The sequence below is a fragment of the Poromitra crassiceps genome, assembly GCF_964638095.1.
Source record: "Poromitra crassiceps genome assembly, chromosome: 6".
Classification (NCBI taxonomy): domain Eukaryota; kingdom Metazoa; phylum Chordata; class Actinopteri; order Beryciformes; family Melamphaidae; genus Poromitra; species Poromitra crassiceps.
In genome coordinates this window covers 43,608,714-43,680,802 of record NC_139627.1, presented here as the reverse complement: position 1 = coordinate 43,680,802, position 72,089 = coordinate 43,608,714, and the positions used below count along the sequence as shown (strand labels likewise).

The following is a 72,089-nucleotide window of genomic DNA, read 5'->3' as shown; positions in this document are numbered from 1 at the left end:
TATTCTCGTATTTCAGTTATGCTGCCTACACACTAGAGGATTTTCAAATCTTAACCGATTTTAAAAACATGAGAGACCACAGACATAAGGACAATTTCATCAGATTTTAACATTAAAATCACCTGAACGCACACACTAGACAATTCGGCCAGACTGCGAGACCACACACCAGCCGTTTGAACTACCAACTCACAGCGATTCCACATTCCAGCAACTAGACTAGGCTGTTTATATCCCACAAAACCGCAATTTTTTCCCACAGACAACAGCAGATGGCTCTCCAAACATGCACCGAGCGGCGGGTCCACTTCAAGCAGGCGGACACCCTCGCAAAATGAGCTAAAACAACGTCCTGTCTGAGAGCTCATATTACAGCATATCCGCTCCCTTGAAGCAAACAAACCGCTCGGCACATGTTTGGAGAGCCATCCGTCGCTGTCTGCGGGAAAAAACTGCGGTCCACCCTGTTTTAAGCGGCTGTGAGGATGCTGGGGAGAGAGGAGCTACATGGCACTGCTGTTGCCACAACCCGTTTGTTGTGAGCGCTGCATTAACATCCGGGTATGACGCGTCGACGCGTCCCGGTCTGCCCGCTCTCATTGGCTATTGCGGGTTCCATCGGGAGACAGCCATCGTAAATATCAAACATGTTTGATATGCCCGATTCGAGATCGGGCCGGCTCCGATTCAATCAATAATTTATTGACACCAGACACTTGACAATTATTTTGATTGGAATATTTTGATTGGAATTTGGAAACCCTCATTAGTGTTTTGCTTGCACCTGTGTTTATTCTGCCTTTTCGACACAAAATGGCCCCCGTGAAAAGGGTCCATTGAAAGCTTTCAGACCTATCAGCATACAATACAGTAGTTGGTAAACCCATACAATTAAACGCTTGTAGCTCTTTACTGTCTAATAGCCGATGCTATTTGGTTTTGCGACTTGAAGCAATGAAGCTCGAACGCACATAGGTCGGACATGACGTGTTTGCCACTTGCCACTTCCGGCCATACCCAAAAGAGTCTCTCCGTGATTGTTTGCTTGTTACCACACACCTGTAGTTCACCCCCCTAGCCATGTCTGCCTATGGAGACGAGACACCTTGCAAATAAACAGTCTGGATCCAGTTTACACTGACGGTTGAAATTATTTTTCGGGATGGTTCCAGGGCAGCGCTGTCATTCTGCTACTGCTGTTATTTTGGTGAAAGTAATGCAAAAGTAGTGTAATAAGTAACAAGTTACTCTACACAGACAGTAATATTGTAAAGTAATATGTAGTATATTGCATTTTGATAACTTGTGGCAAGTTACTTGCCCAACACTGACGGAGACAGTGCAAACAAACAGTGACAGTGGAAATCTGTCTGGATCCAGTTCACCTAGTCATGTCTGCCTACGGCGACACAGTGATCCAGTTCACCTAGCCATGTCTGCCTACGGAGACACAGTGCAAACAAACAGTGCTTCTTGAGCACTCTATTTCCCTTGTGTGTGCTGACACAAAAGCCTCTCCATTCGCTTGTCAAAAGAGGAACCATAGCCTCCAGGAATCAATGTTTAATTAATTGTGGCCAATCCATGACAGATGAGTATTCAAATTAGAGGTTCTTATGCCAACATACCTGTAAGCCGCCAAAAATATGCAAATGCTGCTAGACGTCTCACATTCTTTGCCTTAATGGATCTTTGAAGACATTGCAGTGGTATTGAAAGCTCCTCCACCATAGCAGGCTATTTTCTGCTAGTGTACCACTCAGCTCTGTGTGTGTGTGTGTGTGTGTGTGTGTGTGTGTGTGTGTGTGTGTGTGTGTGTGTGTGTGTGTGTGTGTGTGTGTGTGTGTGTGTGTGTGTGCGTGCGTGCGTGCGTGTGCGTGTGTGCGTGCGTGCGTGCGTGCGTGTGTGTGTGTGTGTGTGTGTGTGTGAGAGAGACGAATACAATAACAACAGAGTTAGAGACAGACTAGGTCTTGTTGAGTAACCGTGGTTTATGTTAATTCTGGGGATTGATGAGCTTGTGGAGGTGAACTACAGATAATCCTACCTAATAGCTAAATGAATACCTACCCTTCAGGGATGGAAGCTGGACATATATACCAGTGGTTCTCAAATGGGGGTCCGGGGACCCCCAGGGGTCTGTGGCACTTTGCCAGGGGGTCCGCGAAAAGTTTTCAGGGGGAAAAAAAAATCAAGCAAGCGGACCACTTCCGGGTAGGACAAATGATTGTAAAATAAACAACAGGTATAAACTCTCTTTGCAGCACATCAGTGTCTTGCTCTATATTGGAACTATGAAACATTGCATTGCCGCTACCAAATAAAATTCTAATAATAAATGTAGGCGTGTCTGCTGCCGGCCGTTCTCGCCGGCCTCTGAACCAGATTTGGAACAGTAAATTCCCAAACGTTTGGTGGTTAGGTGGCGCTGTTGGCGCCGCTCACCAAACGTCTGGAAACCGAGACTAAGTCATTGGGGCCATTGTACGGCATGCAGGAACCCCCCTGTGGACGCTTCAGTCAGCCATTATATAAGGAATACCTTTCATCTAGGGAAAACCATGGTTCATTCATCCATTGTGAGTGCCACCTCCTCCCTTTGGTTATGACTGTTACAGTCGGCTTTGAATTTATGTCTTACTATTATCATTAATTTCATCTGACATCGCCATTGTCTAGGGTTTTAACACACACTTCACGCCAACACCGTAATGTTATAGCGAAGGCTATCTCTACCTGGATGGCTGTGGCATCATTTGGGCTGACCCACGTTGTCGTGTCCCCCTCCCCCCTTCCAGGGGTTGTGGATCTCTCTGCATGCATGTCCACATGTTTCTATACTCTTAGGGGTCATTGCAGATTGTCATGGGATGAGTAATGGGTCGGTGCTGTGCAACAAATCTATTTCCATATGCTCTCAAACATGCAGATCACTGGGGGCACTCTATAAGCATTGCTCCAACATTGGGCAAATCATTGCAAAATAAGGTCAAGAACCTATCGCTCATCTGAATATTTTCTGTACATAATTGTATTCTCTTAGGGGCCGTGTCCTCAGGAACGTTTTTTTTTTTTTTTTTTTTTTGTAAAGACACACGAGGAGGTATAGGAGCACTCCTCTTTCCAGCACTGTGCTTGCCTTGGTGTTTCAGCGCTCTCGGCGGCTCAAGCACAAAACATTTTTAAGTTTTGGAGAAGAGTGCTGCTCATCAATGTCACTTTTCTTTCGACCAACCAATCAAAATAAGCATCCATAGACATAAAAACAAAGGGAGACAGATGGACAGACAGACAGATGCACACGTCTCCTAAAATCTAGCTAGGCCCGATACAACTCATGAGAAACTTTGCACTTACAGAGCAGATCACTGCTCATCAGCCCATCGCAGTGGTTCTCAAACTCCTTTGCCTTCAGTATCCCCTTTCCCTGATTTCTGAATCCAAGTACAGCCTTTACCCGACTACATTTTGCTTAGAAAATGGCAAGAGAAAACTATAGCATAATGATGCAATGAATGAATGATAACCCACCTTTTGAAGAATATAACATTACAAAATAAGAAACAGAGTGAAAGAGTTGCAATTAGTGCCTCCTGAGCAGATTTATTTTAATGTTTTATTCATTTTCATGATCTACATTTTTCTATTTTCTCCTTTGTCTCAAGTACCCCCTGTAGCAGCTTCACGTACCCCTACGGGTACGCATACCCCAGTTTGGGGAACCACTGGCCTATCAGAACACTTTGAGCTTGTTGAAGCAACAGATACCCACTAATGATGGTAGGGACAAATCCGTAGTGGAGTATGTTTGATTTTTCAAACACTGCTGGTATCACTGTTGCAAATGAGTATTGTATCAGTTTCAAACTTTTAGTATTGATCAATATCAAAATTTTTGACAACGTTAATGTGAAAGGACTCAAAAATAAAGTCTAACATGTCTGGTTATTGCAAGGGACCTGGAGGCACGGTGAAGCGAATCCAGCCATCGCCTGAGTGATTTGACCGGGAAAAAGTTAATTGCACTCCTGACAGACGGGCTTTTCCCCACGGCCCTCTGTGAGGTCTGGGTCTGGGTCTATTATTCCTTGCTTGTGTATTACTGACCCACTCCATTAAGCCTACCGCAGGAGACCGGGAGCCAATTGAATACATTTTGAATACTTCAATACATGAGCGATAGGTTCTTGATCTTATGTTGCAATGATTTGCCCAATGTTGGAGCAATGCTTATAGAGTGCCCCCAGTGATCTGCATGTTTGAGAGCATATGGAAATAGATTTGTTGCACAGCACCGACACATTACTCATCCCATGACAATCTGCAATGACCTCTAAGAACTCAATCCTGCTGTTTTGTGCTGTGGAATATCTCGCTACTTTACTAAGCTTTTCACTTTGTGTGGGCGGGCTGCAGATGTAGGCAGGATCATGTGTGCGACCGTGTGTGTGTGTGTGTGTGTGCGCGAGCGTGTGTGTGTGTGTGAGCGTGTGTGTGTGTGTGTGTGTGTGTGTGCGCGAGCGTGTGTGTGTGAGCGTGTGTGTGTGTGTGAGCGTGTGTGTGTGTGTGTGTGTGAGCGTGTGTGTGTGTGTATGCGAGCGTGTGTGTGTGAGTGTGTGTGTGTGTGTGTGTGTATGTGTGTTTGTGTGTGTGAGCGTGTGTGAGCATGTGTGTGAGTGTGTGTGTGTGAGCGTGTGTGTGAGCGTGTGTGTGTGTGTGTGTGTGTGTGTGTGTGTGTATATGCGCTTGTGCATGTGTGTGCGAGCGTGTGTGTGTGTGAGCGTGTGTGTGTGTGTGTGTGTGTGTGTGTGTGTGTGTGTGTGTGTGAGCATGTGTGTGTGTGTGTGCGCTTGTGCGTGTGTGTTTGAGACATGGAGGAATGGGAGAGAAAAGATACGATAGATGCAGCCATCTTCCGGCATGCTGTGGTGTCCTTGAGAGAGGCGTCTATCTCTTGTTTTCTGCTAAAGGGACAGAGTAGACAGTTTCACGGCTGCATCGTATATCTGATATCGACTTGTTTTCCATAGCTAGTCCCAAGCTCACTGATATATCCTCGTTCTGATCTCAATGTGACAGTGGACAGACAAGCGGCCAGGAGCAAACCCATTGGGATGCAGTTCTGGTCGGGTCTGGCATTCAGGCAAGACACTATTGAATTTAAACATAGTAGAGGTTTCCATTCCAAATTAGTAAAGTAAGAATCCACAATTAACACCCCCCCCAAGACAAACAAACAAACAAACAAAAAACAAAAACAACAAAAACAAACAAACAAACAAACAAAAACACACACAAAAAAATACAAGATCTCTTCTTCCATGGAGCCTGGTCAAGATGGCAACATACGTTTCACATAATAAATAAACAAATAAATAAATAAACAAATAAATGAATAAATAAATCGAACACATACAATACAAGGCTGCACGCAAAAGGAAAAGAAGCGTATTAGGCCTACCATCCATATCCATACCATTCATTCCCATTTCTGCCTTCAAAGACCATTTCTGCCAGACACTCTCACTGATACCTGCAACTGTGTCACTCTCCACCATGTAATATCCCCATAACACTTCTCTCTGTCCCTAGGTCTCGTTTGTTCATTGTTATTATTGTTGCATTTTGTGCTTTTACCTTGTTTTTATTTTCTAGACCACTTCCCCTTCCCTCAAGTGGCTCTTGTTGCTTTCCAGGCCGCCATTGTTCTTAATGGCTTGCCTGGTGAAATAAAATTTAAAAAATATCATCGGTATTTGTAATACAGTTCAGGCAACATTTTTCCTTCAGAGCAGTTCAGTTCATGAAAGACTTTGAAAGAGAATCAGAGAAGGTAGAGGTATTTTGCAGCTCATGCATGTTCAAGGTGCATAAAAGGAGCAAGTGGTTCTACCAATGAAGCTCTGAGTGAGTGCACTCTGGGGACATTTAGTGCTATAATTGCTGGTATAATAGGATAAAAGGCTGGATATATAAGGAGGTCGTTTTCCTAACAGTGACTCTTGAAAGTAAGATATGAATGTTTCTCCTCTGAGAGAGGACCAGCCTAAGGCTTCATATAAAATGCAATGGTGAGTGTGTGAGCTTGCACTTGTTACAAAACATAATGCAGCATGATATTCGCAGAATGCAGTTTTTTGAGTAACTGTATGTCCACACCAGAGGGCCAATTATACTCTACGTTAAAGACGGAGACGGAGACGGACAGAGCCCTCTTTCTGTACTCTGCGTCATTTCGTGCGTTTTCTGTCTGTCCTCTGAAAGCTTACGGATACGCATGAAATGCAGCAGAACCACATACACACTCACACATTTGACTCTCTACTGCCCACTGTTGGATGTATTGCTTAACATGATACCAACGTGAAAGACGCATGGAAGTATGTGTATGAAAATGGAGTATAAATCAGCCTTAAGGCGAAAGGAACGCTTCACTTGTGCAAATTAGTCAGTTGAGTTGAAAAAATTCAACTTGAGCGAACGGGCGATGAAAGAATCTGCATCTCTCGCCTCATTCGCGCCACACGGGACGAAATCTCATCTACTCGCGCGTTTGCATTGACTTTGTATGTGATCTCGTCACGCGGATAGATACTGTATCTGAAAATGGCCCCGGTGTGAACACACAGTTAGGATGAAGTTGCATGCATGTACAGTATGTAAATCACATCACCATAGTCTAAAACAGTGAGAAAAGTACATTGCAGAATTTTCTTTCGGGCTTCAATAGGATAACCTTTTTTTTTTAATGGAGGAAAAAGCCCAGTTTAGGTCTAAGCTTTTTCAACAGATTATCAACATGCACATTGAAAACCAACCTTTCATTCAAGCCACATACATGCCTAGGTATTTGTAAGAGGTGACTCTAATGCAAGATAGTGGAATTTAAGAGTGATTGAAAAGCATCCCATTTTGCTATTGATATAACACAATAGATTGAAATAACACGATATATTGCTATAACACAAGTTAAAGAAACCATTTGCTGTTCTAAAAACCTGCTGTCTGTATTGCCTGACACATTGCTATTGAAAAAAATGTGGGATGACCAAATGTGGTCTGAACCATTTGGGGGGCTCTTGCAAACATGCATGGATTGAACCACTGAATCTGAGAGATAAATTGATTACAGGCCTTATAATCTCTTGAGACAGACTTTCCACTTGCAACCTCCGTGAAGAACCGAATAACAACGCCCGTAGGGGGCAGGCTCGCATGCTGCGCTTTACGCGATCAAATTGTAGTTTCGACTGCAAATGGTAAATAAACTGACTCACTTTTCAGCGTGTAGCAAGTTGCTACTTGCTACTAGCAACGAGCTAGTGTTGTTGTTGTTGTTTCATAGCGACGGAGGGATTTGAGAGCGACACGCAGGGACTGGAAAGGAAATCCATAAATGGTCAGAGCCGGTGGGTCAGAGCAAATGGCAGAGCTTGCAGGGAGTGGAAAAGGATTTTCTTCCGTTGCCGACCGGAGTGCCTTGAGTTCCGGTTATTCATGCATTTAAACGAGACTGCCCCAAGAGGTTAGAGGGAAAAAAAAACATATTTAAATAATAATAATAATTAGCCATTGGTTCCCAGATTGCAGGCCTTATGGTTTAAGAGTTATTGGCCAAAATGGAAAGTTGCATCTCCTGGTGTCACTGATGGGGGTTTACATTTTGCTCCCTCAGTAGTGAAGGAGATCAGCCTGGTAAACCAGCCGGTCACGTGAACTCACATTTCATTTCATGTGAGTTCACGTGACTGACCGGCTGGTTTCCCAGGCTACAGTAGGAGAAGTGAAACCTATTTAATGTGATTGCTCGAAAATGAGACATTTAGGAATTATGTTTGTGCATCTTAGTCATGGATTTTATGCATGTATCAATGCCAAACAGTTATGCAGCTCAATCATGCTGTGTCAATTTAGTCATCTTTGTAGGAGAGATAAAAAAAGGGGGCTGGCGCGAAGTGCTATGTGCTGTGGCGCTATGGTCCAAATGTTGTCTGTCACACTTTCGGAAGGACTTTGAGGTCCATCCAAAATAGCCTACCGGTATGTATCTCAAGTGTTTAGGAATTATACCTCAATTCCTTTCTTGTACATCCACTGTCAATTTAATTTATGTTTGGATTTTCAAAACTCTGGGTAATAGCTGTAATCTAGGAAGTCCATATAAACCTATGCGCTGTGCAAAGCTTCAGTAAGCATAAAATTCTAAATACATGGTACCTGGTACTGTTTTCAGTACCACCTCCGAGGCTCCAATGGCTCAGTCATTTCCATTACACCGCATGCTACTGCATAGTATAGGGTAGTAGTGTGGTATCAACTCGTACTTGAAGTATCTGATTATACTCGCCCACAACTGGTCGTCATAGCAACACCACAACGCTGCATGAAACTGCCGAGATGCCTGTTTTTTTTTGTTGATTTTTTTTACCAAAACAAAAAAATAAAACGGATGAAAAAGTCAACGTTGCTTGTTATTTTTATTTTGTTTCAGTCCGAGTGTCTTTCCTGATTATAAATATAGTTAAATCGCTTGGTTTGACCAAGCAGAACTCATTTTGTAATCAATCAATCAATCAATCAATCAATCAATCAATCAATCAATCAATCAATCAATTAGAAGACCAGGCTCTTTATTTCAGACCCAACAATTTAAACAATCTTCACATGCACTGGTGATTATACTGCGAGGTCATTTGTCAATTGAAATAATTACCCAACAAGAGCAGCACTTGGCGATGGCGGCAAGGAAAATACCCCTTTAACAAGTAAAAGACCTTTAACGGTGAAGAAAAACTTGAGCAGACCTGGCTCTTGGTGGGCGTTCATCTGCCATGAGCAGTTGGGTTGAGAGAGAGAGAGAGAGAGAGAGAGAGAGAGTGAGTCTAGGAGTCAGGTTGAGGGTTAAGATTAGATGAAGAAATCATCTTAGAGGCCATTTACACCTGACATTTACACCTTACACCTGACTTTTTTGACATTTCGACTTTATTCTCAACATTTCGTCTTTATTCTCGTTACAGTATTTCAACTTTATTCACGGAATCTTGACTTTAATCTCAACATTTCGATTTTATTCTTGAAATGAAAGAAGAAGAAAAACTTCCTCCTTTGATTTATTTTTTCTTCTGCCTGGTGCTTAATACTGATATTTTGACTTTTTTCACGAAATTTCGACTTTTTTCTCTAAATGGAAACTATTCCCCCCCCCTCCTGTAGCCTAATTTTTATTTTTCGTCATGCATGGGCCTAATACTCCATCGTAGAACTCCAGCTCACTACAATTCACCTTATGTTCAGACCTTACAGTGGGCCAAATTCTTCCGGGTCCTTTTAACACTTCCCGGCGGTCACGGCGCAAAATAAGAGAGTTGTTTTTGGAGCGGACAGGGGGTAAAATAAAGAATGTAGCCTACTACTTTGAGCCGGTACACAGCAAGCAAGCGAGTATCCACTGTTAGCCAGGTCAGATAACGTTATCGTCGACAATGACGAGCACTTTCTTGTAAAACATACCTGGACTCCAACAAAGAAAGCTTCAGATAGTTTTCTCTCCTCCGAGTTGCGCTCGAGCCACTATAATGTCAATAAGACCCGCAGAAGTTAACGTAATTCCCTGGAATGTGAGACTTAACGAGCCAGTTACATGGCGTTGCATTCTTAGACATTGCCGTTTGCTTTAATTTGGTATTACATACAATTGGCTAAATTATTAGTTAATTCAGAGTTAGATTATATTGGCGCAGCCAGCCATTTTATTTTTAGCCGGAAGTTTTGATACGGCCACACAACCGGGTCAAATGGGCGTGGCTACATAAGGTGAATAGGACAGGACTGACAGGACTGCTAGGACAGGACTGACAATTTCGTAAAAACCGTCTATATACATTACAGAGCTGTGGCAGAGATGCTAGCAAAAAATAGGGCTTTCAGGGGACATTATCATACTCCATACTAATTATTATTATTATTATTATCGGAACTGTAGCCTGGAAAGACCATCCTGATCACATGACTGACATGTATCAGTCTGTACTTCCAGTCGGCCACATTGATTTCAGTGGGTGGAGTTCTCGCCTTGACAGACAACTCCTTCAGCCAATCAGTGTAACAAAATGTGACGCCGTTATTAAGGTGCGCTGTTCAGTCAAGTCAAGCTTATTTGTATACTAGCCCTAATTCACAAGCATGTGTCAGAGGGCTTTACAGAGAATATGTCTAGCTAAATCTGGCTAAGAACTATCAATAAACATGAATGAACAATCTTTTATTAGAGAGAGAGGGGGGGGGGGAGGAGCGAGAGAGGGGGAGGGGGAGAAGGGAGAGAGGGGGAGAACAGGGGGGGGGGGGGAGAGAGAGAAGAACAAACAGGGTATACTGGAGCTGGGCAATACGGTTGAAATCTTTATCACGATAAGCAGGGGTCATTCTTGATACCATATGGTTCATGTAAGCAAAGTCACGTTTAGTAATCCAATTATCATATTATCATATATTATCATTACATGGCAATGATCATATCATCACGATATGATAGCAGGATACATAAAGACGGTAACTTTAGCAAGGATTAAACAAGCTATGTCTTCTAGAGAAGTGAACGATTTTTGCCGTATTTGCAAAGAGAACACTTGAATAAAGCAACATGATTATGTGAACGGCAATTGGCCTGCATTTATATAGCGCTTTTATCCAAAGCGCTTTACAATCACTAGGTACATCACCCATTCACATAGACATTCATACACCAATGGCAGCAAGCTACCACGCCACCATCGGGAGCAATTCGGGGTTCAGTATCTTGCCTAAGGACACTTCGACATGCAGACTGCAGGAGCCGGGGATCGAACCACCGACCTCTTTTATCCAAAGCGATTAGTGGACTACCTGCTCTCTACCTCCTGAGCTACAGCCGCCCCGTGAAATGACCACAACCTCTTAACAGCGCATTCCATGGTGGTGTGACGTGAAACGCACCTCCAAGGCAAACACAATGAGGTGAGGAATGACTTCAGAGCTCCAGCCTGTGCAGATCGCTTCACTCACTCCGGTTTGTATTGAAACCTACAGTATATTACCTCTATATTGCCTTCTCTTCATTGAGCTGTCTGTATGTGCTAGCAGAATAGCCATCCCTGCGTGGCACCCGTTACAGCACATAACACACTCACTGGCCATTTAGTCAGGCCTCGCTCACAGAGTTGACATGCAGCCTCTCCTCTCTCTCCCCAGAGTGCCTTCATGGTCCACTTCCCTGGCTGAGCATCAGTAGTTAACGAATGGAGCTCTCTCTCCCCAGAGTGCCTACAATACATGGTCCACTTCCCTGGCTGAGCATCAGTAGTTAACAAATGGAGCTCTCCATGGTGCTGAACTTGTTTTGACACATTTTTGGCCACTAATTAGCCATTTTTGCCCATTTGACCGTCCCTAATTACCTAATTCAAAAGTCCGGCTCCGTTAGGTCACCCGCAGGGGTGCTCCTTACACTTACTTTTTTCCAACATTGTATTTATTGTTTTTCATTTATCACATTTATACAAATTACAATACAAACATCCCATACATATCCCACCTCCCTCCCCTCCCCCCGATAGCACAACAGAAAGATAAACAAACATACAAAACAAAAACAAAAACACACCGACATACAGACCATGATTCTTCTGGGGGCTGATTAATTTAGCTTACATTTTTCAGTTACATCTTGACTCATGTACAGGTATTTAGAATGGAATACAGAGAGCCAATGGAATGAAGGAGCAAAAAACAAAATTCAAATAAAAACAGAAACAGTCAGTCAAACAGTCCCAGGCGCTTCCATCATGCCGGCCACATCTGTCCTCTCTAGATAACAAATAAAAGGGCCCCAAATGTTGTCAAACAGTTCCTGTTTGCCCCTGATGATATATGTGATTTTTTCTAAGGGCAGCGTTGTTGTTAATTCAGAAATCCATCTCCCGATCCCCGGCCTACCAACCTGTTTCCAAGTTACGGCAATAACTCTTTTGGCCAAAAGTAAACCTATATCCAGAAACCTTTTCTCTCTCCTTCTGATGTTAAAATTAAGTGGGTATAATCCTAAAATAAAAAGCTTTGGCTCTAAAGGTATTTGTATGGACAAAATATCTTGAATACATTTTCTTACTGCATCCCAAAATGTTTTGATTTGGTTGCACTGCCATAGACAGTGGAAAAGTGTACCTTTTTCTTTTTGGCACTTGAAGCATAAATCAGGAATGGCACCATTGTATTTATTGATCTTTTCTGGCGTTACATAGACTCTCATCAACCAGTTATACTGCAGCAATTTAAGACGTGAGTTGAACGTTTGGGATTGTGCTTTATCACATGCCTCCTCCCAGTCCCCTTCAGTAATGTCTTCATCATCTAAGTCCTCTCTCCATGCCTCCAGTCTCTCCATGGAAGACTCTGCAGACTGTCCTACCAGATGATTATATATCCTAGAAATGATGCCTCTTCCTATACAGTTCATCAACATTACCTCTTCTATTGCAGACATAGTGGGAATAGTTAAAGATTGATTTTGCTGTTTTCTGATGAAATCTCTCACTTGTAAATAGCCAAAGAATTGTTTGCGATTTATGTTGTATTTATCTATTATTTCCTCAAATGACATCATCTGATCCCCATCTGGTTCATATAAATCTCCTATTTTTTGTAAGCCTTTTTCAGCCCAGTCTTTAAACCACCCAGACCTCCCTATGGGGAAAAGATCGTTCCTCCATATTGGACTGAAAAGTGAAAGAGACTCTGTTTCTCCCAAAAATTGTTTGACTTGCCGCAACACCTCAATCATGTTTTTAACTATAGGATTTTCAGTGCTTTTCTTGAGTTTTTTAACTTTAGCCGAGTATAGGTAGCTTGGAAGAGGTAGACTCAACCGATGGCCCTCCATCTCCCTCCATAAGGGAGCCTCTGTTTCTGTAAAATAAAACATAATCGTTCTCAGCTGAGCTGCCCAGTAATACCAGAGTGGGTTGGGACACTTAAGCCCTCCTCTATCATAGGGTAAATACAGTAACGACAGTCGCAACCTGGAGCGTCTATTATTCCATAAAAATCTGATAAACAGTTTCTTTAGCTGAGAGAACAAATTGCTCGGAGGTGGCAATGGTAAATTTTGAAACAAATACAACAGCTTGGGAAGTACATTCATCTTGAGGACATTTATTCTCCCTATTAATGACATTGGAATCGAAGACCACCTATCTACTGATTTTGAAATATCCGACAGCAATGGTCCGTAGTTCACATCTACAATTTTCCCCAGAGATGGAACTATTTGAATGCCTAAATAAGTGAAACATTCCACCACTTTAAACTGAGCGGCTTCTTCTGGCGGATTTCTCATTTCCGCCTGGTTTAGTAGCATAATTGCAGTTTTAGTTGTGTTTATCTTATAGCCTGAGATCTTTCCAAATGCTTTAATTAAATCCATCAAGGCCGGGATAGATTTTCTTATATCCTTGAGGAAAATAATGACATCGTCTGCATATAAGGCCAGACGATGCTCCTGTTGTCCCATAGTTATTCCTGAGATGTTCCTATGAATTCTTACTGCCAGCGCTAGTGGTTCAATTGCCAAAATAAATAATAATGGAGACACCGGATCCCCCTGCCTACAGCCACGTTTTATCTTGATAGTATTTGAGATGGTTCCATTGGTCAATATTTCAGCATATGGCTCCGTATAAAGTAATTTTATCCATTTGCAAAATTTATCCCCTAGGCCAAAACGGTTCAGAATTTCAAAAAGATATGGCCATTCTACCCTGTCAAAGGCCTTTTCGGCGTCCAATGACAATAAAGCAGTGTCTGGCTCCCCCTTGTGGTAATGGAGAATATTCAGAATTCTTCTGACATTATGAAAGCCTTGCCTGCCACGAATAAAACCGTTCTGATCTTTTCCTATTATTTTTGGTATTATCCCTTCAATCCTTCTAGCTAAAATTTTACATAACACTTTCAGATCCGCATTTAAAAGACTAATTGGCCTCAGGTTCTCACATTTGTTGTTTGGTTTACCCGGTTTTGGCAATAACGTGATCAATGCTCCTCTTAAGGAGCGTGGCAGGATCCCATTTTCAAAGGATTCAATAAACATTTCTAAAAGGGGTGTCTGTAATCTAATTTTGAACTTCTTATAAATTTCAATTGGTAATCCGTCGGGCCCCGGTGTTTTTCCTGATTGTATACTATCAATTGCTATAGCTATTTCCTCTAATGTTATGTCTTTATCTATATCTGCTCTAAACTCTTCTGGTACTGAGTGTATATCAGTTCCCTCTAAGAAGGTGTTCAATTCCGATTCGTCGTAGCTTATTTCTGAGCTATAAAGCTCTTCATAATATTTTCTGAAAGCTTCATTTATTCCAATTGGATCTACAATAGTCTCTCCTAGGTTATTTTGTAAAGAAATGATGGCCCTCTCATTCTCTAACTGTTTGATGCGCCACGCCAGCACCTTCCCAGACGCCTCTCCCTGCTCATAAAATGTTTGTCTAAGTCTTAAAAGACTGGCCATTGCTTTTGATGCCGATTGTTCATTATATTGTGACCGTATCAGGAGTAATCTTTGGTGAACTCCAGGGGAACCTGATTGAAAGTATTCTTTTTCCAATGTCTTAATTTCTATTTCCAATGCCTTTGTCTTCTGATACGTCTGCTTAGCTTTAGAACTAGTTATGTTGATTATTTGGCCCCTAATAAAAGCTTTAAAAGCCTCCCATCTATAACTTGCCGATGTTTCTGTTGTATTTGTTTCAAAATAAAATTGTATTTGTTCCTCCAAAAATGTGACAAAGCCAGGATCCGCCAACCATTTTTGCTTAAAGCGCCACCTAGGGACATCTCTCACTAAATTGGGGTCTTGATACACTAATGAATTTGGTGCATGATCCGATATTAGTATGGCGTCATATAAGCAATCTTTGATTCTATGTTTTAAACCTGCTGATATCAGGAAAAAATCAATACGTGAGTAAGACTGATGTGTACCAGAGTAACACGAAAAAGTTTTGTCATTTGGATTATTTTCCCTCCAAATATCTATCAGGTTCATTTCTTTCATGAAGTGGTGTATTACCTCCCTAGATCGAGTATGAGATTGATCAACTCCCGAGCTCCTGTCCATCTCTGGCTTCAAGGTGCAATTGAAGTCACCTGCAATCACACAACTACCAGGAATAGTAGATAGAGTAAGAAACAGGTTTTGGAAAAACATCGGGTCATCATTGTTTGGCCCATAAATATTTGCCAAAATCAATTGCTCATTCAGAATCATCCCCTGTATAATAAGATATCGACCCCTCTTATCCTTAATTATCTTATTCACCTGTAGTGGAATTGACTCATGAATCAAAATCATTACACCTCTTGCCTGTGAAGTAAACGGAGCTGAGAAGACTTTGCCTCTCCACCTTCTCTTCACCTTCAACTCATCTTTATGCATCAAATGCGTCTCCTTACACTTACTGACTCACTCACACATGCATGCACGTACGCACACACACACACAGGTTTGTCCCCTTGAGATCAATTATATCGCTAAGCGAGCTTGTGACCGGAAGGTCGTCGGTTCAATCCCCAGGACCGGCAGGATAAATCTGGGTGGGGAAAATAAAAAGGCAGCGCTTGCCCCTCCCGAATTACCCCCACTGACGTGCCCTTGAGCAAGGCCCATAACCCCAACCGCTCCAGTGGAGCTGCTCAGTGGCCAGCAGACCAGACTGGTTGTACTGGGCAGCTACCAGGTGTGAATGTGTGTGTGAATGTGAACAGGGCACTCCTGAAAAAGAGAGCATTGCTCTCAGTGAGACTCCCCTGTATAAATAAAGGTAAACAAAAATATTTTACAAGGGAGACCTGGCCAAGAATAGCAGCAACACAAAGTTTCTACAAAAAAGACATAGAAAACGCATAGATTTGAATAACATTAAAATCATCAGATAAAACATTTACACACAAACAACCTGTTGCTTTCAAAGTGTTCATGGCTACTACTATGAAGTCTAATAGAGAGCCGCAGGAACGAGTCTGGAAATCATCGATGCTAACACTCCTGGTTCTTCACTGTTTTCGCCTATGGGAGTTTTGAATGGGTTTTTGGCGCGATGCTTCTAATAATCTCTCTGGGCAACGCTGGCTTAATCAAACGCGAACCAGTGTTTAGTAATATCATCTTCACACACAAGGACCACTTTTATGAGTTTTGAAGCTTTTACGTGCCGTTAAAAGGGTGGCTAGCTAACAAACGGCTAAATGAGACTACACTGTTGAGTCGATGGGGATATATACGTCAATAACGTCACCACTTCAAAGGACGAACACGGAAACTATCTTTCCCTCACCTCGTTCAGCCCGGGGTAATCAGTGCACACATCCAACAACAGTCCAGGTTGAGTGCTGACGTGATGTGGAAGCCTATGCGACAGTGTGTAGTTCTGGATTAGCTTAGCTCAAGCTTTTTACTTCTAGGCAGGCGCGGACTGCATAATCGGGCACGTCGGGCAAATGCCCGGTGGCCTGGCCTGAATTTTTTTTTTTTTTTTTTTGGTGCTCGCAGTCAGGCCACTCACTGAACAGCAGGCCAGGCGCCGCCTACTGGTTTACTAGTGGTTTTATTACTTTATTCAGGGTTAAAGTGGGTGCATCTCATTGTAAAATTGGACTCGGCCCAAATTGGGCTTCAAACGGCCCAAATCTGGCTACAAATGACCCAAATTGGGCTTCAAACGGCCCAAATCTGGCTTCAAATTGCCCAAATTGGGCTTCAAACGGCCCAAATTGGGCTTCAAACGGCCCAAATTTTTTAGATGGCAGTAGATACCAAGCAGGTGCTTGGCATTCGGTTGGGGGGGGGGGGGGGGGGGGTGAACCCTAGCCTAAAGTCACAGCTCAAAAAGTTTGAGAACCACCGACATGACATTAGTCATGCTGGAATGCCGGGGGTGGGGGGGGGGGAGGAGCTCAAGAGAGTCACAGTCCCTGTACTGGCAAATGCCAAATGACAGCGCATGTGCGAGTAACGTCTCAGGCTGGGGAGGGGAGCGCCATCTTTTAAACCTCAGGTTTGACAGACAACTGAGAGCTTCTATAAGATTACTTTTTACGACGGAATAAGGTTGTAAAAATAATGAGCACTAAGTACCACCCACTTCAATCCCAGCCTCAACAAACAGTAAAAACAGGGAAATGGCAACGTTTAGGTTTTGGGTTGAAACTAATGTCTACAACTTTTTGATGCTTACAATTAGGCACATAAGACCCTAAATTACATAGTTGGAAGGTTTCGGTGCCTTTTCCTTGCCAGGGTCTTTAATTTCCTACCCTGCTCAGAGGACAGCAAGTCTTAATCCACTGCCTGTCAAAACCAGCTGCCCAGATCAGATCCACTGGCATGAGAAAATAGGAAAATTGGCCTCACTAATGCGATTTATTAATAGTCAAAATAATGACTATTCCCAGAGAAAACAACAAGCGCACAGTACAGCAGCTCTGCTGTGGCTCAGTTTGTGTGACAGGCACACTGGCAGACTGACCAACCTCTCATCTGAACTCAGTGAGACAGTCAGCTTTCAGCTGAATATGTTTCCCCCACCATTATAGGCACACTATTATTAAAACACCCGCATAATGCTGAAAAACGTTAATTTAAAATGCATTATTTGTGCTTTGCTGAATATGGTATTCAGCTTAACATTTTTCAACAATAGGCTATTTCAGCTGGACAGAAAACAATACATGTGATGTATGTGAACAGCTGTTCATGAATGTTTGCTACATTACAGTATGAGCGGAGATTGTCAACGAAACTTCCGTGAGTCACATTTAACGTTTTTGTTATTTAAGCCTAAGCTAAACTATAACCCTGACTAGTTGTTTTACTTGTTTAAACAAAACCAAGTGTTTTACCAAATTTGTTAGTTGTTTTATTTGCTTTTAACGTTGGAGATGCTGCAAGGTTTTCAAATTAACCGCCCTTTTGTTTCAAATTTATTTGTTTTCAGATGGTTTGCAGAAACGTAAAATGCCACGTTTTAGAAAAGTATTTTCCAGGTCGTTTTGCTTCACATGTACGTTGACATTCTACATATCCCTGCTCTCCTCTCAGGCTATCTTGTTATATTGAAGCTATTATTGAATATTACTATAGCTATTATAATTTACTATGATTCAAAAAGAATGTTGGCCATTCATCTGTATAATCTGTAGCATATATATAAGTAGTATAACTAGAAATATCACGGACTCCACACGCTCATTTCTAAGGTGCATCGCATGCTTTGTGTGCTCATGCACGCCTGCTCAACTGCACATGCCTGAAGCTGCGCAGCGCCGAGCGGAGCGCCCGCCTGCCTAATCACAGTGGTGAGATATCTCAATTCTAAATTGCTGCAGTTTCTGTGGTTCCACTCAAACACTTGAACCAGGCAAGACAAATTGCTGAACTGTGCATGAAGAAAAGCATGAAAAAGGTTCAAGGTCTTAGCACAGAAATGGACTAAAAAGAGTCATAATATCGCACCACAATGCAGTTAAAGAGCATGCTGCATTCAGCTCCAATGGGAAATATGGTACAAGCTGTTCACATCACCTTAACCACTAGAAAATACTGTCAATGTCAGCTTCAGATGGTGAATACCAATGAGTAGAGAATAGTGCTCAGCTCAGCTTTCATCTGGTAAATACTACTAGAAAGTGTAGATTAAAATGTCACCATTGCCATTGAAGTAATTTTCCCAAACCGAGCACGGAAATCAAATTTAAAACCTTTGCAAACCAGAAAGCAGCTGCTTTCTACACGAGGCCGAATAGGATCCCCGACCGACCAGTAGCTGCCTTGCAAGGATAACTGTAAATGGTGACTAGTTTTCAAACATATTAGCACGGTAGCATGCACACCGTCTGAAGTGGGTGCACCACTGCACCACGAGGTGCGTACAGTACATGTGCCGCATGCGCTCTTCGTCTGGATCTCTACTCCTCCGTTCTCGTTTGAAAACTAGTCACCATTTACTTCTGTTATTTAGGAGAATACTGCAATGCTGTTTCCCTGTGATGCTCCAGGACTAAAAAGAAAAAATGTCACCCGACCTTCCTTTGGCATGGGTGGTGAGAGATAATGACTATTTTTGTGTGAAGTGTTCCTTTAAGATCATGGTTCTATAAACTCAAGAAGCCTGTTTAAAACCTGGTAAGTTCTTACAAACAAGAAGGCTGATGCTATTACATTCGTTATGACTATTAGGTATTAACTCATGCCTATATAACCTCCAAGTCTAACCAGCAGAATTAGCCCCCACCGCTAGCCATCCTCCCTTTGTAAGTTTACAATCTCTATAGTGTATGTGACTGTGAGACGTACTCACTTATGTGGTGGCAAGTTATCTTCCGAGGGCGTAAACATAACTCACGATTCTTCAAAATCTGTTCTTGGTCTGACGTGGGCGTCAGCCTTGATACGGGACACTGGCTCTGCTCAGCTCCATAGCTCGGCTTTGGACTTGGATCGATTGAAGCTTGGCCGTGGAGGTTTTGCAGTTCAGAGGATGTGTGAGAAGAATCCCATCCTCACGCAGTAGGGGTGTCACGATACACTCAGTTCACGATACGATACGTATCACGATACTGGGTTCACGATAACGATACGATACGATACGATTTTAACAATATTTTTTTAAACTTGAATAATGACAATATATGACTGGAAAAGTAGTATTTTATTTGAAATGCACAAATACAAAACATGCTGTTGTGGGAAATTGTTATTACAATAACAACTAGAAAAAACATGAGATTGGAGATAAGGCTTATCTTGAAATAGAATGAGTTACACCGTCACTTAGATTTACTTTGAACTAAAAGGTTTCTCAGCAGTATAAATTCTCATTATGCATCTTCAGTTTTTCTTCAAACTCAAACAACAAGACTTTTCTTAGTCTATTTTTTATGCATCTTCAATTTTTCCTGTCAAGTAAACAGTTTTGCCAGAAACTCAATTGAATGGTTTCTCTCCTGTATAACTTCTCATGTGTCTCTTCAGAGACTTGTTCAACTGAACTACTTTCCACACATTGAACTTCAACAAACAAAGACGTTTCTTTGTCTATTTCTGATTTTTTTTTTTTTTTTTTTTTTTTTTTCACGATATGAGATTTCATCTCAACGATACATATCGTGACGTTTTACTATCGCGAAATTTCGTGGGACGATATATTGTGACACCCCTATCACGCAGTAATGATGATGTGGGAGTGGTCAAGCAGGACAGGATCATGATGCCATCCTCACACAGGAACCATGATGTGGGAGTGGTCAAGCAGGACCGGATCATACTTCTCCATTGGGAATGAAGTGAAGGCTTTGAGCGGGCCACGCCGAAGCCACGCTCCCGCCTTGCTCAAGCGATCGTTCAGGATTCACGCCTATTTTCCAAGCGTGACGCGTGAAGCTGCCATGCATGAAGTCAATGGGAGTTGTGGGCGGGTTCAAGGCGCACTGAGGAGGCGCTGAGAGGAAAAGAGAAGGCTTCTTGTGTGAACGGTGAGGCGTCAGTTCAGCTTGTGCCTGCCTCAAGCTTCAGTTCTACTTACATTCAGCGTCCTGCGTGAACAGGAAGATTTCACTCACAAAAGCATCTTTTTATTATTTTACTTTACTTACTGCAAATCTTTTTGCACTGTGACATTCTGGACTTTGTGGTTCTTCTTACTGTTTATTTTGCCTTGTAATACTTTCTCTTTGTATTCCTCCGTGCTCTTTTCTTTATCCATTTTATGTAAAACACATTGAATTGCCTCTGTGGTTGAAATGTGCTATATACAAATAGAATTGACTTGACTTTGCCGTGTCTTCTTCGGCTCGAGTCACTCTTATTTCATTCAGCTACCATCTAGATGTGCCACCCCACGCACCCGGCCACCCTCGACCCTCTGCCTGGCAACCACCCCACGCACCTGGCCACCCGCCTGGGAGCCACCCCACGCACCTGGCCACCCGCCTGGGAGCCACACCACACACCTGGCCACCCGCCTGGGAAACCATCCCACCCACCTGCCACCCCTATAGCCCTCCAGCTGGGAAGCGACCAGTCTCAGTGGAGACCTGACAGTTTAACGTCGTAGTGGAGACCTGACAGTTTAACATTGTTGGGCTGCCTCTGCTCCATCACCGCATTAGGCAAAAGCACTTCTTGTGTTTCTATAGCAACAGTTCCAACTTCCCACTCACGTCTTCAGGAGGCTGAGCAATGCGGCGAGTGAAGGAGAGCTGTGATGACATCATACCTGAGATTTAATCACATGAGGGCAGATGGTAAATACAGGGTTGGAACGTTATGGGTTCCTGGAGGTCAACGCTGGTATTGTAGGATTGAAGCTGCCGATGGCCGATAACTCGGTCAACTCTTCTCTGAAAGCTGGGATAATCAGAATGGAAAAACTGATATATGGCTCTAACTCTATTTGAATACACATGAATCACGATCGTGCTCGAGCAGCTCAGAGAGCTCCAACTCAAGTGAGAGCATCATCCACAGATCTCAGTTCAGAGGATAGGCAGAAGAGACATGGGGGAGGGGAAGCGTGCACACACAGACACACACTTCAACTTTTGAACCATAGACTCTAAAAAATATGTCACCCATTGCTTTGACATTTTGCCTGCCTTTTTTGCCAGAGCCACAGCGCCACTCGCTATTGCACGGTACGGGGGCACGGTGGCTCAGTGGTAGAGCTGTCGCCTCACAGTCAGAAGGTCCTGAGTTCGATTCTCGCCTGGGACACTGTGGGCGCTGTGGTTGTGTTCCCCCCCATATCTTCAGTGCCTACTGCCCAGGGGCCGGTTGCACCAACTGGTCTTAACTATGCCTGGTCGTAACTCCTACGTCGGTCTTAGTTAAGACCATGGATTTACGCCTGTTGCACCAACACGGCTTACTCTGGTCTTAACTACGCTGGTCGTAGCAATGCGCGTTCATGTGAATTGTCGGGGAATGCCCTCTGATTGGCCCACATGTGCCTCGCGCCGTCACCCACTACTCAGAGCCGTATAACACTACCACTACTGTATGTGCGTCACTACACCCTCCCTCCTCCCACCCCCCTCCTCCTGTGGAAGCCCCGGGGGAAAATGGCGGCGGCGATTAGTGTCAGGGAGTCTGAATGAAATTGAATGTAACGTTCCCAATTCTATGTATTACATTCTAAAAAAGTAACGTCAACATTTGGGAAGGCTAAGCCACACAACTAGTTAGTTATAATCTAACGTCGTGCTTTCAAAGACGGCGAACTGGCGGTGTTACGACGATGACGGTCAAAAAGGTCTCCGCGGAGATCTCTGCTACGCCTCCTCCTGACGAGGCGTAGGAGTTACGCCTGGTCTTAGTGAAAATAAGGCTTAAGTCGTCTTGGTGCAACCGGCGTAGCTGTTAGGTCGTAAAGTTACGACCAACTTAGCTTAAGACCAGTGTAAGACCAGTTGGTGCAACCGGCCCCAGGTGGGGTATCTCGTCGTAAGGGCCTTTCTGGTTGTGTGGAGTTTGCATGTTCTCCCCGTGCTCCCCCAGGGGGTTCCTCCGTATATAACCCCCCCACCAAAAACATGCAGAAGATCAGATCGTCATCGTCATCCGACCAGTGACGACAACATCCGAAGTTGGTCCCCGGGCGCTGTACGAGAAAGCGACCACTGCTCCTGGCCTGCCCCCCGGAGGAAAGGACATGCCTGGATGGGTTAAATGCAGAGGACACCTTTCACCGGCCACCGTCAGCATGAGTGTGTTGTGGCCGCATGCATGTGTTGTGGTGTTCGTGTGACAATAAAAGACGGGGCTTGTCCCGTTACGAGAGTTTTTTTTTTTTTTTTTTTTATTGGTCGGCGGTCTGTGTTCGTCGAGCTGTGCGATCACTGGCCAGGCGACCTGTCAATCATGCGCCCAAAGCATAGTCTACTTTATAGTCTATTTGACTCTAAATGGGACCATGCTTTACTAAGTGAACATCATGCTGTATTGAAGAAGACTTGAAACTGGTCAACTGATTAGGAAAGTGTTTACTGAGGTCATACATTAAGTGAGAAGTAGGGTCATTTGCCCATTGACTTCTACTGTATAGAGCTCAACAGGCACGTGAACTTTCGGGGTGTTTCTGAACCCGGAAGTAAGTTCCCCATTAATGTTCTCCACAGACAGAAAAATCGAGTTTTAAGGCTGGAACCAAGCCGACCCGTGACCGACTGAATCGTGGTGAGTGACCATAAAACATTCGGTTTGAGCAAGAACAAAAAAATAACCCCCCCCCCCCCCCCCCCCCCCCGTTGTTATTTTATCTAAATCTATCATCAAATCTATCTCTGAACGCTATAATTCTGCATTTGCTGTGAATTATTGTGGTGGTGTGTGTGTCCTTGTGCGTCTCTTTGAAAATGTGTTGCCTTTGATAAAGAAGGCTTTACTTTTGTCTCCCCGCCTCTTCTATCCCTCTCTCTCTCCCCTCCCTCCCTCTCTGTCTCTCTCTCTTTCCGCTCCATCTCTCTCTCCTGTCTGTCTCTCTCTCCCTTCCTCCCTCTCTGTCTCTCTCTCCTGTCTGTCTCACTCTCTCCCTTCGTCCCTCTTCTCTCTCTCTCTCCCGTCTGTCTCACTCTCTCCCTTCGTCCCTCTTCTCTCTCTATCTCTCTCCCGTCTGTCTCACTCTCTCACTTTGTCCCTCTTCTCTCTCTCCCTCCCTCTCTGTCTCTTTCCTCTGGCTCTCTCTCCCCATGTCTCTCTCTGCCTTCATCCCTCTCTCTGTCTCTCTCAGGTCTTGAGTGAGTGACAGGGGTGATGTGATGGTGGAGGCAGCAGGACCCTGGGTAGTTCAGAGTGGGCTGTCTGTGACACACTGAACCCTCTGGAGGTTACAGCCTACACAGGTAGGACGGAACAGCTACATTTAGCATACCTCACTATTTAGGGACATTGTTGTTAGGCAAGCTGTCACTGCAAAGACAATGCAGATTTCCGTGGCTTTGGCAACTTCACGTCTTCAGACTGTGAAGTCTTTTAAGTCCATTATCTCCAAAGGCACATTTGCAATGCACGTCTCCCTTCCTCCCCTCCCTCATGTTTTTATGTATGAAGTGCAGAACCACAGTCACTATGATTGTTTGAAAGGAGAGGACATTGACAGATGGCACAGTGGTTAGTTGCCTTGTAGCAAGAAGGTACCGGGGTTCGAATCCTGGTCCATCACAGGTCCTTTCTGTGTGGAGTTTGCATGTTCTCCCCATGTCCGTGTGGGTTTCCTCAAGGGTGCTCCGGTTTCAGCCGGTCACATGTTAAATGTTAGGGTCAATACTCCTGTCTGTGTGTGTGTGTGTGTGTGTGTGTGTGTGTGTGTGTGTGTGTGTGTGTGTGTGTCACTGGCAATTGAACTGGAGTTCCAAGGGACAGCAGTTGAAAATTGACCATCTGGTTAACACTGGCACAATTACAGTAATGTTGTGCATTGTCCTTCAAATGAATTAATAAATAAATAAATGAAGTTGAGGACTAAAACTACTGCACACTAAAAAAAATGTTTTCAACTAAATTGTTTGACTGTCCTGTGATGAAACACAATGCTGGCGTTATTTGATGTTAACACCAAATGTATAAAAAAGGAAAAGCTGCATTTAATTGGTTGAAAATGGCTCAAGATGTCATCTGCTGTTAAATCAGCCCTGGGGGGGGGGGGGGGGGGGGTAGGTAGGGGGTGCTGTTGTAGAAGTGACCATTTGGGACTTTGCTCCCAGGGAGGCGGGGAACACAAGACCTATTTTTGTTCATAATAAAATGAGCATTATTTGTGGTAAATTGACCGACTCAACCTCTCTCTGGCCTTTTGAACCATTGGGCTGCATTTTCATATAGCCTACTCCAGATACACCATTTTTCTTCAAAGGATAAGAAGGATCTGCTCCTCACCAAGTCGCTCCCATCGTCCAACACTCCCCACTTTACTCTCTCAGGTCCAAATAGAAGTCATATCTGAATAAATGCTCATCTTAATACAGACCCAGAAGCAGATAATATAGGTTATAACATGAATACAATATGAATGAACAAGTATGGGCACCTGGCTATGTTGGGAGGAAGCAAACTTACAGTAGAAAGATACATGAGTGGTGGAAGGGGGGGTCTGGGGGTCCTCCCCCAGGTAATTTAAAACAAATGTCCTGTACACCATTCTACACGATTTTCATTTTTGGGTGAACTTATCCTTTAATCGAAGAGGTTAGGTCCTTAGCTCCTTCTTCTTCTAATAGCTTTCCGGCAGACTGGATGCCTTGCGGCACATTGCTGCCTCTCACAGTTGGATGGTCTCAGTCTAGACCTGGTTCATCTTCTTTCAAGTTTCCGGTGTTTCTCACACCTCCTCAATCTTGGCTGTTGCGCCTCGTCTCATGTTCCTCCGCTCCTCAGAGAAGGCCGTTGTTATTTTTGAAAACGGTGGGTTTGGAACTTGGAAGGTGATACGAGGAATGAGAAGTAAGGAGAAGAGCCGTCAGCTGACAGGGGAAGAGAAAGAAGATCTGGATCGGAGGAGGGAGGATATGAGAGGAAGGACGTGATGGGTGAAGACTGACTGTGTGGTAACACGGGGTGGAAAGTTAGAAATGTGCGATGTGAAGAAGGAGGACGCCAAGTGCCTACACTGTGGGGGGAGTCATGATGCGGGGGTCTGCTCAGTGTCCACAAAGAAACAAGGAGAGGGAAGTGATCAAGATCAGAGAAGAACGGAAGTTATCATATGCTGATGCTGTTAAGAAGTGGGGTGGGGAAAGAAATGAAGAAAGGATGGAAGTACATAAGGTTCCGGAGGAGAAGAAGAAGGACAACACCAAAAAGAAGAAGAAGACAGAGCCCACTTACCAAATTTTTTAAAATATGCAGTGGTCGGGTGAAATTACAAACAAGTGGATTTTTATAGCAGCTCTGAATGTTGACTTTTCTACTGATAGTTTAACTTCATGATTAGGACCAGATCAAATGATGGAATGGAAATTAAACTAACATGCAGCAGCCTACAACCATCACCTACAGATATTGAGTCTAAAGGATTTGCATGATTCTACAGGAAAGCCAATTTGGAAAATACAATTTCCTTGAGCTGCCCAAGGAACCTATTAAGAAGGAAAATACATCACTCACGTCACAGCGTTCGAATTTTGCTTTGGGTCCAGTTCTATTGAAGTGAATGCGGCAGGGTGGACATGGAAAGTCCCACTATAAACCATCATCATATCCGTGTCGTTTCACCTTTGATTGAAAAATGTTTCCACCAGATTAAAGAAGAGACATTATGTGATGTTGACTGATGCCCCATTCGGTCATGTATCATGATGTAGTTATCTAATCTAGCTCTATCTTGGACCAACAGGGCTTGGGTTGAGCTTTCTGCTGGACAGAGTCATGATCCATTTGGAAACCAATAATGAGGAAAACTAATGCCATTTAGATTAAATAATAATAACAACAACAACAATAAAATAAAATCAGTCAACATCACGTAATGTCTTTTCTTTAATCTGGTGGAAGCATTTTTCAATCAAAGGTGAAACGACACAGATAGGATGGTTTATAGTGGGACTTACCCTGCCCGCCCCATTCACATCAATAGAACTGTCCCAAAAGTCAGTCCGTTCCAAGGCAAAATGTAAATGCTGTGACATGAGTGATTGTCTCTTCCTTCTGCATAGGTTCCTTGAGCTGCCCCTGTATCGAATCCAGAGGTTCTCAAACCTTTTCACATCAAGGACCCCTAAACTGACACAAATTAGCCTACAACAGAACCCCAAGATATTGTCCCAGGTTCCCCCATCTGATGCAATTTTAGCTTTTAGATGTTTTATGAAACTCATGAATTGGCATACACTCCGTCATTGTGTTACTTATGGATGGAATTATATTGAAAATAAATTAGGCTATTCCCCTTTCTGCTGGGGACCCCCGGAACCCCCTCAAGAACCCCTAGGGGTCGCCGGACCCCACTTTGAGAACTACTGATCTAATCCACTGCTCTCTTCCTCTGTCCCAGCAGGATGGACTTTCCCAACTGCACTGAGGGGGTGTTTGCCACCAGCAGCGGCGGTTCTGACTCACTGGACACCCCCGGAGCCCCCTCCAATAAGATCCTTCTTACCCTGACCCTGTCTGTGCTGGCTGTCCTGACCACAGTCATCAACTGCCTGGTGATCACCGCCATCATGGTCACCCCCAAGCTGCACCACCCAGCCAACTACCTCATCTGCTCTCTGGCCTCCACCGATCTGCTGGTGGCTGTGCTGGTCATGCCCTTCAGCATCATGTACATCCAGGTGAGGAAGACTAGCCTAGGTAAACCCAGCCCCCACGTGACCTGCTCTCTCAGTTCCCAGTCACTAGTCCTAGTGACTGAGAGCAGGTCTGAGAGCAGGTCACGTGGGGGATGGGTTTACCCAGGCTACAGGAAGACTAGCTTTGTCCTGAGCTGCCCTCTGGACTCCGTAGAGGTGGGTGAGAGGTGGATGTTAGCCAAGCTGACTCCATAGAGGATGTGGGTGAGAGGAGGATGCTAGCCATGCTGACTTCACAGAGGAGGTGGTGAGAGGAGGATGCTATAGCCAAGCTGACTCGATAGAGGTGGGTGAGAGAGGAGGATGTTAGCCAAGCACACCTCAATGGGCCTCTTTCACCAGTGTCTAAAAGGCAGGAAGAAACAGAGGTGCAGGTTCCCAACTTCCAATCCATTTAGGTATTCCAGTGCCGGGGCCCTCCTTAATGTTTTGCTTGCACCCATTACTTCCTGCTTTAATCATGGGTAACTCCTCTCACCCCCTGCATGAGACTGTGTAAGCAGCTCCTTCAGTGAGAAACTGATTCACCCATGGTGTAAGGAGCGCTTCCGCAGGTCCTACGGCAGTTACACTTTTTAATACCCAATTGCACAACACAATGTAGCACTGTTGTTGGGTCTCTACTATTATTATTGTTATTATTATTCATATTTATATGATCATATACTGTGCAATTTATACTGTACAATTTATTTCATTTTAGACGGTGCGACTGTGGTCACAACTTTTTCAGTATTTTAGTGTGTATAGTGTCTTTGAGCTGCTGTAACGAGTGCATTTCCCGTGTGTGGGATTCATAGAGCCGATCTTATCCTATCCAGAAGGAGCGCTGGGTGATGGGCGAGGCGGTGTGCACCATTTGGCTGAGCGTGGACGTCACCTGCTGCACGTGCTCCATCCTCCATCTCGCCACCATCGCCATCGACCGCTACAGGGCCATCACCGATGCCGTGGAGTACTCCCGCAAGCGCACCGGGGCCCGGGCCGGCGCCATGGTCGCCGTAGTGTGGCTCCTGTCCATCCTCATCTCTCTCCCGCCCGTGCTGTGGCGGCACTACAGTGGAGACGCGGAGCAGGAGGACCAGTGCATCATAACGCACCATCACATAGCCTTCGCCCTCTACTCCACGCTGGGAGCCTTCTATATCCCCCTACTGCTAATCCTCATCCTCTACTACAAAATCTACCGGGCGGCCCAGACGCTGCACATGCGGCGAGAGGCCAGCAGGGCGAGCCGTTACTCCTGCGTGACCAATGGGAGCATGATCCCCTCTGCCTACCCGGCTGGGGACGGAGGAGGCGCCGACGGGGCACCCCTGAGCCCAGAGCCCCTGAGCCCCCCCGGAGAGAAGTCCGTCTCGGACTCCACCGAAGACCGCAAAGACTTCGCAAAGACTTCCGCAAAGGCGGCCCCGAGCAAGACGCGTCGGCGCGAGACGTACCGCGGCGGCGAGTCGCGCCGGGGCCAGACGTACCAAGGGCCGCGGATCTCGGGCTCGCGCGAGCGCAAAGCGGCGTCCACGTTGGGCTTGATACTCGGGGCCTTTGTGATCTGCTGGCTGCCCTTTTTTGTCAAGGAGGTGATCGTCAACACCTGCCACGCCTGCAGCACTTCGGTGGAGACGGCGGACTTCCTGACGTGGTTGGGCTACCTCAACTCGCTGATCAACCCGCTGATCTACACCGTCTTTAATGAAGACTTCAAAAAGGCTTTTCAAAGACTGATTAGGTGCAGTCATTACCTCTGATGTGCTCAATTATGCATGGAGCTACACACACCATCACACAAACACAAACACAAACACACACACACACACAGAGTGAGGGGGACAAACTAACCACTGGAGGTCAGAGACTACTGACTGAATGTGTCTGAGACAATAATCTCTTCAAACAGAACGTGATCAACAGCCACTCAGGGGCTCAGCAGTGAGTTTTCCAGCAACGTTCCAGATTGGAACTCGTGCATTTCTATGAATCTGCCAAACATCTCCTTGATGTTAATTGCTGTGCGGTGGACATTGATGTGCTGGCTTGTGGAAAATGGGCCGTTGAGCACTGGCAATCAGCAAAAGGGTCTCAAAATAGCTGCCCATTATGTCAGTCCCGATCCAATGACATCGCTCCTGTCTAGTCCAAGTTGTTGGTTGACTTACTGTAGAAGGTGTGTAAAATACAACAGCAGAACAGTACTGGCTGTGGTTGTGACTTTTCTCAGAAGCACTGTTGCAGTGATTCTTGTCAGAAATGGGTAACAAAATAGGGTATTTATTCAGCTTTGTTGATAAATGTTCCAGAAACATCACACATGCACAATGTAAATAAAACCATAAATTGTTAAATCTACTGAAAAACTATGCTGTGGGCTTGTTTTGAGCTAATGGTAACGGAATCATACATTTTGTAATCCAACCATGGGAAGATACTGTCCATGTCTGTCCTTCATAAACATATCTCCAAAGTTGCCATTTTTTTGTAACTCTGGTCAACAGCTAGCAATGCCTCAATGTGTAGAAGTCAATGCATTCAAAAATAATTGGGGACCAATGTAAACTACAAATAACTGCTTAGTGATTGTATGCCTCCGCCAACAAGTCAAGTTGCATTCTACATCCATCTGTCCAGACTCATACAAGCAAAAATACGTGGAAGCCCCACGGCACAGTGGTGTGGCCATTCAGCCTTATGCCACTTTAGGCAATATTTTGGAGTACCTCAACATTTTCAACATGGAAAATGGTCCTACCCCTAAAGCACCCAGAATCCCCCTAACCACCTCTTGAACCCAGACTCTCTAGGACCTTGCTATATCTACCCACAGTACCTTCCACCGGTTCCCTCACCATGGCCCTTCCCACCACCCACATCCCCCTAGCCACTCCCCAACCTACCCTTCAATCCCAGACACTACGACCTTCCTATCTATGGCCCCTTTTCCCCAGCCCTGGCCTGCGCCCTTCGTTGAACTTTGATCTTTGACCACAAAAATCTAATCAGTTCATCCTTGAGCCCAAGTGGATGTTTGAGCCAAATTTGAAGTAATTCCCTCAAGGCGTTCCCGGGATATTGTGTTAACGCGCATGAAACGGGCGGTCGTGAGGTCACAGCGACCTTGGAATTTGACCTTTGACGTTGGCGTTAATGAGCATTGGACGTACATGCTTTTATGTCACATGCTTTTATCCTACTTTTATGCCTCTGGTCTGGACCGGTTTGAACTCCAATCCCTGAAAGGTTGACATTTCAGGGAGAAGGCTTGAAGGTTTGTCCAGGACACTGCCACGTCATTGTTCATTAACCTTTAGATCTAATGCAGAAAACACATGGATGAATCATTATGCAATGCCTCTCAGTGGCACTAATGGCAGACTTTAGAGAGTAGGCACTGAGTGGATACTGTACATTACATAAACTTTTATGCTCCCCTCAATTATTTCTGGAGCCATTACACCGCACCCCCCACCCCCACACCATAGTCAGCATTAGGTTAAATTAATGTGACCAGAACCACTGGTGGAGAAATCCTCATTATATGACTCCCACTCATGCACTTGGAATATAACTAGTATTTCTTTACTGCCTTCAAAATGTAGTGAGGGCGTGTAGCTTGAGGGTGCATGTATTACAGAGAGATGACACACAACGTAACCGTGGCTCTCTCTCTCTCTCAACCCAACCGGTCAAAGCAGATGGCCGCCCACCTTGAGCCTCGGGTCTGTTGGAGATCTCTCGACTTGACACAACTGGTTCTCACGGGGGCGACGTCAAATACCACCGCTTTGTCAGGCACCGTGCGTGGTATGTTTAACGTGCGCGGTACGCCCGTGCGTCACCCTGGGCACCGTGACGCTAGGCACCTGACCTTGATTTCTTGGAAAGCAGGCAGAGTTCGGTGTGGCTGGACCCCCCTCACAGCCCTGTGCCTCACCCCAAAACCAAGGCGTCACTGACTTAGCGTTGCCTAACCCAGAGCCGTATAATAGAAGAGTCCTGACATCTCCATTCACTCCAATGGACCAGTTTTTTTCCAGGAAGTAGAAAGTGGAACTCTTGAGTAAAAAAAAGCAGCACTGTCGAGTTGCAGCAAAATAGACAGTTTGTGTTGTACTTTGAAAGGGTTTTTCATCCCTTGAATCAAATTGTACATTATCAGCTTTATTTTAGCATGCAAAAGTAGCGCAAGACCCATTCCTGGCTGTTCATTGGCTAATGAGTCTCGCATTTTGGTCCTCTGCTGACGCCACTCTCTCTGTAGAGGACACTAGCCTAACCCTTTCTTTGACAAATAACCTCATTTAAAAATAAATTGCTGTTGCTAGAAACAGGTGGTCTGGTGACATATGACTATATCGTCATTATGTCATGTCATGACTGATATAATAATTACGTAATACTCATATAAATAGCTAGCATTAGCCGCTGGCGTGAGCTAGCTGTTAGCTACGTTTGTTAGCTAAGTGTTCGCCAGGCTCAAAACGCAACTGAATGACCAATTTGATAATAACCAGTTCGAGTCACGCTCTTTCCATAAAGCCCATCAGCTTTGATATCTGTTGGCCGGTTTGTTGACGATATAACCACATTGTGCGGCTACTAAACAAATGTCTTACAGGGGTACAGGGCGGCCATTTATTTTGGTCACTTCCGTTCTAGTGCAGACAAAGAGTGTAATGAACGCAAGAGACTAACCCAGTGCACTCAAAATCTCCCTTTTTTTCTTTTTCACTGAAACATGTCCTTTCATGTACTGACCCAGTGGTAATTAAAAGAATACAAGGGAGATTTTGAGTGTTAGAAACTAGCAACGATGTGATGTCCTCGTGTGCCCATATTTCACTATGCTGAACGTTGAATGTTAAAGACGCACAGTGTGTCGTCCAAAGTCTGGTACGGTGTCACCCCCTCCTGGCTGAAAACAAGATTGCAGAGTTTGCACTGGCTGTAATAAACTGCGTCGTTCCTTCTTCACCATACAACAACAAATTGACCAATAAACAAGTATTTCCATTAAGCTTCATCAATCAAAGAACTCAAAGTAATAAAATGATCTACGACATGAATGTGTGAGTGCCCCCTTTCTGCCATCTGTCACATGCATTAACAAGACTGTGCATTTTGCCATATATGGGACATTCCCCTATAGGTCAGGCTTATGAAAACTGAGGCGGCAGAGAAAGTGAAAGAAATGACTGCAGATTAGTTGGTTTTGAAGCTGCAAAAACAACAAATGTAATTTCAACAGAGATGGTTTCAACCATTTTAAGAACAGTGGGATCCAGAAGAAAGTACGTTTGCAGGAGATATCCATTGAAGTCATTGAACCAAGTCCCATTTTCAGCCAGAGGGAGGAAAGGAGAGGGAAAGAGACGACCATCCTATTGTGATGACAGCTGCTGCAGAGGACAGTGCTGTTTATATAGGATATATTACAATTGAGATAATAATCTATTCACATGATTGCATTTCAAATGTAAGCTTTCCCCGTCTGCATTTTAAATGCATGCAGACATGCCACACTCCCTGCTAATCCCAGGCCGACTTCCTGCTAACCCCATGCAGTTTGGGCCTGAAACCACACATCCCAAACCGGTCTTCTAAGCAGGTGCTGGACCCAATAAAAACAGCCCTGAATGAAAAAGTAGAGGACGCACACTTTTTCATTCACTGTGTTTAATTGATAGAAATAAGAAGGCAAATTATTTAATTAATTCAAGGCTGACAGGCGAAAAAACAGCTTTTGCTGAAAAAATGGGGGGAAAAATGCATCAATGCAATGATGTGAAACATTGTTTTCTTGAGTTCTAAGGCTCTTTGGAGGCAGAAACAGCCTTTTCTACCATTTGGAGTGATGCCATTAAAGCAGCCAGCCAAAAGCAAGTAAACAAGTTACAATGCCCGACTTTACAGCAGAAATAAACATGTTTATAGCCTGGTTCAAAAAACGTTTTTTGGCTCTATAATTTCAAAGTTTGATTTGATAGAAATCATGCGTTTATGGTCTCAATCACTAGTTTCAAGACTTATTTAATACAGCATGATGTTCATTTAGTCAATTATGGTCCCATTTAGAGTCAAATAGACGATAAAGCAGACTATGTTTTGGGGTGTGATTGACAGGCCGCCTGTCCAGTGATCGCACAGCTCGTGAGCGTGTGTGTGTGCCCAACGCAGTCTCACAGCAAATTGTGTAATAGCACGTTGTTCCACAGCGCATAACATTCTATTTTCGTGCGGAAATTTGAAGACAGACGTCGGTTCATTTGTACTTTCAATTGAAAATGAAGTAAAACTTTGGCTATGTTTAGGCAACTAAAACAACTTGGTTATGGTTTGGGTTAGGCTTGAATTATAAAACACGTTAAATATATGACTTGGTTGAAAGGTAGACTTTGGACATGCTGGGACTTGAACACGGCTCTTCGGTGTGATTTCAAAATAGATGTGAAAAGAATAGGACGTTACCATCTAGCACAGGGGTTTTCAAAGTCTGAGACTGCGGGGATCCCAAGGTCTGCCTGAAGGCATTTACTTGTTTCTGACTCTGAGAAAGTGGTAAAAACGGTCAAATTCCCCAAAACGACTGTATCTCTGAACTATCTCTTTAACCAAATAACACACATTTAGGCTATTATATGTGATCTCCTTTTGATGACTAATGTAATATGTTTTCACTTCCATTCACTGAGCCTCCCCTGAAACTGCTTGGAGCCCCCCTGGGGAGGCCTGCGCCCCACTTTGAAAACCTCTGATCTAGCAATTTCAGAGCCGTTACTGTGAAACGATAACATTTTGCACTGTGGACCAACGTTACTATTAAACCATTTCCTGTGAGACGGAGTTGGTGTGTGTACATGCATGGTTACTTTGAAACCCTGTACAGTGCTGGAATATATAGGCTACTCCCATGTCAAACCTATCAATGACATAATGCAAACCTTAAACCTTATATGAGCCGCTGCGTGTCAGAAAATAAGCTATTTACAGGATGTAAATACACGCATTACACACGCCCCCTTATTCTTCATTTCGAGGTCGCAGCTCAAAGCATATTAACATTTTAGTGCATGGATATCAAACAAAACTGATCAGGGTGAGTTAAAAATCAGGGTGAAAGGGGGGGGGCAGTCAGGTTGTGATGAGAAATGGAGCCAGTGATGCAGACTGAGAGGGATGGAGGTGTGTCTTCACGTTTGAGAGGAGGGTCAGATGGAGGTATAGGTCCTTACTTCGATTTCGAAGTCCAGACAATAGATAGCTACTGAAAACTCATCAGAAAAGACAAGTGTATTCAAATAATTACAAACGGAATTGTAGATTAATTCAGAAACAAATAGCCCACTTTGAGAATTATTATACTATCCACACAATGTAATTGCACACAATAGAGACAGTAGCCTATAACTCTACGCTAAGCTGCTGTGTAAAGAATCACTTGTTTCAATCACCGACTGCATCCTCAATCAAGAATGCCATGCACAAAACAAATCTCATCTTCTGTTTGATTATGATGATTATTATTCAGGGTTTCTAAAATGAAAGGCGGTAAAACACTACACCTTGTAGACTGTTCTCAATATGAATGTACAGTACACCACAGGCCTAGAGATACAGTAGTCTACTAATGCTAGGGCTCAGCAGGAAAAAAGGCATGTTCATTGTATAATAGTTCTCTAGATTTCCATCTAAACCACAGAATTTTGCTGCTGGTCAGAGTTAGGCCTCCATTTCCACTATGTCTTCACAGAAGAAGGCCCGGAATCTCTTTCCAGCAGAGGTGTACTTGATGCTCTCTATCTCACCGCCGTAGTTGCTGGGCTTCTGGAAGTGGATCTCCAGATAGTCCTGCAGCTCCTCTTCATCTCCCACATCCTCAATGTCATCAAGGAGGATGCTGCGCTTCGGAGCACCGCAGAAGGTCTGAGATAAAGCAGTGAATATTGAGAAAAGCTATTTCAATTGATGGTCCTTGCATTTTGATGCACTAACCATTTGGCCGGGGGACAAAAAGGTTAATTTTGCACCCTCTGCACCTGTACTTTGTTTCATTTCAATCTAATCTACATGTACAAAAGTTGATGTTTTGTTGTTGCATGTTGAAATGTTAAATTCAGCCTAACATTTGACCAGTTAGTAGTTTAATTCATGTAGGCATACACAAACATCAAGGGAACCTGTGTAAATCCCAGAACTACAGGTTAGACTACATATAAATTAGACTGATCAGACTGGATTCAGCACTGCAGTGCTTCGGTCGCTCACCCACCCACCCACTAGGGATGGGTATCGTTTGGATTTTATCGATACCAATAACGATACCGGTACTGCTTATCGATACGATACTCTTATCGATACTACTCTCCATAATTTGGTGCAAAAAATAAAGACATGACATGAAAAGATGTGAAAGGATTCAACGGTTATTTTGTTATTACTCATTACAAGTTAAATTCCTGAGAAGGCCTATTTCACCAAAATGTAAATCAGTTCATCCTTGAGTCCAAGTGGACCTTTGAGGAAAATTTGATTAAATTTCACGTCAAGGCGTTCCTGATATATCGAGGGAATTCACAGAATAGTCGACTAGTCGACAGTGGTTCCCAAAGTGGCGGTCGGGACCCCCAGGGGGGTCGCGGGACAGCACTGGGTGGGTCGTGAGAGGATTTCCAGAATGTGTGAAATTGGCCTAAAGAATGTGTAAACTACAAAATGTGTGAAATACAATTTAAAAACTATTAAAAAGAACATCTTATTATTCAAATTTGTTTATTGGGTTTTTAATTTCAAACATACTACATATATACAGAGACATAAGGAAAAGCATTAATAATGATAATAATACAAGAGACACAGACACCCAAGACTAATTTTTTTTTAAAATAAATAAATACTACAAACAATTACAATACAATTTGCAGGGGATACGCTAAGTGCTGAGGATATGTTTTCCGGCAATCACTTGTGGCAAAAGCCAACACTTGAATCTCTGAATCTCAATTAGGCAGTATTGGGAGGAGAGAGGTATTTTTGTCAAAGTAATCCAGAAATGGACCCCACACTCTAAGATATTTCTGAGTCGAAGCACGTATAGTGTATTTCAGTTTCTCCAATTTGAGATGTGCCATAACATCTCTGACCCAACATGCATGAGATGGAGGGGCAGCTGATTTCCAGCTGATTAAAATTAGTCGTCGGCCCTAAAAAGAACATCTAATCAGTTCCTCCTCGAGTCCAAGTGGAAGTTTGAGGCAAATTTGATGAAATCCCATCTGAGATATTGCATTAATGAGCATGAAACGAGTGGTGGTGAGGTCACAGTGACCTTGAACTTTGACCACCAAAATCTAATCAGTTCATCCTTGAGTCCAAGTGGACGTTTGAGGCAAAAATAAATTCCGTCAAGGCATTCCTGAGATATTGCGTTAACGAGCTTGAAAATGGCGTTTTAATTTTTCACCGGGAACCTTCGGTCGCTGGAGTATACGTGGTGGTTCATGCTTTGATAGGTTAAGAACGTTTTTAGCCTCAGGCAGTCTTACCTGAAACTTCCGTAGCTGGTAGTCGTAAACAGGGCCAACCCTCACAGTGACTTCAGGGTTCAGATCCACACCATACTTGCCTCTCAGGGTCAGGTTCTCAGCAACTACACAGATACACACAGTTATGAGAAAACACCCTCACCAACTGTACTTCAAATGGGCTCATAACATGTTTGTGGGAGTCAGAATATATATTATACACCGTACAATAATGTGACAATTAAAGGTAATGGCCCTCGTTTATCAAGGGAGCGCAGAAATCAGTGTTAGAATCCTCTTACGATAGGCATTTATGAAGCCTTCGTATCTCGCCAATCACAGCGTAAGAATGAGCGAGAATGAGGTTTTTTCAATATATTTAGATTTTTGGAATTTACAAAGCTCTGGTTATTTAAATGCGCGTGACAGTCGATGTCAGCATTTGGAAAATATATTTTACTATTATATATTTTAGGCGATGAATGAAATAATAAATAAATAACTAAATAAAAATTTAATATAAAGTAATAAGGTAATAAAGTACATCCCAAGTTGTTTTCGGGAAACCGATCTCATGAAAGCACAAATAACATTCTTTACGCAATTGCACTGTGACCCCACCCCGCCCCGTAACTTATTTATTTAATTTGTATTTCTCTTTTTTTCTCTCTTTTATTTATTTAATCTTTATTTCTCTTATTAGCTAACCTATTTTATGTGAGCACTTTGAATTGCCTCTGTGTATGGAACAGGTGCAAAAGACATACTGCACCACACGTCCACGCTGGCTCTATTCAAAGAGAAGTTCGGTGTTTTTCAACCTGGACCTTATTTTTGTCATTGTTAATGTTTAACTAACTAATTAGAGCAGACGTGTTTGAAACTGATGCAGTATGGATGCGAGATCCAAACGGGCTGGAACAGAGGCGGACGGGGCATAGCCGTATCGTGCATGTGTACGTCCTGTAAAGAGCCTATTTCTGCCATGCACTGGCTCATATGGTTATTATATGATACAGAGAAAAATGGAAGTGCTTCTATTTACCTTCAACTGCCTGCAAGATCCTGAGACTGTAATCACTAGAGTTGCATTGTTGCAGGACTATATATATATATATATATATTACACACACACACTACAGTATATAGACCAGTATCAATTTAACTAGAAATATTGTGCACTCTTTTCTAGCATGCCTCACTGCCTCGCACACTTTGTCTGGTCGCGCACCCCTGCCTCACACGCTCAAGTCCAAGTCTCAAGTCCAAGTCAGGTGGGCGTCTGGGTGTAGCGGTAGATTCCCTGCCTACCAACAACACAAGGGTCGCAGGTTTGCGCCCCCGTGTTACCTCCCGCTTGGTCGGGTGTCGATACAGGCACAAATAGCTGTGTCTGCGGGTGGGAAGCTGGATTAGGGGTATTATTCCTGGTCGCTGCACTAGCGCTTCCTCTGGTCAGTCGGGCCGCCTGTTCAGAGCCGAAAGGAACTGGTTGGAATAGCGTGATCCTCCCACGTGCTACGTTCTGCCAGTGAAGCTCCACGCTGTCAGGTAAAAAGAAGCGGCTGGCTACTGCGCATGTGTCGGAGGAAGCATGGTGCTAGTCTACGGCTCTCCCCATATCGGCAGAGGGGGTGGAGCAGCGACCGGGGCAGCAGGGGGACATTGGCCAAGTACAATTGGGGAGAAACTGGGGGGGAAATCAGAAAAAAAAGTCCACATCAGGTGACTCGAGTCCTCACCTCTGTACCAAGCTATCGCTTACATGCACACACCAACCCACCCAGACCACACCCACAGGAGCTGTACCTCCAGTGTGGAGGAAGGTGATTTGGCCTGTGCCAGTGTTCTTGTCGTAGTCAACCTTCTCCACCTCCCCTCCTCCTCTGCTGGGCCTTGAAAAGCTCATCTCCAGCCTGTCCCTCATGCGCTCCTCTGGCATGGAAGGTGGGGCGTTGGAGAACGTCAGCTCCTTCCTGGAAACATCAAGGTGGATCTGCAGTGCCGTATACAGGGGTTAGAGGGCAGTGTTGAACACACATCAAATTATATTTTGAGTTGTGATTATCTTTGTAGAGGTAATGCACACTTTTGCGCTGGTTGACAGTGTCATCACCAGTCAGAGAGTAGTCACTAAGAATTGAAGGTACCAATAAGTAACTATATTACTACTAAACAATTATGTTTCCTTTAGAGTGGTAAAAACATCTCTGTTCTTACTTGATTTCATTCTTTTAACTCATTGAGTGCCAGCCACTTTTGGAAAACGGATGCTCCCAGTGCCAGCCCTTTCAGAGCGTTTTCAGTGATTTCTCGAGGCCCACAGAATATTGTGTGATATTACTATGTAAACACCGAACACGCCCAAAGAACGATGAGACTCTATTGTATCATCAGCAAAAAAAAGTTTATTGATATCATTTTCCGTTCTTTAGTTATCAGCCGGAGAAGATAGATTGATTTCACCAAAAACAGACGTTTCCATCTAGAAGCTGAGATAATGAGCCTTTTGTGAAATGAAGCATTTCAAGCAAATCACTGACTCTGAAGCTAATATTTTCTGACCTGAAACATCTGAACAGTAATTTCCTTCAATAAAACAGCACCCCCACCCCCCTCAACTGCAAACTCCTCCTCCGTGGGAGTGTCTCTGGTGGCTCTGCTCGCTCTGCTGCGTGTGTCAGGCGAGTCCCAGCTTTTTCACAGCGTTCCGCCGTTTTTGTCGCCGGCTCCCAGCGCTTCCAGCTGAGAATAATGTAACTTTTCAGAAAGACGCTGGTGTCGGCAACTAATCCTGTGGAGGGGCTATCGCAGCGGAGACGGAGGGGCTCAATTGTGGCAGCAGATTGGCTGCTGTTCACAGGCACAGCTAACGTTATGCTTCATGCATATCGATGCATACCGATGCGGTTTCCGTTTCCCCATGACTTCTTCTCTGTTTTTTCCTCACCTTTCTCTAATCTGGAGAGCACTGTCGCCACCTAATGGGTCCGTAAAATAGCTTATACACATTCGACATCGCCCATATTTTTACAGGAGATGCATCTGGCTTTGATCCACGTCCCACCGTCAAAAAACGCAATTGACGACTTTAGTCGTCATTGGCACTCTACGTTACTATTTGAATTGACGACGATAGTCGTCATTGGCACTCAATGAGTTAATGTAATACATTTATGAATTTGATCATTTTCACTTTGCAATCTTTTTATTCCTCTATGCTCTTTTCTTTGATCTATTTTATGTAAGGCACTTTGAATTGCTTGTGTATGATAGGTGTTATAGAGATTAACTCGCCTTGCTTAAAAACAGCCACCCACATCAAGAGCATACATTAAAAGGTGGATAGCATGCCATGGTCGTCAGTCTCTTCAAGGTCTTACTGTCCTAATGTAATGTCATCTTATCTGATCTTGTCTTACCTCAAACTTCACAGAGGGCTCCAGTATCAGCATTTTTGGTTTCACATCCAAACTAATCTTGTCACATGAGACAGAGCACTTGGGCATCTTCAGGATTTGAGAAGCCACTAGAAGATAGAGAAGATAGAAGGGTGGGGGAAGGGGGGGGGGGAGGGCAGAGAATATAAAATCATATCAAACGATGAAAAAAGCACAACATACACCTAGTGGTCAGTGTGGTCTGGTTCAGTCATCAGCACGGATGCAAAACTGCCAAAGTGCCGCTGAACACACTACACCTACCAGTACTTCATACACAGTGCACTGGGAAGCTCCAACGACAGGTACTGTACCAGAGCTAAATAATGAGTTACAATGCAATAAACAGTGAACTGAAATATGTTAATGTGGGTGTATCTGACGCTGACGTGTTGAAGATTCAGGGGATATTCAGTGCCGAGAAACTCTGCTGTTACATACTCCTGTACTTGTTTAATTGTTGTTATTGAGTCTATTTCTGCAATAACTGCACTTTATGGCTGTTTAAACTCGACAAACGTTGACATTACTCCTCGAGGTGGACAGGCAAGGAGGCCGCCATTTTTGTTTTGCTAGCGCAGTGCAAGTGGCGTTCCTCATTGGCCAACTTGGCCACAGGGCAGTGAGCGCAGTCACTGATTGGCTCATCTGCTTTGCAGTTTCTGCTGAGGTCCTCCCAGGGCTTGAGGCCAGACGGTCCCGCAGAACGAAATGAAATGTGAGTTCACGTGACCGGCTGGTTTACCAGGCTATCAGCCGAGGAGCACATTTCTCAACTCCTTGAATGAGTGCACAAGAATACTCATGCTACGTTTAATACTAAGATGTATTAAAGAGGCACTTGATGCTGATTATTTTGCACAAGTGCAGGGACCTCTGGGTAAGCCTACAACAATACATCATCCCTGCTGTACTCTATTGTGTCACAGCATATAAACGGTGTGTACCTTTCTCCTCTTCGAAAGTGATGAGAGCCTGTCCTCCCTGGAGAAGCACAGCAGGTCTCTGACTGATGGTGAACACTCCTTGGATTTTATGACCGCTGTCCGCGCTCTCCTCGTTCTCCCGACCAGTGAACTTCACCTCGGTGTCCGAGATTTGGGCATAAATCTGCAGAGATGGCAAAAGTACACGCATTCTTTACTCAATGTTAAGTAGAAGTAGAGTTACTTGTGTACAAAAAAAGACTGGTAAAAGTTTAAGTACTGGTTTGACTTATTTGCTCAAGTAAAAGTAAAGACAAATGTTTTTTTTTTACTTTATACTCAAAAGTATAAAGTAAAAGGTATTTCTACCAGCTGTTTCTGTAGAAAGCTAACTGGAACTCACGTCATATTAATATAATTCAAAGACATTAAAATAAAAGATCTGTGCAAACAGGTTTTAAGATGTAGAGAGAGAGAGAGAGAGAGAGAGAGAGAGAGAGAGAGAGAGAGAGAGAGAGAGAGATAGACCATGCATGAAGAGAGGGAGCGGTAGTAGTAGTGTGAAAGCTGGGAAAGCGCAGAACGGGACAAACGGGACGTTGTTTTTGTCTTTTGTGCATTACAACTAAAGTAACAAGCCTGTTTTGAAAATGTAAGGATTAGAAAGTACAGATAGTTGTGTTAAAATGTAGGGAGTAAAAGTAAAACATTGCCAGAAAAATTTATACTCTGTAAAGTACAGATACCTGAAAAGTCTACTAGTGAAAAGTACTACTGACAAGTACAGTACTTATGTACAAATACTTTTAGTTAGTTTCCATCGCTTTAAATCTGGAAAGATGTCATAACGAACTGAATACCAAGATCTAACTGAGACTATTTCACAGTAGAATTGAGTCAATATCTAGTACAGTATTGTGCAATGTGTGAAAGTGCTGAAGAGTTACTAGAACTTTCTTTCTACCTTGAATTTCTGCTTTAGTTTAGTGGTCTCAGCTGTTTTAGCTTCTAGTTCAGCCTGGTATTTCTTCAGTTTGTCCATCAAATGCTGGTTACCTTTCTCAAGCTTTTCCATTTCAACCTATGGAAAGGAAGGAGAAAAAAACAATAATGTAGTATTACAATAATGCAGTGTCATTTGTTGTTTCATCCCATTTAATGTATTTCCACTCTAGTTGTTATAGTGTAGTAGTACACTAGTACACTAGTACAGTAGTAAGTGTAGGTCATACTGTAGGGATGAGAGTAGCTGTCTCTACCTTGATCCCCTCCATGGCTTCAGTGAATTCTCTCTTGCATTCCTTTTCCTTGTCAAGAAGAGCGGTCATGTCTTTTTGGGCCTTTTTCTTGGCTTCATCTTCAGTAAGTTTTTCCAGAAGCATCCTACCTTTCACATCATCAGCTTTCTCCATTTTTTCCTTCAAAATAAAAGTGTTACCACTTAAAATAAGGATTCAGAAAGAATAGCCCAAAGAGAGAGAGAAAAAAACCATTTGTTCAGATTTGAACTAAGCACACTCAGATTGTTTAATCCTAATCATACAAATACATTAAAAAAGTAGCCTACCCTCCATGTCTCCAGCTCTCTCTTGGCCTTGGCAAGTTCACCGTCTTCCTCGAAACCACCGTCCATCTGATGAACAATAAATTATCATTCACTATTAATGCTGCATGAATGTCCGTTATAGACATGGAACTATGATATGCTTTGAAAGTCAGACCACGGTGCTGTGTAATCACAGAAAAAATAATAATATTATAACATTTGTCTTGGTGTGTGCTGGCCTGGGAGTAGACAAAACAATAACAAACACACATCTTCAATATAATACAAATACACATCGGTATAAATATAAAAAAATACTCTACAGTCGGTAGAAAGTCTATTCATGTGCAAAAACATAATGCAATACTGACAGAGTAAGTACACTGCAGAGTGAGTACTAGGCACTAGGCACAAGTCTCTGGTGCATTAAAAATGGAACCCACTAGGGGGCACAGCGAGACTTGGGGTTATTTTCCTGAAGGGATGGCTGAGAGGGGTCCCTGACTATTTGCAGAATCAATTTCCCACGTCGTCGCATTTAATCTAAGAATCCATCGCATTGATGGCCAAACTTTTCAAAAGACGAAAATAAAATAACAACATCCTTACCTTGCCATTCATCTGGGTGTTATTTCTCAAGTCAGCCATGGCCTGTTTGACGAAAACGAAACTAGGTTACAAACCAGCATTATCAGAGGTGAAAAACACGACAGTCCGGGTACAGTCATATACTACTACAGTTTTACCAATAGATGGTTTTACCTTGTGTTACCAGGTTGTGCTGCCTGTTTATTTGCCCAGCAGCGCTTTCAAATGAGCAATCCAAATGGTACAGGGCTGTGTTGCTGTTACGACATGAGCTCAAAATCAAAAGTGAAACTTGAAAGCGACGGGGATTTTCCAGACAGCCTGTTTCCAATAACAAGTCAAGTGGTCGATAGGTAGGCAGCGAGCTACACTACAGATCAGGTGGGTAACGCAGCAGCAGCAGCTCTCCGCCTAAAATGTGGAGAAGAGGTCTGGTTCTGGAGGGTCTCCCGGACGAGCTGGAGCGGGTCAGGTCCAGATTAGAGCTGTACTTCAGGAACAAGCGGAGGTCTGGAGCAGAGATGTTAGAACTGCAGGAGGACCCCACTGATACCAGGAAGGCTGTGCTGCTCTACTTCGATGATGCAGGTATGGCTTAACTAGTAATATTCCGATGCATTTTAGTCAATAGTGTTTCAGTGGTAAGCTACAAGTCAATAGTGAGTTTTTAATTACTTGTAGGCTACTTTATCAATACGGAAGTAAATGTGATGTGTGCGCGCGCGTGTGTGTATGCAGGACCTTTTTGGACACTACTTTGGATCCGGATGTGTCATGAGATATAAGTGTCACATGAGCTAGTCTCGCGTTGAAGGCGGTTTGAGCATTGATAGCTCTATGATTGATAGTAATAGAGAGCCAAAGTCAACGTGACTTCCTGCTTCAGCAAACAGCATGCGTACCAGACACCTTTCATCCGCCAATGACCGCCATGTATTTTCGTATTCATATTGACATAGACATTTTCGTAAAATGCTTATAAAAAATGTTTTACTTTAGTCAAATCAAACGATTCAGCTATACAGTATATAAAAACCCAGAGACCCAGGACATTTCACTCAGGCATACAGATTATATCTGGGCTGACTCACCAAAGGACGGTGCTGTGGCTCTACACTACAGGATTGGGGATTCAAGAGCAGGTACATAGACGTCTGTTCAGATGTGCGTTTACTGCAGTGGTTGAATCCCAGATCCTGTCTGCCTGGGCTGGGCTAGCAGCTAAATGAGTGGGCTCTATAGCCCTGTTTTTACGTTTCCTTTATATGTAGCCTACTGTAATTTATGTTGATTGTAACCTGGCTTGTAATTGCTGCCTTCTTGGCCAGATCACATTCGCAAAAGAGATCTTGTATCTCAAATGTCTTACCCAGAGCCAGATTAACACCCCCAGGGGCCCCAGGGCACTGAAGCTCCCAGGGGCCCCCCTACCCATCGTCCGGATGTTTGGATGTTTTTTCGCCATATTTAGAGGAATATCTAATTTTAAATTAACATTAGTATTATACTGTTATGTTATTATTCCGTTTCTGAGATTCAGTTTCTCACTCACTCATAGGCGATTCTAGGCTTTGCAAAGAGGTAGCACCAGCAGGATAAAGATATTAGTGTGACTGGGGGGTTTCTAGGGGGGGCTGTGCCCCCCCTGGACAAAGAAATTTTGTACATTTTAAAGTAAAATGCATGAATCTGATGCACTCTGAGAGCAAAAGGAAGAGGCTAATCTTCACATTAATATCCTCTTCACTGTGCTGTGGCTTTACAATGATGAAAAAATAATTGACATTACATTTCCAATACAAAACAGCAGAGGGTGCCGCAGCACCACAAGCACCCCCACTTCCCGCGCCCCTGGTAACCACTTGCCCACAGGCATCCAATGAGACTAAATCATCAGACTTAATCTTCTTGGAAACACATTTTATTTTGTCCTGATTGGTCTTAGATTTGTGTCATAGTTCTGTGGAGCCCAACATGAGCCTGACAAAAAAAAACCGGGGCACCTGCCCCGGTTGCCCTATGGTTAATCCGGCCTTGGTCTTACCTGGTTAAATAAAGGTTAAATAAATAAAATAAAATGCTAACTATGCTGGCTGGGAAGAACGGGAGGATTTCCCCCATGCTGACCCATTGACCACGCGTCTACGAGACACCGCCTGAATGTATGCTGAAGCAAGAAGTGACATCGACTTTGTTCCCTTATCTCACACTCTTAAACAAAGTAAAATCCATAGGCTACAGGAAAGAATAAAAAAAGATATACACACTACACAGGTAATCAGTAGCCTATAGGCTAAGTATTCTCAATTCACTGTGTATATGATATCCAGATTATTTATTATAAAATCACTGTAGTCCGTTTGCATGAGGGATTGAGGTTGATAGGGTGTAATTTTCCTTTCTAGCTCTGCAGAGAGTGTTGGAAAAAGGAAAGCATCAGGTTGATTTCAAAGAGCCGTTTGGGTTGGTGGAGCTCCAGGTGAAACTGGCTGAGGATGTCGAAGCACCGGTGAAGAAGAAACCTCCACTTTTACCTCGCCCAGACAAAGACAAGATCAACCTGTTAAAATCTGCAAACAACAAGCCTACTGGAGAGAAGGTTATCAATATCTAACTTTCTGTCTTATCAGTTCTGTTTTACCCACAGCGCCGGGAAGGAAGGGGGGCGGATCTGGGCAAAAGGGTCTGTAGCAAGTCAAGTCAAGTCAAGTCAAGTCAAGTTTATTTGTATAGCACATTTCATACACAGAGGCAATTCAAAGTGCTTCACATAAAATGGTTGACAGGAAAATAAAAGAATAGAAGAAGAGAATAACATGGACATTTAAAAGCATCACCACAACAAAACTTAAAAAATAAATAAAAAAAGGGTATAAAAAGTGCATTAAGCAACAGGCGCAGCAGTTGCAAAAAGAGCTAAAAACTTATAGAGGAATAGACTATATAAGAAACATGACCAGACACACATATGATAGTGATTGAGAAATAGCTGTCAGCAGTTAAAAGCGACGGTAAACATAAAAGTCTTTAGTCTATTTTTAAAAATAAGTAAGGTTGGGGCAGATCTGAGGTTTTCAGGCAATTTGTTCCAGCTAGCAGAAGCATAGTGGGTAAATGCGGCCTTCCCATGATTTGATTTGATCCTAGGGACAGTTAATAAGCTGGACCCTGCTGACCTAAGAGTTCTAGACGGTTCGTAGCGTGGGAGCAATTCAGCTATGTATTTAGGGCCTAGGCCATTAAGTGATTTATAGACTAATAACAGTATTTTAAAATCTATTCTATGACACACTGGCAACCAGTGTAAGGACTTAAGAACTGGAGTGATCAGCTTTCTTAGTCTTCGTTAGAACTCTAGCAGCAGCATTCTGAATGAGCTGAAGTTGCCTAAGTGAAAGGGAAAGGAAGGTCGTAGCGAGTCGGGATTTGAGGGGTGGGTAGGGGGAGTGGCTAGGGGGGTAGGGGGGGGAGCGGGCGTGGTGCCATAAGGCTGAATGGCCACACCACTGCGCTGTGGGCTTAAAAGTATTTGCACTTGTTATGATGATGTTGTGGATATTAACCTAATTTGTCATTGGTGTTACAGCCAGTCACATCCTGTCCAGCAGGTAAGAGAGATGTACCCTGAATATCTTCATCCACATAGCAATGACAGTTTGGATAAAGGCTTGTTTTAGAACCTTTCTGCAACATCTGTTTTCAGATAGTGTGGCGGATGGTGACATACATGCACAAGTGCTCTCTCTGCTTGTCACCAGTGAGCACAAGAAAGACTTCCTTCAGATGTATTTTGAACAGTTTGCCTCAGAACCCATTCTTACTAAACATGGAAAAAATACCTGGATCCTCCAACTGTCCAATAAGTTAGGTAAACTTTTTTTTTTTTTACATTGGCCTTATTTCAATGTACAGTATTCACCCTATTAACACTGTGGCACGGGGCGGTTTCACTGTTGCGGATCCGCCAGTCAGTCGGAGCTCGGCAGCTGGGCAGTGGGCAGGATGGCGAAGGAATGACCCGCCCATCTCTGCCTCTGATTGGCACAGGAGACGAGGAGAGACGCAGGATAGGATAGCCAAGCGAATGTGATTGGATCAACAATGTTTGATGCTAGGCCAATCAGAGGCAGAGAAGGGCGGGTCATGCCTTCGCCATCCTGGGGAACAAATATCGTGCACGTCACAGAGATGCAAATGATTACATAACTTCCGGTTGAAAGGTCAACATGTGTAAACTGACGAGACATTTTATTTATTGGTAAATTGTTATTGTTATAACTTTGGGCATCAGGGGAAAATGGGCAGGTGCTCAGGCACCCCCCTCTGCACGTGCCTGCTTTTGGCCGATACTGATATGTGCACATATCAGTATCGGCAGGGGATATTATTATATTTGACCAGCTCAGTGGCCTTGTGGTCTCAGTGTCCGCCCTGAGACTGGGAGGTCGTGAGTTCGATCCCCGGCCGAGTCATACCAAAGACTATAAAAATGGGACCCATTTGCCTCCCTGCTTGGCACTCAGCATCAAAGGGTTGGAATTGGGGGGTTAGATCACCATATGATTCCCGAGCGCGGCGCACGCTGCCGCTCACCGCTCCCCCAGGGGATGGGTCAAATGCGGAGAACAAATTTCACACATTGTGTGACAATCAGTGGGACTTTACCTTTACTTTACTTCCTGGTTCTTACATGTAAAAGTCAATGGGATTCTTGCATGGGAATTTTGGTGAAATGCATGAAATAAGGTCTGTGGTTAACAAAAGTTTATGAAACAGTGAAGTTTGTTTAAAAAAACACATTTACGCTTTGAAAATCATAAAAGTGGTCCTCGTTTATGAAGATTATCTTGCTGAACACAAACTTTGCTGTTTCATAAACTTTTGTTAACCACAGACTTTCAAGCATTTAACTGAAATTCCCATACAAAATCCCATTGACTTTTACACATAAGAACCAGAAGTCCTAACGTTCAGGTCTTCCGGACTCATTCCTGCGGTATCCTATGGTAACATGCCTTTTCCCTTGCAGACATGGAGGAAGTCTGTGCCAAGAAGGGACATGACCATGGCATATCAGTGGAGGTCTACTGTGTCAAGGCTGCAGAAGGGCAGCTGGACCCCAGACGCTTCGTCCTGAGTGGGTTTGATGACAGCTGCTCACACAGCTTTGTCTCTGTGTACATCGGCAGCTGCAGCCACGGGGCTGAGCACACCTTGGAGACCCTTGATGATGGAGACAGTATAGTGGTCACCTTCAATCAGGACATTGGTGGGTATACGTCATAAGAGATATACGTACATACTAGCCTCAGACAAGGACCCACAAATTCCACTATGGGCTACGTTTAAGACGGCCCTAGTATTTCATTCATCTTGCTTTTTTAAGCGGTGTAGCCGCATGAGAGGATGTAGCCTAGGCCCCTCCCCCCGGCTCCACAGGCAAGCAAGAGAGAGAGCGTGGTTCGGTGGTCGAGCAAGGTCGACAGTGAATGGAGAGAGTGGCTCAAAGATGGCGAAACACACACGCACACACGGAGAGGGGGGCGGCTCGTCAACACACACAGATTCGCCGCTTAGCTAGCTAAACTTGCTAACGCATTTAAGCACATCCATCTCTACAACCGAACAATGGATTTCAACGCTGTTTGCACCATTTTGAATCAGCATCTTAACGAAGCTCAGCCCCTAGTTGCTTACGTACATATAGCCTAGTGTCACAGTTCAGGTGGATCGCAAAGGAACGGTCCGGAGAACATTATGGGGCTAACTCAGAGGCAAAGTGAAAGTTTAACAGTGTTTAATGGAAGGAGGATGAGGCGGCTGGAGTGAGCAGAGGGCAGGCAGGTGGCGGTGGAGGTCTTGACAGCAGGCGACTTGACTTGAAACAGGAAAAAGTGGCACACAGCTGGCGGCAAGGTGGACAAGGCACAGGACCTGAACACAGGAGAAGCAGGAGTCACAAAAAGGTCCACACTGGAAACACTAAGGAGAAAATAACTCTAAATAGAAATAGCCGAGAGGTATAGCTACCACGTACAGTAGTAGATGGGACAATCTGGCGAAGAGTAGCTGGAGAGCCGGAGTATTTGAACAGGAGTTGATTTGATGAGCTAATTGTCACAAGGTGTGCAGGTGAGCAGACGCCAGGTCCGCCCAAGACAGACACACAGGGAATGGGGGAACACAAGTGGAGAGAGAAAACAAGACAATACTGCTGCCTCCTGACAGCCTAGTATACTAAACTTACTTCACCACCTGGGTGTGATTTTTAACATTGACTAACATTTTGGATTGAAAATATTCATGTCCACAGATGCAAGCCTCTTCCTGAGGAAGTGTTCCACCAAGAAGTTCCAGGACAAGGAGATTGTGGCTGGTCGTTTGGAGCTGACAGACTCTGTTCTTGTCCAAGGAAACATGAGTCAAATCTCAGAGGAGGCCCTCAGCCTCTATTTCTCTAACAGAAGAAGCAGAGGGGGTGATATTAAGACGCTTATCTGGGTCACCAAAAACAAGAGTGTCATCATAACATTTGAACAGTGTGATGGTAAGTTGTTTAAAATGTTATGTTATTCTTACTGATGAAATAGTGTTATAGATTTGTTACATCACAAAAATTAAAGTATTGGTTTGTAGCGACGAGGTAAAATGTTTCAACAAAACTCAAATACAGACAAATGTACTCACTTTCAAATTCGTGTCGCTCATTATGCTTTTTTTTGTTAAACAAAAACTGGAGGTTGGCATTTACAAATAATTTAAATCATGCCTCTGACCAATCAGATTATTGAAGCAATATATCCCACAGAATGACTTTGATTTATAAAACCATTACATTTTGAAAAAAAAAATGGACTTTTTGGACATTGCATTTTGGACTGTAATCCGACATGTTATCTCCTGTTGCAGCTGCACACAGGGTGGCAGAACACAACCACACTCTGGCTGGAGAGAAGCTCATTGCTCAGCTCTTCTACTCTAGCCTGCAGAAAGCTTTGACAGGACAAACGACCTTCCAGCCAAGTATCACAACTAATGCAGTCATTCCTGTCAGCACAGAGCGCCTCCGATTTCTCAGTCTCAACGAGTTCCATAAACAAGAATTCACATCCGCACTTAAAAAGGTCCATGCTAGCGTTTCCATAAAGATGGATGCCAAACCCCCTCAGATGGAACTGAACATGTCCATGGACAAGCAGTCGCTGGGTGTGCTCCGGCAGGGCCATTCCTGGGTGAGGAACGCACAAAGAGAGGCCCAAACACAGCTCGGGAAATATATGGAAGAACGTATACCGATTGAGGAAGCGGTTTGGCAGGGAATTGAGAAAAGTTGCCTTGAACTCAACATACCCAATGCCTTCATCTCTTTCAACATCAGTACCTCTGAAATAGTGGTGGTTGGAGTGCAAGCTGAAGTCAAGACACTTGTGGAGAAGGTCCGAAACATGGTGGAAAAGGCCAGCAATGACCTCCAAGCCAAGAGAGATACAGTAGAGAAGAAAATTGACCTGCACTCAAAGGAAGAGCTAGATCTCATCTGGGATATTGTATCCGACAAAATGATGGATGATGTGGGACTATCCAAAGACGACAAAAGCTTTACCATATCTCTCAAGGGCCTGAAGAATACAGTAAACGCAGCAGAGGGGATCATCAAAAAAGCCCAAGATAATGTCGTTTCCAGAAACCTTGATCTGTCCCTTCATCTGGTGAATTTCCTGAAGTCACTTGACTTGAAGAAACTACAAAGCGATAACTTTGCTCAAAACAACATGATGGCTTCATTGTTTACTGACGAGGAATCCTTCAAAATCCTTGCTCACAAGGCTGACATGGACAGAGCTGAAAGCAAACTTAAGGAGATCATCAAAGATGAAGTCATTGAAATTTCTAGAGAACAAGCAAGTGTAACCAGCGGTGGCCAGTGGGAACAGTTTCTGGCTGCACTCAAAGGAGATCTTGAAATCGGACAGAACCATCAACGTGTTAGCATCACGCCATCAGGAGAAAAGATCGCAGTATGTGGATTCTCAGATGTGGTGACAGATGTGCTGCACAAGATAAGGGGATACCTGGACGACACGAAGCCAGTCACAGTAGATGTGCCTTTGAAATCTGTGCTGGAGCTGGACTTTGTTGTGTCCTGCATGAAACTATCAAAGGACCCTGTCCTCAAGGCTTTGGGTGCCACTGCATTGCCCTGCAAAACCCCAGGGTCACCCTGCATAAAAGTCACAGCCTCAAGTGACAAAATCAAACAAGCCACAGATACAGTGACTCTCCGGATAAATACAATAATAACAGAGAAGCACATGTACCCAAAGGCCGGAGAGGCCAAGGTCCTGGAGAAGAACCAATTAATACTCATGGCGAAAGCTAGACTTATGGATTGCAACCTCCAACTGTCACAGCCAGCAATCAACAGTGAGCAATACATCTATGATATAGAAGGACTCACATTGACCCTTGGAGAGGGTTTTATTTACAAGCAAGCTGCAGATGCTTTAATTTGCCCAATAAGCAGCCTGGCCTTTGACAACCCAGTTGCACAACAGTTCCTCCAGTTTGGAGGGCCAGAGATTAAGAAGGTGATTGACAAGTTCCTGAAGGAAAAGCAGAGTCTCATGGCAGGAGATGTGGTATTGACCAACCCAGGCAACCTCAAAGCCAAGAATCTTCTATATGCAGTAATCCCAGTTTGGGGGAAGGACTCCTCAACTCTTCACACAACCTACCTTCAGGCATCAGTCCTTCAGAGTCTTGTGAATGCAGCCAACAACAGGTGTGCCTCCATAGGCATGCTAGCAATGGGATGTGGCACCTTTGGGTTTCCTGTAAAGGAAAGCTGTGAGGCAATCATTACGGGAATCCGGAAATGTATTACTATGGGCCTTAAAGACTTGACAGACATTTATGTGATAGAGTCTGACGCCAAGATAGTAGCAGAATTCAAGTCGACTATTGAAGGCATGGTAAGTTAGAATTTGACGTCGATCCAATTGAACAAGTTTTTGTGTACAGACATAACGTTAATGTGCCAAGTATTTGCTTTTGATTTGCATGCCTTGATAGGTTTGTGTTTCTCCTCGTGTTTTATTAAATAGGGTTATCGTCAAACCATTTCACCAAACCCAATATCAGCAACTCCTTCCCACCACAGTGCTTCAGCTCCCCTACTACCGTCTAAACCAGACAAAAACACCAAAGGTAATTTATTTAACCAGCACTGACATTAGTATAATACTGTATAAGAGTGTGAGGTCATGCTCACATACTGTCGGCCATCCTGTTTGTTGTTTTTATATCAGTGATAGGTGGAGTCTCTGTGATTCTGAAGAAAGGAGACATCACTAAGGAAACAGTGGATGTCATTGTGAACTCCAACAACCAGAATCTAAATCTGGACTCTGGTAAATATCATATTTAGATGGAAGTTGTAAGTGTTCTTGGTTCCTAAAGGCCTAAACATGGTCGTCCGTCAGAGCCTCGCCCCGCCCTCCCCGTGTGACGGCGGGTGGAGCGCCGTCCTACGGGGAGGGGCCGCCGTCGGCTGACGGGGGCTGCTCGAAAATGTGACTTCACGGCGACGATACGTGCGTGACGACAGCTGCAGGAGAGTTGTGATTGGCCGACGGCGAGACGGCTCCAATTCGAGGCGGACGGACGTCCATGTTTAGGCCTTTAGTCAGCATTTTGTTTCCCCACTGGATTGAGTTAATCTGAGTAATGTAGATTTAATTTCACACGTTGCGTCCCACAGGTGTGTCTGGAGCCATCCTGAGAGCAGCAGGAAAATCTGTTGTGGATGAATGTGAGAAACATGGTAGGGAAACGAGCTCAAAGGGACATTCCTAGTAATCCCATTTTCTCTGTCTGGAGTCAATTTACAATTGTCGTCGAGATTCATTAAGATTGTGTTGTGAGGGTGTTTTTGTTCTGTTTTGTGTGCATCAGGTGCTTACGCAAAGAGTTTTCGCCTTATTCACAAAAACATTTATACTAATCAAATTTTGCAAACAAGCCCTCAAAAGGAGCACTGCCCCCTTCATCACCAAGTGCAGATTTCTTGAACTGTAAAATGAATCCATCAAGGCTGGCACCGTTGCACGCTAAAACCCCTTTATAATTAGTTGGAGCATTCTGATATGCTCTTCATCTATATATAATATTATGCATGATCATGCACTGCAAAAAATGAAGGCAGTTCAAGTTAAAAACAAGTTTCCTTGATGCCTTAAAATTATGAGTTGATTGAAGTACTGTAGTACTGAATACTGTAGGTCAAAGATTAGTTAGTTAGTTGTAGTCTAGTCTCGACGCCAGATCCATGAGAGTTCTTACGCTGATACACTACGTTACTGCATGCTGCAGAGCTCTCTCTGGGTCTGGGACGCTTTCCCCCAGCCGGCTGGTAATGGGAGGGAACCGTTCACTTGGCCAGTCATATGCCAGTGATGGATACAGTCCTGCCCAATCAGTAATGACTTCTCTTCTCGACGAGAAAGAGCCTGGCCTCCGTTCACAAGTAATTTTGTCACCCTGCCTGCTTCCGGCCTAGAGCCCGCCCTAGACAGGAAACGACAGCGCAAATAGCTCGTTAACTTGACAATTAGACACAACGAATCTGAAAATAAAACTGCAAACAACAAAACAAAAGATGGACGTACCGAACAAAGTTTTTGAAGAAGTTCTTGTAGAAACATTGCGGATTCACAATCTCACATATTTTAAGCCAATACAGAAGCTTTACTTTTCAAACAAATGGCCAGTTGATGGAATAGTTATAACACTAGTTGTCTGTCCGCTGTTATCGATAATGGAGGATCGAGTACAACAGTTGAAGCATCTCTGCTGCCTGTGCTGGGAAAGACATGGACATTGATCATAAGATTTCACATGGCGAGTACTCCATTGTATTTGGGTCTCCAGAAACCTTCCTCGGCAGTTACGGTACTAGAAATGTGCTAACGCTACTATACAACTTGTGTTGTTGTTCTTTTCAGGCTCTATCTACCGTAACCTCGCCGCGTCAAGCTAACGGCAACAAAGACGTTTTTTGGCGCACTTATTTCCATATTTATTGTTTCCAGTTCCTTGGTTTACGCCCCCATGACAAAAAGCGGGGTGAAAGGTGGGCACCTTTCACCCCGACTACGGGAGGCGCAGCCCATTTTTCGAACCACTCTCTCATTGGTGCTACGACCTGTCACTCATTAAATTTCACCTCAAGTGGTACAGACTAATTTATGTAGTATGTGGAGCGCAGCGATTCAACGTAATATTTGAGTCTGGGGAGAGACTAGTTGTAGTCTAATGCAGAAAAGCTAACCTGATTTGTAAGCGAGCTAACCTCGTTTGTAATCTAATTACTCCGTGTGGCTATTAAAATGAATCTTGAACAAACCTCTAGTGAATTTGGGCCTCAGTCTCTGTACATTTCTAACATTGTGTTTCCCAGGTCCCCAGAAGGCTGATGGTGGTGTGCTCACTGGCGGTGGCAAACTTAGCTGCAAACACATAGCTCAGATGGTTGGACCTAATACCCCCGCTGATATCACCGCATCCATAGAGAGAGTCCTTCAGTTGTGTGATAGTAAAAAGGCCACCACAGTGGCTATTCCTACGATTGGCACTGGTAATATGTCATTTGGTGGATCTTACTTTACTGTAGGATGAGTGCCCACACCTCAAAGGATAAGACTGGTGTTTTTTATGCATTGTTTACCATCTACAAATCATATGAAAATAACAAAATAAACAAAGTGTAGACTTCCCATGTAGGCTACTATCTTCAGCTGTCAACCCGGAACTAATCCAATTGTAAGCTAAAAACCTTGAAATACAGCTCACAAAGACATTTTAATTTAAAAAAAAAATAGCTGTTACCATGAAATTCAAGCTGTTGTAGTTGTTCCAAATTCAAATGGGAACAAATTATTCGTTTCTACAGGGACTATTTTCGATGATACGGAGGTATACTTTCCTATATACACACACACACACACACACACACACACACACACACACACACACACACACACACACACACAGGGCACTGGCTACATGGACTTGACTTTTTGGCAAAAGACAATCATTGCTGAGCCTGATTTTGTTATTTTATAGGATTTGTTGATGGCAAGCAATGCATAAAAGAAAGCCAGCCTTATCCTAAGCAAACAGTGACACTTCATCACCAAGTTAATGTCAATATTAAATAGTTATTCTGAAGTTAATGAATTTGTTTCACAACATTTGTCCTTCTTTGATATTGATCACTGTTGTATAACCTGGCAGGAAGAGGTAGCATTGACCCCAGGATGTCTCTCCAGGCCATTTTAAAGGGAGTGGAACATCATACATCACAGACTTCCTCATCAAACCTTAAAAAAATCTTCATCGTGGCCTTTGAAGACAGGATCTTTGACTCCATGAAGAATTTTTTGAACAAGAGGAATATGAGACAGAAAAGACATGGTCAGGTAAAAATCACATTCACTATACTTTATTAACTCATAACCCCAATTTAAAATATTTAAATTTAATATTTCATCAGATTCACCACAATATTTTCTTTTATTTATGAATTTGTGTCATTCTTATTATTTGTTTTATTTTGTATTGTCTGGAATGCCCCATGATAACAAATTCCCGGCTGTTATTTTGTCTAGGCAAGTGCGTCGTCAACAAGGACCAAGTCTGATTTACCCCCAAATCAAGGTTGGATTCATTTTTAGTCATATCACTTTTTCAAAGAGACACTCGTCCTGATTTATCCATGAATTTGTTTGGCTGAATTACTCCTGTTTGATATTTCCCATGACCACTCCACTCTAGTTAAAATCCAAGGTGTCAGGATTGAACTGAGGAAGGGTGACATTACCCAAGACTCTGTCAAAGGCATTGTGAACACTACCAATGCTGACATCGACTTAAAAGGAGGTTTGTGTATTACTTTCTTCTATGATAATGCACACAACAGAGAAAAAAGAACTTCTACAGGTACCAGAATAAATGTGTGTATACTGTATATATTTGCACTGTCTCTATAGTTTTATATTATATCCCCCGCATTAATATTACCTCTTTTCTTTTATGATGACCTTCCTTTCTTTTATGATTTCCTTGTTCCGCTAAGCGCTGCTGTGGCACCTGACTTTCCCCAAAGGCATCAATAAAGTGCTATCTTATTTTATCTCATCTTGACTGTACCTTGTACACATTTTTAAAAACAGAAACCGACAAAATGAAAACAACAAAACAATCAGCAGGTAGAGACACCCTAGCTGAGCTTATACTTGGTCTCTACCTCAGAAAACCAATAACAACAATAATTGATACAAAGTATGCAATATAACAAAAACAAGAGAAAGGAAACAAAACAGTAGAAAAAGAAAAAACAAAACGAAAGAGCAATCCAACCATCTAACATGACATTTAAATGTGACATCAAAAAACCTATACTGAAATCAGGTGGTTTTCCTTCTCAGGTGTCTCTGCGGCCATTTTAAGGGCAGCCGGGGCTGCAGTCGAACAGGAGTGCAAAAACATCCGTGAGTATCTGGATATTAGTCGTTGATAAAAGGTTTGCATGCTGTGGATAATGTGCCAGGGGTATCCCATCATCATAATCATTCGGTCTAACCCACTATGCATGTTGGGTGTGTGACCCACTTTGATTCGTCTCAGGTGTGGTGTGGCTCAAGTGGTTAGCACTGTTGCCTCACAGCAAGAAGGTCCCGGGTTGGAACCACGGTCCATCATCTCAGGTCCGAGTTTGCATGTTCTCCCCGTGTCTGTGTGGGTTTCCTCCCACCATCAAAAGACACGTATGTTAGGGTTAATACTGTACTCCTGTCAAAAGCCACTTTCAGCCATGAACTCTGGATGATCTCAGGGTAGCTTCCCCTGAGCATGACCCAGGCATTACGTGAAGTGTTGCTTTCACACCTCCGGAGAGGGGGCGGGGGTGGGGCGTGTTGGGGCATGATGACGACGCAATGGGGTGTTGTGAAAACTGGTCACAACAGAAAAGCCAGCACACAAAACAAGTCCTTTTAGAGGTTTTAATACCTTAGTCTGGGGCAGCAGCACAGCAACAAAGCCTTCTTCAGTGTGCCGAAACTTGTTTGTTGCTGTGCTGCTGCCCCAGACTAAGGTATTAAAACCTCTAAAAGGACTTTTTTTGTGTGCTGGCTTTTCTGTTGTGACTTGATATTACATGTGCCCTGCACCGAATTTGCATAATTTTTTGGAGTGTGCTCGCTTTTCACTTTTTTCCGTGTTGTGAAAACTGACCAGCTGCACTTCATGCATGGAAGACAACAGTCTGAGCATAGGCTATAAAAGTGAAATTCTTGTCAGAAAATAAGCTATTTAAATACAAGTCTTTCACATGCCCTATTTTCAGGTCGCAGTTCAAAACATATTATCGTTTCAGTGCATGGGAATCAAACCAAACTTATCAGGGTGACAAATCATCTTTAAAGCTGGAGATAATTCTCCTTTAACTTAAATGCACCACCTAGCACTTTCAATGTCTTTGGTAAAGTGTGTTGTTATGTTTCTAAGTAAATGTAAGCACATTGGATAATGTGGCTGGTGCCCTCTGGTTGTGTGTGAAGGGCCTTTGAAGGACCCCGATGCAGGAGTGACTAGTGGCGGAGCCCTGCAGTGTGACTTCATCATCCATATGCTGGGGCCACACTCTGTGGCAGAAGCATCTGTACGGGTGACCAAGGTGCTGCAGTGCTGTGAGGAGAAAACCATCACCACACTGTCATTCCCTGCTGTAGGAACTGGTAGGAAAACAACACCAACAAAGCTGCATGTGCACTGCTGTGGATCTCCAATCAACAATTATTATTATATAAAAAAAATATATATATATTTGTTTATTCGGATCCCCATTATCTTCCGCGACAGCGGTTGGCTGTTACTATTCCTGGGGTCCACATAAAATTATACAAACACTGACAACATACAACAGACATACAACTGACATACAAACATCTACTGACATCCCATCAGCCGAGACAATATTACATTTACTAAAAGTCAAAGTACCAAAACATTGTGTTTTGTTCTGCGGATCAGTCTGGCCTCCAGCCCGCCCCCAGAGATTTCCAGAAATTACAAAGTGCACGGGCCAATCAGGAACCTGCCTCATAGTTGAGAAGGTAATCGGCCAATCGGGTACGCCGCTGGCAAAACAGTATGGCGGCTCCCAAAGCAGCGAGCTGTAATGTTAATGTTAGTAGTAGAGTAAACATAGCCATAAGTGCAGTTATTGCAGAGGATAGACTCAACATACAAGAACAAGAGTATGCACCAGCAGAGTTTCTTGGCAGAAAAGACGAAGAAATGAAACAAAAAAACAGAACAGTAAAATAAACACAAGTAAAATAAACCCCAACCCCTGACTTGGCTACTTTGCTCTATGAAAGAAATGTAGCTCCATTATTGAGAAATTATGTGAAAAATTCTATGTGCTCAGACCAAAGGATTCAGAGCAACACAATTGAAACTTTGAAAAACAAATTCACTTAGATATTCTGTCCCCTTGTCCTACAGGTGGTGGTGGCTTGTCAGGCATTGACTCTGTTGGTGCCATGCTGCAGGGCATTGAAGACCATTTATCTAACTGTGCCTCCACTGTTCTGAAGCTGATCTTCATAGTTGTTGACCAAGACAAGGTCCTACAGGAGTTTCAACAGGGCTTCAACCAGTGGAAATCAAATCATGGAGTATGCTTACATTCCTATTTCCCAATTTTGGCATTTAGTAAGCTAGTGCACTGTCATTTCCCCTCCCTCGCCTTCCCCCATTCACACAACATAAGCTGCTTTCACACATGTTTGGAATTCAGGAGTTATCTAGAGGCCATACGGCTGGCTGTCATGTGTGAATGTCTGCATGCGGCTCATGCGCGCTCCCGCGGAGCCTCCTCCTAGACGGAGGGAAGTGTACCCCCAGCCGTAGTCGCAGAAGCGTATTGTCCCCCCCCCCCCCCCCCTCCAGAGCTCCGTGAGCTCGTGAGTGCATGAGGACAGAGACGATCGTGACAGATTATTATTATATAAATAGTCGATGTGAAAGAGCGAGCAAAAAACACATGCCATTTGGTTTTCAAATGAAGCTCAAAACTGCTCCGTGTGCGACAGCCAACATGTTGCGGATTGCTGGATTGAAAGGCTCGTGGCTCTGATCTGATTTCATGTCTGCTTCGCACAGCACACACATTTAATAAGCATTTTTGGACGCGAGGGTCGTCCCGCTTCCCAGTATTGGACATCGCTAGGTAGGGTATCTGGATCTGGTTGCGTTCATGTCTTTGATTTAACGTTTACACAGCGTTCGCGCAAATTCCAAGTAGCGTCAAGTCAGGCAGTATAAAACGAAAACTTCCGGGTATAACCTTCGCAATAAGGGCAATTAAATAAAGTAAATGCACGTGTAATGTTTTTTTGTGTGTGTTTCGAAAGATACAGAACGGAGATAAACTGGAAGAATATCTGCTCCCTTCGAAAAGTCAATTTTAACCCGTAGTGAGTCGACATTCTGATTTTTTGTTACTAATACAACATTTATTTTATTTTGAAGGTAAAAACGTCTAGCTTCCTGTATTCTGTATAATTCTAGTAGGTTTGAGGCATTTTAGGACTGAACATAGCAAAGACCTGTTTTGTTTGTACTGCTTGCGACTCGAGGAAATCGATGCATCTGGGCGTGAGTTGTAGGGTTGTTTAATTAATTACTTGCTAACGTTATGCGCAAACGATTATATGCCGTGAACGTTAGGCAGTTATCGCCCATTATGTATTTTTAGTTTTCACAACTGTGTGGTCATGCCCAAATTCCCCCACCCCCGCCGCCCGCCCCCTCTCTACTTTACAAACTCTGCGGAGGTGCTACTCGTGTGTGAATGCAACATGCCTCATGTGTGAAAGGGTACACTTCACCTATCATCCGGGGCAGGCTCAGTGGGGGGCAACCCTGACCTGATCCGGAGTTCATGTGTGAAAGTGGCTATACTCCCCCACTCTGCACCATCCTCCCCCTGCTTGCACCACCACCACCACTCCGAATTGCATGCAATTGGACACTGCACTTTCTCGGGGCCCCTGCTTTCTCGGGTCCCCAGCAGCGCACCCACCAAGTTTGAAGTCGAGTGTTCTGATTGGTTGAATTACACAAAATTCGACACTGCACTTGCTCTGGTCCCCAGCAGCGCACCCATCAAGTTTGAAGTCGAACGGTTCTCGAGATAAACCATTTTTTGTGTTGCCAGTAGGTGGTGCTATGACTATGCGTGTGTCCGAATTGCACAGAATTCGGCACTGCACTCTGTCGGATTCCCAGCAGCGCATCCCCCACGTTTGAAGTCGATTGGACAAATGGTTCTCGATATAAACCGCTTTTTGTGTTACCAGTAGGTGGCGCTATGACTATGCGCATGTCCAAATTGCACGGAGTTTGGAAAATCTGCGTTTCTTACTATTTTATATTTATACTTATTAAACATAGGTTATTTCTTGACTATAAAGAAAAATGGGCTAATGACATCTGGCTCAAACCAAAACTCAGAACATTATTTTCAAATTAAAAATGTTTACTATAAATACAAATACATAAACATCTAAGAGAACATTTACAGCAACATGTAGGTACAACTAGAACATGAAATGGCATCTACAATCATTACTCCAGAAGTTAAATGTGTTTCTATTCCCCACGCTTTCTGACCCAGATGCTGAAAGATAAAGATGATGATGGTGATGAAGATGACAACAACAGTGATATAAAGTCCACTAATTCAGAGGAAGAAGATGACAGCGCTGTCCAAACATGTGAGTTCTCTCATTCGAAAGAAACCCAGGTGTTGAGTAAGGTGTGCAGGTTTGTTCAGGTCGGACTCCCCCCTCTCTGGCTGTGTGTGTGCGTGCGAGCGTGCGTCTATGGTGCGTGCGCGCTCTCGTGCGTGCAGCGCTTTTTTTCTCCACTCTGGCTTCCTTGTAGAGCCAGGGGGGGTGGGGGCTAGTCTACATTTCATGCTCACCTCAGGTGCACACAGATGGACGGACAGACACACACACGTCACTTATAGAAAATGTCAACATTTGCAAAATAATTATTATTCAATCCTTGTACCGTCTCTATAATTCCAGCCACCACCGTTGAAGCCATGATAGGACCAGTGAAAGTCAAGGTGTTTTGTGGTGACATCACCAAGGAGACAACGGACGCCATTGTCAGCAGCACCGACACACGCCTTAGTCTCAGTTCAGGTATTGTATCGTAAAAAACCTTCTTGAAGGGCATGACAGACCGTATAGCTAAAATAATAGCCGATTTTGAGGATTTTTGGTTGCATAGCCATATTTGTATTTTCCAGTATGAATATACTGTAGGCTACCAAGCTAAAGTTGAAGTTTGTTTATATTTATACTGTTTATTATAATTGTTTATTATAGCATACACAGCCTTTGTAGAGAAAGAGCCTGCAAATATCTAATTGATCAACAAGCAAACATAGAATAGAAAGAAGCAACACAAACTCAATGAAGCAAAATAAAGCACAAGTTTTAGCAAGTTTTAGCAAGTAAGACATAGCAAGCCTACTATCATACTAGCCTTAATGAACACTGGATATCCTACATAGCCTTAGTGAACACTGGATATCCTACATAGCCTTAGTGAACACTGGATATCCTACATAGCCTTAGTGAACACTGGATATCCTACATAGCCTTAGTGAACACTGGATCCTACATAGCCTTAGTGAACACTGGATATCCTACATAGCCTTAGTGAACACTGGATATCCTACATAGCCTTAGTGAACACTGGATATCCTACATAGCCTTAGTGAACACTGGATATCCTACATAGCCTTAGTGAACACTGGATATCCTACATAGCCTTAGTGAACACTGGATCCTACATAGCCTTAGTGAACACTGGATATCCTACATAGCCTTAGTGAACACTGGATCTTACATAGCCTTAGTGAACACTGGATATCCTACATAGCCTTAGTGAACACTGGATATCCTACATAGCCTTAGTGAACACTGGATCTTACATAGCCTTAGTGAACACTGGATATCCTACATAGCCTTAGTGAACACTGGATATCCTACATAGCCTTAGTGAACACTGGATATCCTACATAGCCTTAGTGAACACTGGATATCCTACATAGCCTTAGTGAACACTGGGTATCCTACATAGCCTTAGTGAACACTGGATATCCTACATAGCCTTAGTGAACACTGGATCTTACATAGCCTTAGTGAACACTGGATCTTACATAGCCTTAGTGAACACTGGATATCTACATAGCCTTAGTGAACACTGGATATCCTACATAGCCTTAGTGAACACTGGATATCCTACATAGCCTTAGTGAACACTGGATATCCTACATAGCCTTAGTGAACACTGGATATCCTACATAGCCTTAGTGAACACTGGATATCTGCAGGAAATCAGTGAGTGAAGGGAAGATTGTTTCCTTGTTTGTCTGCAGGTGTGTCAGGGGCCATCCTGAAAGCAGCAGGGCAAACCGTGGTGGATGAGTGCAACACTCTGGGTATGAAAGGTTTTATTCAATAAAGCTATTATGTTCCAATGCATTTGATTACATGGTCTGAAATGTCTCCATTCATGTGTCCATACATCCATTTTCTAAAGAAATATTTTTAAAGAGTAGGCTATGCCAGATTTTTGAAATGGTCAGGTTATGTACTTAATTTGGAAAGAAACTTGACATTGCATCAGGATAAATAATTTAAGGGCAGATAAAACCTACTTAAGGGAGCTCCCTGTATCATTTTAACATCATTCAATGGTTCCCATATGAATATGAGACACAAGTGTAATTACCACAAAGACAAGGCCATTGATGAGAGGTTTGGCAGCATTCTAAACGGCATTTTACATTCTGTGCTACTGGGTCAAGATTTGGGCAGCAAATCTGATGGATTGCATTGAGGCTTAATCTGATTTTGCCCAACAAATTATCTGTGCTCCTGGTTTCAAAAAGGTATATTTCAAGGGTGACAGGGTGTTTGAAAATTTGAGGAGGCCACTATTATTCAAGTAGCTACCACTTGACTGTGATACTATGCTCAATGGCGAGTGCCCACTATCAGCTAATAGAATATAATATCAGGATCAGGTCAGTAGGAAATTCATGCATGGGTTCTCTGCTCCTCTGATCCAAAGGAACTCAACCCAGCGATGGTGTCGTCATCACCAAACCTGGCAACCTCCCTACCAAGCACATTATCCACATGGTGGGCCAGACCAGCCAGCAAAATATCACCAGCTCCGTGCTCAAAGTTTTGAAGATGTGCGAAGACCACAAAATCCTGTCTGTCTCTTTCCCAGCACTTGGCACAGGTAAGCAGACCTCACAAGTGTTACTCATCCCACAACCAGTCAAGTAGGTTAAAACGGTACATTTCCAGTTAACAAAGTGAAAGTATTTTTGCAGGTGCTGGAAGCCTGGGGGCATTCCAGGTTGGGAATGCGATGCTCACAGCAATTGAAGATCACATGAAAACTAGCAAAACACCGTCACTTACAAGTATCCACATTGTGATATTCCAAAGCAAGATGATGAAGGATTTTCACGACGTCATGAAGAAATTCAAGAATGTGACTCCCAAGCCAGCTGGTAAGTATGGAGGCTCAAACTGAGGCTGCAGCTCTCTGCCTTGTCATTTGTTTCTGTTATACCCACTTTCCTTCAACCAGTTAGTGATTCCCTACGTTTCCCAGAATGCTTTTCAGTAACCCCGAGAAAAAGGGCATAAACTTCCTGCTTTCCGTCAAAGGTGGGGGTATGGGCATATAGCTAACTAGCTAAAGAGTATTGGGTGCATCTAATTTATTGGTATCATTGGTTGAACACAGGTGCATCACATAGTGTACCCGCATTGAAGAGTGGAAACTTCAATTGTATATCTAGTCCAAGTTGTCACTCCACATTTTACATAAATACCACCTGTAATGCCTACATTAAGATGAAAACATGTTATCTGAAGGGCTGGGATGTTTGAGCAGTGAGTGTGGGTGGCGCTAAGTTGTTTACAAACCGCTGTTAAACAAAATTGTAGAAGAAGAAAAGGAGCAGTGAGTGTGCAGTCGGGGCTGTTCGGCTTGTTGATGCACTCGGCTAGGCAGCAGTCAACTCAAAACGAGCCTTATGTCTGTTGAAGTTACAACTTACAGTTAGAATGTTTGATTATTACAGTTGTATGCCAGTAGGCTCTAATTGTCCGTATTTATGCATGTGAGTATCTGTCTATCTGTGTTAGGCCTGTGATGGATTGGTGATGTGGTTAGAGAAAATTACTTATTTGAATATCCTAACCTTTGTCCCTACAGCTGCCAAAAAGATATTCAAAACTCCCCGAAAAGCAAACAGTCCAAGCCAGAAATCCTCTACCACAGCCACCCAGCAGCCCAGCAGCACCTTGTGTCTAGCGAGTGTGTGCCGAGCGGTATCCTTCCCCGCCGTGGAGGTGGAGGTGACTGGGTGCTCCGCTGCCAGCCTGGCCCAAGTCAAGAAGCTCATGGACAGTCTGGTCTGTGAAGAGTGCCTCAGCCAGGACCTGACCTCCAGACAGCTGCCCTCCCTCCTGGAGCCAGAGAAGCAGGCCATCGTGGCTCACAGCCAGAAGAACCAGGTATAGTGGCTATTCCATTCAAAATTATAGCCACTACCCCCAGCAATAGAAGAGTTGTTCTTAACGCACCTTTGTTGTAGATCCAGCCGCCATGTGGATAGTTTGAAAATAATGAACTGAAATATCTGACCAAAACATTCTAGGCCAGCACAACAAACAATGTCAAGTGTATGTTGAAATGTGTGTGAAAGAGAGAAAATAGATGCTAATGTACAGTATGAGATGATACTATTATGATAAGATGGTTAAAAACTGTTTGCTCAAACTTTCTCCACTTCCCTTTAACTTACCACACCCCATTTGTGACTAGGGCTGGGTATCGCCACTGACTTCCCGATACGAATCCGATACACAAGGTCCCAAGTCGATACGATTTCCGATACGATATGATTCGATATCGATATTTTAGTTACAATACCAGTTTTGCTTTGATAATGGAAGAGATTCTCAAAGAACTAATGCTGCAAATTGTACAAGGAACAATTTGTTTATAATATATACAGTATATATACCGTATATATATATATATATATATATATATATATATATATATATATATATATATATATATATTATGCATTTTAAAATATCGATACTGGGATTTATGTATCGATACTTGTTCCTTCACATGAATATCGATATATCGATTTTTTTTTAACCCTGCCGTATTTGCGACCTGCTCGGACAAAATCAATCACATGTAGCACAGGCCCATTTGTGTAGAAATGTGATTTTATGAGAAAATATTGATTTGGGCTGTTTTGGGGTTTTATCAGATTTTAGTAAAACAAAGCATTGGCTTTCATTCTGTATACAGATTATTGTGAAATTTGAATGCTAAATATAGTTTTGAAGCTCATAAAATAGGGTGACAAGCAGAACTAGCTTACTTTGTCAAACTTTGAGGCTGTTTTTATCAAAAACATAGTTTGGAAACAGTCAGGACGTAAAGGGCTGCATCTCACTCAATCTTTGGGGTACAAAGATAATTTCATCAGAAAGCTTCCAATCTCTTTACAAACAGTGTATAAAACTCAATCATGACTGATTTTGTCAGAGCAGGTCACAACTGCTATGGGTGTGGCCAAGTTTGCAATCAGTGGCCAAGTTGCCAATCAGTGGCCAGGCTGCCAATCAAAATCAATAAACAAAACAAACGATAACAAAAATATGGGAAGTGTTGAAATTATAATTCTGTAAATAAAATATAAAAAAATGCTGATATGGCTCCTGGCAGGTGTGCGTCCTTTTATCTGGCCAGGATCAGCTCACTGTCTCAGGGAAGAGGGACGACGTACTAGCCATGGTCCTGCAGATCAACGGCTTCCTACAGAAGGCCAAGGAGAGGGAGCTCCGGCAGGGCGAGGAGAGGAGGCTGCAGCAGACGGTGCAGTGGCAGACCGGGGAGGGCGAGTCCTGGGGAGATCTGGACCAGTGCACCAGCTTAGACCTGGAGCATGCCTTGCATGACAAAAGGCAGAGCATGAGCTACAGCCACCAGGGGGACACATACACTGTGGATCTGAAGAACATGCAGCAGATGGATAGAAAAGGAACCATCACACGCATAAAGAGGACCCTAAAGGCTGATTCTGACACAGGTACAGTCCATTAGAGTCAAATTTGTGGCTACTAGGGATGCACCGAATTTTGACCGATGCCGATATGAACAATGCTGTTATGACCAATTTCGATATGATCTGTATAAAAACAAGTTTCTATGATCATCAAAATGTATACCGAAAAACCCATGTAAAATTTTAAAAAGTAATGTCCCATAGCACATAGCACACACCGAGATTTACTGCATTGTTTCCTCTCAATATGAACATTGTGTCAGATACCGATAACATTGCTGTTATTTTGCTGAATGGACCGATACCAATATATTAAAAAAATGACTAACATCGGCCGATACCGATATGATTGCTGTTAGATCGTGCATCCCTATTGGCTACATTTAGCCAGTATGGCTGGTGTCCATAGTCTGGTTAAGTTCTTATTTAGGTTAAGCTGTTTACATGAACCTTTGGTACAGTTGCCATAAACCAGTATCTCCAGAATGTTCCCCTCCCTCTGACTGAGCAGGAGGTTATTTCCTCTTCTGCTAATCTGCGCAATGTGTTGACACCAAAACACACCCATACTGTAATGCTGTGTCACCCTGAGTCTGTGCAAACATTGAAAACCAAAAGTGAAAGGAGTAAACTGTTTCCATTAGTAATCTGTTTAATATGGGAGTAAAGACAGACATTCACATCAAGTTTCTCACCTTATATTGTGTGTGCAGTATGGTTTTTGCTCAAAATTAATAAATGTTTCTGAATGTTTAGCGGTCATACAGACTCCACCAAGCTGGACCAGAATGGACAACAAGGATATGGACATAATTGTCTTGGCTGCAGCCTCAGGAGAGTATAAGAAAGTTGCGGCCGACTTTATTCAAACATCCAAAAACCCCAAAGTTGCCAACCAGCCAACTATTAAAGTGTTCCAGGTAAAGAAACGGCTTCTTTAGATGCATACATACATAATACAGTATATACATTAGGTACATACTGTACATATGTAACCGAGCGAATGTGAGTCCTTGTGAGTCCCGAGTGGTAGCGAGTAAGTTGGTTAAACTCACCGTTAACCAACCGGTCCGGAAGCTAGCTCTCTTGGGGTTGCCGTAAAGGCCTATGTGCACCCGCTGCGTTACAACTCCGTCCAGCTGCCTGAGTAGACCCAAACCAATGTTATCTGTCAGACGCATGCAGGATCTGACAAAAATACAACAGGTGTGTATTTTTTTCCGTACCACATGTAGTGCCCATTTATTAACATAGGCAAGAGTCTGTTCCGGCCAGTACTGGATCCGCACGGAGCCGTACCGCATCTGGTGTACATTGGGTTTTAGCGTGTGCACTTCGTAAGGGGGAGATCGGTGGATCGAATCCCGCCTACAGCCCTGGGTAAGCCCTTAACATGGGTTGCTAAAACTGTCAACACAACGCAGGCTACACATACACATACATACATACTGTACATGTAATATTCATACATACTATGTAATATTCATACTACAGGTAGTTCTGAATCGTTTATGTCAGATTTTCTTCGTGAACTTTGATTTATTGGGCCAGGACTGGATGAGATTGAGGCTAAAGAAAATAGGCATAATGTGAGGCATACTGTGTGTGACGGTGTAGTAGACCTAACTGCCACCAGCTTGTCTGACATTTTTTTCCTACCTAAATATTAACTAACTTAGCGTACATTTTACCCTGATGCATTTCATGTGGCTACAACCAATATTAGAAAATGAAGCAGACTGCATCCATGCATATAACTGGTATAACCACAATATTACACTCAAGGGTGTTTTACCATTAATATTCTGCTGATTCTCCTCCTCTACAATTCAGTTATTATTCAGTCTGTATGTTTACAGATCCAGAGGATTCAGAATAGAGACCAGTGGCAGAGGTATGCCATTAAGAAGCAGATACTGGAGAAGAAATATCCCACCAACAAGAATGAGATGAGCCTCTACCACGGCACCACTGCCGACATCTGCCCAAAAATCAACACCAACGGCTTCAACAGAAGCTTCTGTGGGAGAAACGGTAGGATCTCTCACACTCACACACACACACACACACACACACACACACACACACACACACACACACACACACACACACACACACACACACACACACACACACACAGACACACACTTTATCTACAGTCACAGAAATGAGTTATGCTCTGCCTCTGGCTTCTGGAAAAGGCTAAGATCCTTTTCAATCAGCCTTTCACCCCTTCCACAGTCTGCAATTGCTAAAAACGCTGAAAGCTTTAGCTCCGTTTGCTATGGAAGAACAGTGCCCTCTTCCTGTTTTGTGCTGTAAAGCAATCCATCAGATTTCCCTCTATGTCAAGCTTACTTACACCCCCCCCCCAAAAAGCACTTTCTATGTGCATTAATAACTTCACATTATGTCCTTTTGGGATTTATTTTCTCAGCCACTGCTTACGGTAACGGCACCTATTTCGCCAAAGAATCATGGTACTCGTGTCAAGATGCCTACTCTAACCCCGACGGTGCTGGATTGAAGTACATTTACCGGGCGAAGGTCCTGGTGGGCAAACCGTGCCCGGGGCTCCAGGGCATGAAGGAGCCCAGCCCTCTGGACACCAACCACCCGCAGGCCGGCCTACACGACTCGGCCGTGGACAGTCTGCTCAACCCCTCCATCTGGGTGGTGTTCTGTGACGCCGGGGCTTACCCAGAGTACCTCATCAGCTTCAAAACCTCATGAGATCAAAGCACTGTCAAACAATGAGAGCATATTCACATAGGCAATAGCTTGCATTTTCACTGTACAAACAATTGTGTTCTCCTAATAGTATGGTAAAAAAAAAAAAAGGAAGTTTTATCTAGCCACAGGTTTTTACTGCTAATTTGACAGAAATGTATACAGTATGTGTTTCGTCATGTATTTACATCTAGAAAAATCGTGCAATACATTTTTTCTTTCTTTTTTGCATGTTTAACAAACTTAACATTGCTCTTAATGTTAGTTGAATATATGGAAATACAAGTATATTTTTCAATGCATAATGTTTCTAATAATTAATTTCTAATCTCCCACAATATGCCTTACCACTCTGACTGGTGTCAGTTCCAAACTGTGATTAATCTTTCTTCTGTAACAGGATTAAGAGTACGGTAGTATGAATGGAAATGGACCAATTTATAACCAAAGACAATCATGGAATTAAATCTGATGTTAAATGACCATGTGGCTGGAATTCATCATTATGAATTAAATCTGATGGCTGTGGCTGAATTAATCTTTATGTCCTAAAAGTTTGTTAATTTGTATAGATAGGAGTGTACACAGAACAATGGGATGTGTGATAGATAGGACAACCCTACCACTGAAGTATTGGTAACTGAGGTTGGCGGCACTTCAAAGTTCTACCAATACAGCCTGTCTGTCAACATGTGTGAGTTGCATTAAATCGTTTAATCTGCAGAGGGGAGGGTTTGACCTGAAGCCAAAATGATTCTAGTCAACCAGGGGGACATTGCTGCAACAGCCTGAGAGCAGCCTGTGTGATGAGGACCAAACTCTGCCCTCCTGTGGTGATCAATAATGATCATCTGAATACTTCTCTAAGCCTGCAGGTCCTCCCTGAAGGAGAAGCTGGGGGCAGAGGTCCAATCAAACAAAGTCCACCGGGGCGGGATGAGCTGGGATGGTACCATCTGTTTGCACATTTATTAAAAGTGTCTCCCTTATTTATTATGGAGCATGTGGGAAACCAAATGAAAATAATCACATTCTTTGCCTTTCCCCTCTATAAATTGAACGCAAGCCTTGGTCAAATAAAATGAAACTAGCAGTTGCTGCATACAACTATACCTCCTCCCTGTGGCCCCTAGGTGGCGGTATACTATCAGTATATCATAACACATGCTGTCTACTGTAGATCTACACATCTGTAGTAGGATGCAAGTTGTGCATCAAGCTGACCTTGAATTACCAATTTAAGAGTGTTCAAGCAGTGCATGTGTATCTGATTAACAAAATATTCTGCAGAACAACACATCAAGGTTTTGAATTGTGGCCTACATGCCATCACCAGTCCATGCAGCCTTTACAATCATAAATTCTATAATGACCTTTGCAGATTAATTTCATAATTGAAAAGCTCTAAAAGGGCACGGTCGCCATATGTGTCAGTCAAGGTCATTCCGAATATTTATAGATTTGACTCGACTTAACCTCTATAGTGAATCAATGGGTGACATATGCATGTATTAAAACGGGATTGGTGAGTATAATACCTTTTTCCCTGCCCCTAGTTTTTAGACCACTCATTGTTTTCACCTTATGTAGCCCCGCCCACTTGACCCAGTTGTGTTATGACTTCCTGTTCAAAACAAAGTCTGTTTTACCTGCTGGTCACTAGTACTGTACTCTCACAGGAAGTGTAAACACAGTAGGAAGTAACTGGCTGACCCCTGTGTTGGAACATATGGTGAATACTCAGAATGGATGTTCAGTTCTCCCACTCATTAGTAATGGTTGCCTTTGCTTTGTGAAAAGATTTTCCAGGCGGATACATCTCAATTTTAAGTGCTAGTCCAATATATCAGGTACATTTATATCACCCTTTATCACAAGCAAATAAGCATAACTAGTGTTCATAATAATCTATTGTTGGTTGTGGATAATCTGTCACGGCACCAAAACTACACCAAACTATTAGGCTTGTTTTGTTATTAACTTGTATCACTGGAAATTGGCATGGATCCGGTGACATTTCTCACCACCACCAGGGTAAGGTTGAGCTCTGCCAAAAAAATAAAATTACATTAAAATGTGGGAAATTTGTCCCTGTCGTTTCACCCCATGTAAATTGTTAATTGTATTGTTGTAGCACTTTATGCAGAAAGTAGGGGTGTGTGAGCCAGACAGAGCTCAAATAGTCGAGGCCAAGCTCGACCACACTGCCCATATGGGAGCCTGGCCTGGCTGTGTTCATAATAAACTGCTCCAGTGTGTGACAGGTGGAGGCAAACAGCAGCAGCAGCAGCAGCAGACACGCCTGGCAGCCTCTGTCTTGTAGCATAATTGGAATGTGAAATGAGGAGGAAAGCCCCTTCGTGATTTAAACCTAGTCTGTCACTGCCGCAGGTCCCACACAGAGTGACAGCTTCTCTGCCGGCCGGGCAGATTGGCTATTATCTGGTGACTGGCAGACGAGTCCCCTCTGCCAAGGCTTGGTCCTACCAGAGGTTTATAGCACCAATGTGTCACTATTGCTGCAGTGCCACTGCCAGCACCCATGCCTTATGAGTTAAGCTCTGTAGGAACAATGTATCCAAATAAAATCTTTGAGGTCTACAGGTGCAATAAATACAGATTTACAGCCCCCCCTCCCCCCCCCCCCATGCGCAACCCAATCGCCACAATAAAACGTTGGCAATTTACATGAAAACC

At 43.5% G+C, this 72,089-nt stretch overlaps 3 protein-coding genes across 3 annotated transcripts; 2 read left to right on the top strand and 1 right to left on the bottom strand.

Annotated features, from left to right (window-relative positions):
• Positions 1 to 27,081: 27,081 nt before the first annotated feature.
• Positions 27,082 to 29,123, top strand: htr1fa (5-hydroxytryptamine (serotonin) receptor 1Fa; the record flags this gene model as incomplete). The annotated part of the gene is made up of 2 exons (XM_083639561.1): positions 27,082 to 27,357; positions 28,197 to 29,123. 2 exons carry the CDS (start codon positions 27,082 to 27,084, stop codon positions 29,121 to 29,123), a joined length of 1,203 nt encoding a protein of 400 aa, XP_083495687.1.
• Positions 29,124 to 34,710: 5,587 nt separating this feature from the next.
• Positions 34,711 to 43,791, bottom strand: nmi (N-myc (and STAT) interactor). The gene is made up of 10 exons (XM_083639588.1): positions 43,565 to 43,791; positions 43,412 to 43,453; positions 42,824 to 42,889; positions 42,516 to 42,674; positions 42,221 to 42,337; positions 41,278 to 41,440; positions 40,313 to 40,419; positions 38,700 to 38,886; positions 36,912 to 37,015; positions 34,711 to 35,292 (listed from the first exon to the last, which is right to left on the bottom strand). The coding sequence occupies exons 2-10, from the start codon at positions 43,448 to 43,450 to the stop codon at positions 35,089 to 35,091; spliced, it is 1,146 nt and encodes a 381-aa protein (XP_083495714.1). The 5' UTR covers positions 43,451 to 43,453; positions 43,565 to 43,791; the 3' UTR covers positions 34,711 to 35,088.
• Positions 43,792 to 43,806: 15 nt separating this feature from the next.
• parp14rs3 (poly(ADP-ribose) polymerase family member 14-related sequence 3) lies at positions 43,807 to 69,880 on the top strand (the record flags this gene model as incomplete). The annotated part of the gene is made up of 27 exons (XM_083638258.1): positions 43,807 to 43,978; positions 45,796 to 45,989; positions 46,977 to 46,998; positions 47,094 to 47,258; positions 48,420 to 48,659; positions 49,704 to 49,937; positions 50,300 to 52,362; positions 52,495 to 52,597; positions 52,699 to 52,800; positions 53,151 to 53,213; positions 54,849 to 55,025; positions 55,685 to 55,869; positions 56,059 to 56,107; positions 56,225 to 56,329; positions 56,878 to 56,940; positions 58,012 to 58,188; positions 58,961 to 59,133; positions 61,137 to 61,236; positions 61,555 to 61,674; positions 62,919 to 62,981; positions 63,617 to 63,793; positions 63,888 to 64,070; positions 64,784 to 65,085; positions 66,323 to 66,686; positions 67,419 to 67,582; positions 68,522 to 68,696; positions 69,100 to 69,880. The coding sequence occupies 27 exons, from the start codon at positions 43,807 to 43,809 to the stop codon at positions 69,393 to 69,395; spliced, it is 6,231 nt and encodes a 2,076-aa protein (XP_083494384.1). The 3' UTR covers positions 69,396 to 69,880.
• Between the last annotated feature and the right edge of the window lie 2,209 nt (positions 69,881 to 72,089).

What these genes read in the sequence shown, in the direction of transcription:
- nmi (XM_083639588.1), bottom strand. Translation starts at nt 43,450, where the DNA reads ATGGCTGACTTGAGAAATAACACCCAGATGAATGGCAAG. An exon ending in ACACCCAGATGAATGGCAAG is followed by an intron (nt 42,890 to 43,411) that starts GTAAGGATGTTG and finishes ATTGTTCATCAG; the next exon opens with ATGGACGGTGGTTTCGAGGA. An exon ending in CACCTTCCTCCACACTGGAG is followed by an intron (nt 37,016 to 38,699) that starts GTACAGCTCCTG and finishes GTATCTGTGTAG; the next exon opens with TTGCTGAGAACCTGACCCTG.